This window comes from Anoplopoma fimbria, chromosome 16 (genome assembly GCF_027596085.1).
Source record: "Anoplopoma fimbria isolate UVic2021 breed Golden Eagle Sablefish chromosome 16, Afim_UVic_2022, whole genome shotgun sequence".
NCBI lineage: Eukaryota > Metazoa > Chordata > Actinopteri > Perciformes > Anoplopomatidae > Anoplopoma > Anoplopoma fimbria.
Window position 1 is genome coordinate 24,121,645 of NC_072464.1, and position 71,797 is coordinate 24,193,441.

The window sequence follows — 71,797 nt, forward strand, 5'->3', positions numbered from 1 at the left end:
TGGTCATTGTGTGTGTCTTTGTGGTCATTGTGTGTCTCTTTGTGGTCATTGTGTGTGTCTTTGTGGTCATTGTGTGTGTGGTCATTTGTCTCTTTGTGGTCATTGTGTGTGTCTTTGTGGTCATTGCGTGTCTCTTTGTGGTCATTGCGTGTGTCTTTGTGTGTCTCTTTGTGGTCATTGTGTGTGTCTTTGTGGTCATTGTGTGTCTCTTTGTGGTCATTTTGTGTCTCTTTGTGGACATTTGTGGTCATAGTGTGTCTCTTTGTGGTCATTGCGTGTGGTCATTGCGTGTCTCTTTGTGGTCATTGCGTGTCTCTTTGTGGTCATTGTGTGTCTCTTTGTGGTCATTGTGTGTCTCTTTGTGGTCATTGTGTGTGTCTTTGTGGTCATTGTGTGTGTCTTTGTGGTCATTGTGTGTCTCTTTGTGGTTGTTTTTATCAGCTTGTTTTTACCTTTGAGTCTCCTCCTGGTTGTTTCTTGTCTCTTCGAGTGACATGTTGTCGGTGAAGGCCAGAGAAGCTTTGGTATTCTGGGCCTGTGTCTGGTTGGCCTATTAAGTAATCAACCCATGCTGTTCTCTTTAACTGTGAGTCTCTTTGGCTGATTAAACCTCTGATCGGTTTGAGGAAAGAACTTTTCATCAAAGTCTTTATCTTCACAAGCCAAGGTTCAATCAGGCAAAATCACAAAGAAAACACCTTCGGACTCATTCTGTCCCAATGTTTTCAGCAACTCCATGAGAAACAAGCACAACACGTTTAAAAGCATCAGAGTTGCAAACAGTGATATTTCATGTGCAGCTCTGTTTGTGTTTGAGGGGAACTTAAAGGAAACTCTGCACCAACATGACGTGTTTCTTTACACGTATGTTGACCAATTCAATCACCAGTTGGCTCATATAAGTATAAACAGGTTGGATTCAGAACAAAGGATTACTCAGCGTACGAGTCAGATATTCTGGAAACACTGATAGAGCATTCAGAAACAGATACCTATAATTAACATTCCCATCAGCTTCCCGTTGATGCCAACCTCCCCACCACTAGATTCCACTGTAGCTCTGCCCAGACACAACAAATTAACCAAAGTACACACGTTTCTTTGTTTGGGTCATGGTTTGCACTTTACATTTCTCAGACTTACAGTACTTACTGGATCGTAAATAATGTTTGCCTCCAATCAATTGTCAGAAGTTAATATTTACATATTTTTAACAGCATTCATCCTGCTTTTAAGTGGTCAAATGTAACATTTAATCAAGTACTTGTTTACTTTATTTAGTAGTTTTACCATCTTATGCTACTTTGTACTTCTAATACACTACATCTCTACATGCAATGCATATTTTAAAGCTTTAGTTAATAGGTTCTTAGTTGTATTTATATTTTAGGTTAAGATTACATAGTTTAAGCCACCCAGCACTATACTGTATAAAGTAGATAAAATGACGCTTTTACCAGCTGAAACATTGAAATAATGAGCACATAAATACATCAATAATTATAGTTAAATTATATAATCAATATGATTCTGAAATAGGGCATTCTCCATAATGAATACTTTTGCTTTTGATGCTTTGATGCTAATACTTTCGTATGTTGTTTTTATCATTTTGAATGCAGGAATTTCCCTTGTGACAGAGTATTTCTACACTGTAGTAACACTAGGCCTTCTTTTACTCAAGTCAAAGATCTGAATACTCCTTCCATCACTACTGATTTTACATTTCACCCTGAAGCTCACAGAAACACCTCTCTGACAGAATTCATGTTGTTTTTATGGCACTTTTCCCTCAAATGTGAATTGTCTTGAAGTCTTGCTCCTTCTGTCTCCCGTCCTGAAGCTTTCAAAGGGTTTGACTGGTTTTTCTGACAGAGTTATGACCTCTTAACATTTTTTTATTTTTTATTTGTAGGCCTCAACATTCCCCCTGTCCGTGCCGTCGGTGACATAAATCAGCGACTTCACTCAGAGGGGATTTCTTGGGACGACTACAAACAGACATGAGGCACAAAGCAACTACAAACAACAACAGACAGAAAATAATTTAAAAAAGATTAAAACAAATTTGAAGAGACACAAAACAAAAATAATCTAAAACACTTACAGGCTGCCTTTACATTTTTAATAGACCTGCATATGAATCCATATGAACACTTTCCCGTATGGCCTGAGGTAATATTCACAACATCTTATGTGGAACTTTTCTGGAAGCCCCCAAGTTCCCGAGTACTGACATGTTTGTCAGTTTTCAGAGTTTTTCTTTTCATTGCTTAAGGCATATTATCGTTATGCCCGTGTATTTCCGCTATCCATAACATGCATCCTGCTTGCTAGATTGTTAGCCTTCGACAGTTCTCACAACTTAACTAATTGAAGCATAACACAACTTCTCATGTTGTAACCGCAAGATCTCGAGTTCTGTTTGAATGCAGCATTGTGGGAGTTTGTAGGAGAGGCAGTCCGGAATTCTGCATGTTTGTGGAGAGAGCCAAAAGGAAGTCTTTAATCTGTGGAACATTTATGCAATATTCCTGTTTTGTACCAGGAAGCCAGCAGATGTCTATCTGACCTGAAGTGCTGCAAGAGATTCTGTCTGGTTTACTCATGTTGCATAAATAAGCAAGGTCCTTCCAGGAACAAGAGGTCTCAATGTTCTGAAAAGCATCTTCTTTGGTTTAGACGACACTCTGGAATCTCCCCGTAGGCACCGAGGGCATTCGGTACCTCAAATTCTTCCAGAAGTTTCTGTTTGAGCAAAACTTGTTGAGTTTGTTGGTTCTGCAGGAGGTTTTGTTCCACTTCAGAGCTCCTTGTTTCCTCCTGATGTAGCGCAGAGACTCTGGAAGGCAGCTGTAATCCACCGGACCGTCTGGTAGAAGAGAATACAATGTCAACCTTTTTTATTGAATATAAAGGTTAAGCTTATTGACATCTTAATTTGAGCAAACCTCCACAATAATGAGTGGGTTTCACAGCATGTTTCTTTAAATGATTTAAAGTGAGATCTCTAGTGTGACAAACTAACAGGCTCTTGACTTTACACAACAGAAAACAAAAGGGATTCATGGATTATCAAACATTTTTGCACACTCTTGGGGAGATTTTCAAGAAGATTGAAGCACTCTCATGTTTTTATATAAGATATAAATCCGTCCTCACTGATTTCCACCAGAATCACTCGCGGGTCTTTCCGGGTCAACGCGTCATGAAGGCCAACCTTCTGCTCATAGCTCAGCTGGTTCTGGTCGTCACGCAGAGGAGCTTCCTCAGTTTTTCCGTCGGCGGAGGATTTTACGTCTGGTGACAAGATGATTATCAGTCTGCGGCATTTGCGGACTGTTGCAGCAATGGCATCGTGCACCGCTGGAAGAGATTAACCACAGGAAATCAGAAGAACGAGTCAGAATGAAAACAACATGACTTTTAGAAAAAGACATATTTTTTTAAATGTCAAGCTAAAAAGGAGCTCAACCTTTATCAGATGGGATATTAAAGTGACGAACACTTTAATGCTTCAATAATTCAATTCAATAATCCTGTTATTCAAGTATTTTGAATGCAGGACTTTTACTTGAAACAGAGTACTTCTACACTGTGGTATTTCTGCTTTAACTTAAGTGACAATAACTTTCAGGGCCTGTGGAATAATATTCTAATTAACAGGCAAATTATTTCCAGACAGCAACCTCCAGTTCTGCGAATTGAAGCCAAAGCTTCATGTCTTAAAGCTGCATTCTCTTTCCTGTCCACCAGGGGGCGACTCCTCTGGTTGTATAGAAGTCTATGAGAAAATGACTCTACTTCTCTCTTGATTTATTCCCTCAGTAGACATTGTAAACATGAGTTTATGGTCTCAATCTCTAGTTTCAAGTCTTCTTCAATACAGCATGATGTTCATTTAGTAAATGATGCTCCATTTACAGTCACACAGACCAAATATGGTCACTTCCTGTTCACTGGCTGTAAAAAAGCAACATTTGGACAGCCGGAAACTCACCTTTTGAAAACTTTTTAATTGAAGAAATGAGGATGTTTACACAATATTTCTCCCAATGTGCCTGTTTTTTTTATCTTCAGGTTTTCAGCAGCATACGAAATATTTCATTTAAGTGTCCCAGAATGCATCACTTTGGGTTAGGGTTAGTTTGTTTGTTGAGAGCTACTTTTGCTGACCTTCTCCGGGGCAGTCGTCCCGTCCTCTGATGTACAGCGAGTAGCCGTGTTGTTTCTCCAGCTGCTCAGGAAGGATCCGCAGGGCCAAGGCCGCCGTCTCCGCTGAACTCGGGCCGCCGGGGGGGAGGAAGCTCACGTAGGCGTCGTAGAGCTTCCCATCAGGAGCTAACGGAGAGGACGATAATAGCTGCACAGTAAAGCAAACAGGAGAGAGAGAGTTCCTGGCAGTGTGCGGTGAGATGATCCAAAGACAACACTTTACCCTGCTTTGAAAAACGTCTCAACAGCTTCCTGTGGGCCAACACCAGGTCCACCCTGAAGAACTGGACGGAGGCAGCGAGGAGCAGAACCGCCAGGGAGGAGGCGAGGCAGAGGGCCACTCTGGTGTAGAGGGCGCTGTGGTCGGCTGGAGGGAGGAGGAGGAGGAGGTGGAGGAGGAGGAGGAAGAGGCGGATGAGGAAGAGGTGGAGGAGGAGGAGGAGGAGGAGAAGGTGTAGGAGGGAGGAGGAGGAGAAGAAGAAAGGGGAAGAGGAGGATGGAGGAGGAGGAGGAGGTGGAGGAGGAGGAGGAGGAGGAGAAGGTGGAGGAGGAGGAGGAGGAGGAGGAGGAGGAGGAGGAGGAGGAGGAGGAGGAGGAGGAGGAGGAGCAGTGTTTAAACAGTGGGGTTGAGAACACACATAAACAGACTAGAATAAACAGTCTGGTCAGACTTTCAGATTTGATCCGGAAACTTTTCTGCTTCAAACAGTTTTATTTGTAAATCACAGTCCAAAAAAACATCTGAAATATTTCGTTTTATTATTCATTTATTTAATGTTTTTGCAGCTGACTCCGTGTCTCTGAAGACCTGAGGGATGTAGGAATGTTTGACAAAACATTGGGAGATAAAACAATGTACATACGAACAGACTAGAGCATCTACATACAAAAGTATCATAGAGGATACAGAGCAGTTTCAGTTACTGTTGCACTATATGGACCTGTTTATGGACCTGTTTATGGACCTGTTTATGGACCTGTTTATGGACCTGTTTATGGACCTGTTTATGGACATGTTTTTATGCACTGGAACAGGAATCTTCATCAAACTGTTGCAACAAAAACTTGAGCTTTAAATTCTTCCTTAATTAGAATGAAGAGGCTGAACCCATCAGAAAGCATAAAATATGTGTCATATACTTTTGGCCATAGGGTGGAGCCAGGAGGGCCGATAGATGAGTCACCACTGAAACATTATGTGTATTTAATGTAGTAATAAGTTTTAATAAGTCAATGTATGTTGCAGATTTGTTTCTGATGTATTTATACTTAAACATTGACTTTCTTTTTTACTATATGTAAATGTGTCAAATGATGCAACCTGCATTGTTTGCTGAAATGAGCAGCCATGTTTGTTCTGCTGATCTAATTTGTTTTCTCTCCTGTGTTTATGACTTCAGAAGACATTAGGGAAAAGGTTTTGCCAGGACAATATTTGTAAGTTCCTTAAAATATTTTTTTGGTTTCACCTGGGAGATAAAAAAGTTTTAGCATTTGAACTTTTGTTTCATCTTTTTTATTCCTATTTTCTTCCAGGTGAGTTTTCTTATGTACATTACTTGCTAACACATAAGAACCTTGTGTTTAGCGTGCATGAAGAAAACTAACATATAAGAAAACATGAATGCTTTTAGTCCTATTTAGAACATGTGGCAGTAGTGCACTTGAGCCTCTTGTGGCCAAAATGGATATTACAACAACAAACACAAAACGCAAAAGCTGGCAAAACATTTGTTTAACGAACATAGAAAGATTTTCCTGGAAAAACATTTATATATTTTCTTAGGTCAAAAGCACAGAGGAGAGATCAATTTATATCAGAATTGAAAAAAATATCCCAAGATTTGTAATTATTTTTGTCCATTCAGGGCTTCATTGTCTTTGATATTTTCTGCATATTTCTGTGATGTTTAATAGAAGATAAGAAAAAGAGAATGCAGAATTATGTAGAAATACTCTCTCTATCCTCTATGCTGCTGTAATCCTGTAAATTTCCCCGCTGCGGGACTAATAAAGGATTATCTTATCTTATCTTATCTTATACCTTCTTGAAGCCACACAACGCCGACGCTGTTTCCGGCTGAGTTTGCTACACAGCAGGAAATGGGAACATTCAGGAACTGACGGCGGACTTTAGAGATGGACAGATTGGACAGACCGTACACATGGCCTCTGTCGCGATGACTAAAAGAGACAAGACCAGTCAATCAATCAATCAATCAATCAATCAATCAATCAATCAATCAATCAATCAATCAATCAATCAATCAATCAATCAATCAATCAATCAATCAATCAATCAGTTAATTAATTAAGAAACCAAGAAGGAATGAACATATTGTCTTCATGCTTTTTCTACTTTCGTTCTGCTTCGTTTTAAAGCTCCAATATTTAGCACTAAGGAGGCAGAAATTCTAATCTGTGCTAAAAAATGCGATTATCCAACTTTCTCTTTGTCTGAGTCATTTTATCAGGATGTCCTGATGCCTTTATCTTGTTTTGGCCTTACAGCCCTCCTCCACGCTGTCCACACAGCCTGAAACACGACAGGAAGCAGAAAACTCACAAGCTACAGGAAACCTTGAGCTCCTCGTGTTCATCGGAGTCCTTATCGTTCACGGTCCAGTACATCAAGGTCTCCTTGTCCTCCATGAAGCCGATTAAGGCCTTACACTTCAGCTCTGCTCTGGCACCTGGAGTCGTCCGGGGAAGAACAAAGCAGCTGTCACTGCACACATCCTGGTGTTTTGTATAAAACGGTCTCTGAGAGGTGAAAACGGTTTAACGTCACTGTTATCAGTTACAGGAACGAGTCCTGAGGTAAACCTCTGATAACCAGTTTGGGAAAAGTCCCGAATGGAGGTCAGCTTCTAAAACCAGCCTGATCAATAGAAGCCACCATTTCAAAATAATCTGTATGATCAGATTGATTTGATGCAAGACTGTACACTTTTTATGTCAAATGTATTATATTATTGACATCTAAACACTAAAATGCCCATTACTCCTGCATGTTTGCGATGGTAGAAGCTGTTCCCATGAATATGCACAAACAGAAGATAAAGCTTAAATATGCACGACCGTAGTGCTGCAGGAGATGCACTCAAAGGTCTTTACTATGAAAAAGAAAAGTGTGAGGTGTGAGCAGATCAACGTTTTACTTTATTTTATTATTATTATTATTTATTTATTTTATTTCACTAGGGAAATTGCACATTAATCAACATTTCTATAAATGACTACACAGTTAAACAAATGACTAGCCTGCTCATTCCACTGTCCAAACACCAGTAAACCTGCAGGAAGAGATGACTCAAACCTGAATAACATACAGTGTGAATGTGTGTGTGTGTGTGTGTGTGTGTGTGTGTGTGTGTGTGTGTGTGTGTGTGTGTGTGTGTGTGTGTGTGTGTGTGTGTGTGTGTGTGTGTGTGTGTGTGTGTGTGTGTGTGTGTGTGTGTGTGTGTGGTTATACATTGTGAGAGAGTGTTACTTACCCTCTTCAACCACCACCACTTCCTGTTGAGGGGAGATCACCGAAGGCGCTGAGATAACTGTATCTAAAGACACAGAACCAGTGTAACCAGCAGAGAACACAGCACGTTGTGATAATGACAGACTCAGTGGATTCAGCACACACTTTTGTTAACAGTCAGCTGGATGCTGCGTGCAGCCGTGTACGTCCTGCCGTTCAAGCTGATGTCTACCAGGCAGGTGTATTTCCCAGCATCCCCCTCTGAGCGGGCGGACAGCCTCATGGAGCCGCTCTCACCCACAGAGATGTGTTCCGCCGGCTCCATCGACCGGCAGTCCTAGGGCCACGAAAAAGCACCAAACTTTATTTATAGAGCACTCTTCAAAACAAATTGAAAGGCAATGAAAATAAAGAAGAAGGTAAAGTAAAAGACTTCAGGAGAAGCTCTCTAATAACAGTATGCTTTCAGTTTGAAGGATAATCTCTTTGTCATAAATAGTTCAGAACATAACCTCCTGTGAACCAAACAAAAAGGCTGCAACGTTCAAATTAGGAAGCTAAATAAATAAATGCTTATTTTTTAAATCTTCGTACGGAACCGTGCTAACTGTGTCCAGCTGTTTGCACTCTGAATGCTAAGCTAAGCTAAGCGCCTGCGTGCTGTAGCTTTAATAGAGGTGTACAGCATCTCATCTAACTCTCTGCAACAAAGTGAAGGAGTGTATTTCCTAGAATCTCTTTGTAATGAAAAGTTGCACAATAGTATTTTTTTTTTTAAATTTTAGAAGTTGCAAAAGAACATTATGAATTGTTTCTTGACTTAAAGGAAGAAGATTGGCTTTATTGTCTCTTTTTTTAAACACTGGATCGCTTTACGAACTCACTGTCCCGTTTATATCATTTCATGTTTAAAGGCTCAATCATTTCCTTTAAACAACGTGACACTGCAGCTTTATAATACTGTTTTTATGAAAGATGAATAGTGCATCTGTTGGGTGCAAGTGTCAGTCATAGATCAGTACACTTTTGAGGGTTGACTTATAATAACCTCCACAGAGGAATACAGTGAGAAATACATGCAGACAGACTATTAGAAAGATCCTAAATGTCCGACAGCTCTAGTTTTCCTGATGACACTGTACACACAGTGTGCTGCAGGAGCAGGTTATGCTTTTGCAGTCTGCTCTTTGTCTTCTCATTGGACTATTTGTGACATAAATGGACCCAGATCTGTTCTGTTCTGCATCTATCTACAGCAGTGGTTCTCAACCTTTTTTCAGTGATGTACCCCCTGTGGAATATTTTTTCAGCCAAGGACCCCGTAACCAGCGCAAAGCATTTATGGCTGAAAAAAAGATGTAATACACAGCGCTGTGCCATCAGTGTCTGATTTATTAAACTGTCAACACTGAAGATTGCATTGTGGCATTTAATTCAGTTCATGAATTTACACTTATATTTTATTGAATATTTATCAAATAACTATTTTGAATGGATGCTAATTTTAAATATATTCTTTAAAAATCTCAAGTACCCCCTGGAGTGCCTTCACGTACCCCCAGGGGTACACGTACCCCATTTGAGGACCACTGGTCTACAGCAACGACACCACTAGGGCAGATGTTCAGCACATGTTCATGAAGCGTGCAGCAGCAGCAGCAGCAGGGGGCAGTGTTGCACTTATAAAACCAGAACTTATGCATGCAGTGATGCAGAAAAATCCCAAAACAAAAACCTGTGTTTCAACCAGAAATAAGGAACAAATGTTCAACCCTAAAAAAAGAAGATTCATAAACTAGCCTGGCAGTTTCCATTCCTCTTCTTTCACTGGTTGTTCCTCTGTATAAGACGTGAGATAAGACATGTACAAGCAGTGAAAAGAGCACGTGGAGCTGGGCGTACCTTCATCCATCGAATGTTCCTACTGTTGTTCAGATTGAGGATCTCATCCTGTTTGCAGTAAATACGTTCACTGACTCCCAGGGTGATGGATTTGGTTTCAGGTGGATCAGGACACTTTCCACTGGACACTGAGACCCTTAACGTTGCCCTCAGTGATCCAGATTTGTTCCTAAAGAGGAGAATAACTATGAGACAGCCTGAACTCCAGTAATGAATTATCTTATTTTAAAAACTCTAACTAATATTATCTCTTTAGGGAATAATTGAAAAAAATGTAGATGGATTGATTTTCTATTATATCATAATTATTTTAATCCTGATTATTCATAACTGGAGCTCACAATACTTAAGGTGTTTATAGAAACTGATATTTTTTAAAGGAGAAAAATAAATACATTTCAAGTTATCAAAACTTAAATCAAATATTTATATATATATATCAATATTTTTAATTGCTGCAGACTCAGATCAGTGAAATCACTTTTATTATTAACTTCTATTGACTAATCCTTAACTCAATTAATTCACAACGTATAGCCTACAGTGGGAGTTTACCAGAACACCAGAAGGATTACCTTTTCTCACAGGTGTAGGATCCATTATGAGACACCTGCACAGGCAGGAACCACAGTAACCCGTCCCGGACCTCCACTCCGGTGGGCAGGCTCCGGTCGTGCCCCCCCTCTCTGCTCCACGTCACGTTGGTGTGGGCGTCCACAAAGAGGCAATTCAGCAGGAAGAGGTGTCCGGCGCTCACGTGGTAGGTGTCTGTCTCCCCACTGTGGTCTGGATGTGATAGTGCAAAGGTCTGTCAGTGCCAGAGGAAACTACTAAAATATGACATGCTGCAGATGGAAATACATCAACGACAAGGCTTTAAATCTTAAAGTTACCACCTTGCACGCATGAAAAGAGTTTAAACAACCCTTAGTGTGTTTTTAATCCCTTCATTTCCCCTGGATTTTGGTGCAGACAACCCCACAATGAGCCTATGAGAGATCTTATGTTTCGACTCATAGCTTTTATTAGAACATTTCCCGACATGTATTTCTGTCCTATTAGATGATATTGGATTGCTTCCGTATACTGTGATGACAAGCTGCACGATTTCCTATTTCTTTGGGCGGCAAAATTTACAATTTCCCACTAATACATGTCATATAAATTCATTTTCTATTTTACACTAATAATCAGCTGCAAATAACTGGAAATCCATGACTGATGACAGTAATGTCAACATTCAACACCCACACTTTAAAATAAGATGTTCAGTCGTTCTCTTATCGTAATCTGTTTTATTCAATATTTTTAACTGTAAAATGGTGCACAGCACAGATTTCCCATTGGCAACCTTGGAAACATTTATTCAAATGATAGTATCACATAGTTGATAATACCAAAAGACTAATATGTGTGATTTATTAAAAATAATAATTAGAATATTGGTAATCACAATAAGCTTAACGTGCATGTTTTATTCTTTTCTTTAGAGGTCCTGAAGCCTTTTTTTATTCTTATATGAGCGCTACATCCTCAAATTGTAATGCTGCATTCACGTAAAGTCGGCACTACGGGAACAGCGAACGCAGCATTACACTAATTTCAGTTGGCGGGCTAACATTACCATGGAAGCAACATTACCTATGAGACAAAGTTAGAGGATAGAAAAGAAGCAAATGGTGAAACAGACAACCACAACAATTAGATATTCGAAAGTAAAGAGAAAGGACACATTTTTAGAACATTTCGGCGGCTACAAAGTTACACACACTTGGCTGCTGGAGCTGATAGCGATGTTAGCGAGCTAGCTGGCTTGCTGCTATATTAAATAATTAGTGCCTCCTTGTGAACCCTTGTTTTTTAAATTGGAATACGTTGTCAGAACGATATATTCTGAGCTTTAATTGTTGATTAAATCCTTATTTTTGCTTCATTTGTCTGCTGATCATGTGTGTTTTGGTATCCAATCAATGACTATGCTAAAGCTACTGTATATATATATATTTTTTTTATTTTTATAAATATATTATTTTTATATAAAAAAATATATACATATTTGTTTGCTTATTTTATATTTTTATATGTATCTATATATTTTTTTTGTCTGAGACAGTTTCTCAATAAGTATTTAAACAAGACCTGTAGATCTAAATGCAATTTAGGTTTGATAGAGGAGGCAGAGTGCTGAGTTTTGTTTTGGAAACTGTAAAAAGCCTATTTGAGGAAGTCACCAACAGATGTAGGCCACAGCACGATGCTGACTGGATGTTGTGTTTCTTTGTTTCCCCGCAGCTGATTGCATTTGCTGAGTAAATCCTGTATTGACACATTTGTGCAGTTGTGAATCAAGCTTTGCCTATGTGCAATGCTTCCAACTAATATGTGTTTTGGTATATAATAGTTTATATCCAGCTCTGGATATTAGGGAAGCTGGAGTTTTTGCGTTTCTCTGTGTTCCAGATGAAGACTTTTCACAAATAACAAAAATGTTATGTCAAATATTTAAGGTACATAACATCAGCCTCCCGTGTAAAGCTTACTTTTATTGTGTAACTTTACACTGAGTAAAAACGATTTCCTTTGCAACACAATGCTGACGTCTTTCGTGTACAGGACTTCCTGGAGACTCAAACAAAACGGGGTTTTGGTAAAATTTGGCACCATTGACCTATTTAATTTACAGCGGAGGCAGATAGAAAGAACCCACTGACCTTACAAACCTTTGCACCCTACGTCTCTATAGCGTCTGTTGATAACTGATATGAGTCGGGGGGGAAGGACCGATCTGTTCTCCAGAATACTTTGTCAGACACACGTACCTGTGCTTAACCTTCACATATATTTATGCATGTAACGGGCCATTTGATGACAATACAGGCCGCAGATAAAGTGTAGGAAATGGAAGGTGTAACTAAGTAGCTGTTTTATTTATTGTCTGTCTAAGTACCAACATACAGAAAAAACACAAAAGAGAGCAGCGTTTAGGAACTTTAACTCTCCATTTCTGTTCTATACGTATTTTTATACAGTTGATAAATATATTTGCCCACCTGAGGAATAAATAGATAAAAAAACGAAATAAATTGCCTCATAATTGGCATCACTTGTCATCCGTGTGTGTGTACTTTGTATCGATGTTTCAGGTGAATTTAGTTTACATGTACTTTTAAAACTAGCAGCGGATAGCTTTAAAATCAAATAGGTTTTTCTGTTTATTTTAAGAGGAACATATAGAATGTTTTCATAATGAAAATAGGTGTTCTTACACTGTGACAACCAGTCAGAGTTTTCTCTGTGGCTTAATTTCACAAGTCGATTCGTTGTTTTTCCATCTCAGTTTTAGGAGATGTAATTTATTAAAACAAAACCACTGGGATGATGTTAGAGCTGGCTTCAGTCAACATGAAACAGCTTCAACAGGACAAAACAAAGCCACGTGTAAATACTGACAAATAGTCTTCCTACTTGAAACGTCTTTAATATATCTAAGAATGAATTAATCCAAGGTTTTAAAAAAAACAAACCACACACATAAATATCTGAATTTCATCAATCTTTGCTGTAGATCTCTTCTCCCGGATCGCAACCTGATCAAAGATCTGCAGAGGAACGTGTCCGGCCCACACAGCTGTTCTGGTGTTTGGGACTTTTATTTATCGTGAAGGTCAACTGAGTAGAATTTGGTCGTCAAAGCTCACTGTGACTTAACATAACAATATTTTTAACTCAAGAGTTGAAATGCTGATGATGACAATTTCACACACATGTCCAACAGAATCAAATGATGAAGTGATGATATTTTAGACAAATATGGATGTAAACTGCAACTTGACTGGTTGGCGGAGGCAAACAACCTTGAGGCGGTCATTTCAGTTTCTATATGAATCCATGTTTAGCTCTTTTATTGATGGTTCAGTCACTGATCACTGTCTCATTAACCAACGTATTATCAGACTTTGTGACATGACTCACTAAACTAAAATAACTTTGATGATTGTTATCTTGTTCTGAACTTACTTTCTTTTTCTTTGTTACGTTCCCATATTTGAAACAGCATTTCAATACCGTTTCTCTATGTTTAATATGTACATATTGTAAATACATTCCGATTTGTGTGAGAAAAGTCAGTCTTCATCTGTTTGTTTCATTTGTCTTTTTAAATATCCCTCCAGGTCCCAAGAAATAAAGCGACTTACTGTTGGAATTCTTCATGTCAGTTTGGGTTCATTTTGCTTTTAACAGTTCAACACCCATTAAGCTGTACCTACTCAGTTAATTATAAAGAAAGAAAATGCTCAATGATTTGACATAAATGTCTTGCCTTTTAGTAATATTTCTTTGCAGAAGTTTATTGCCGCTTTTCGATCATCATGTGTGTGTGTGTCCCGCTGTTTCAAATGAATTAATATAAATGTCATCGGTTAACTGTTGACATCCCTATTCTAGAATTACATTTCATAGTTTCCCATCCATGTTCTCTACATTGACAATAAGACTTATTCACATACTTGTGTTGTTCATGGGAGAAGTTTACGCTTTTGAAATATTATTATTATGTAATTTTGTTCATAATAACACTTTTGGATTGAGAGATTGAGTTTTTTTTTTTAATCTTAGATAATTATTATCTTAGGATCAGTCATGGAAAAACCTTCCATAAAAGTGCTGGCAGTTTCTCAATTTTGAAGGGAACTCCAATCAACAAACTTGAGCAGCTCACTCAATGTGCCGTTCAACAGGTTACAAACAGGAAAAGCAGAGTTGCAACACAATCCCTGTGCTGTGACCTTCTGTTTAGTAATTCACAGGTGTGGCATAAGTATATCCCTCTCATGAACTTTATCTCTACTTTCTATTAATGTCCTTTACACACGAGTTGTGTTTCTGCCCAACAGGTTTTCAAATGTTTTCTTTTACCTCTCAATACAAAGAAGACGTGTTCAAGTGTCTGGAAAAATATAGAAACTGAAAATGAAGCGGCAGCAAATATTTCATAAATGTGTCATAAATGTGCTGTAGATCAGCCCGTGTCCGGTTTAAGAAAGTATTCCTAACAGCAGAAGCTTTTTAGTCTGTGAAGAATAGAAGAAGACAAAACAAATAAGAAATACTCACTGTGAGCCTCAGTGAAGGCTGGAGACAGCAGTGCAGCCAGCAGTAACATCCAGCCTGCCGCTGCCATTCTCCTCCTTTGTCGTGAAAAGACAGGTTACATTTCAATAAAGTGCCCTGTGATTTCTCAGACATGGTTTATGTTCTCGGCCACACTGACTTTCTGCTATGCGTAAGGCTTCTTGACACATTTCCTGAGGGCTCTCTGTCTTGAACCAACCTCCCATAAAGGGAAGTGAGAGAGGTGGTGTTTACATAGCTGACCAGAAAGGAAGGCAGGGCACAAACACTTCCAGTAAAGTCCCAGAAAGTTCCACTGACAGAAAACTCACCCGACTAGAATCCTGTTAAATCGTTGGATTTTTTCCAGATACTGTTGTTTTTTTAAATTTGTCATAATTCTTTGTTTTACAATTTAATCACATTATGTCATCAAAAGTGTCTAATCATGTTGTGGATGAATAAAAGTTCAACAATTAAATATATATATATCTATACTATATGAATACTATAAAACAGTTGAGTCAATACAAAACTAGTTTCACAAGCATAGAAACACTTAACAGTATATTAACAGTACTTTTATTTATATATATATATATATATATATATATATATATATATATATATATATATATATATATATATATATATATATATATATAACATCTATACAACATTTCTTTTCATGAAACCTTGAACTCACCAGGCAGAGTGCTGAGGCTTAAAGATAGCAGCTTGTTTCTTGCGCTGACCTTCTTCAGAGCTGCTGGGTTTTCCGTCCTCCTACCTTCACGGCGTTTTATACTGTTTCCACTCAACAGAAACAAAAAAGTACCTCCTGTGTTGAAAAAAAAAAAAAAAAAAACCTCCTGTGTTGCAGTAAAGGTGCACCGCAATGATTAAGCCTTGGTTCAATAGCGGTTCAATCTAAATGTAGGCCAGACCCCATTTGCTTCAGATATGAAAGTAACAGTTGTATATTGTCTCAATGCAACAAAAAAAAGACCTTTAAGAGTGTGCCAGTTCTTTCCTAAAACATCATAACATTTGAAGACTTTTAAGATACATAACTTTACTGATGACTTCACAGCGTGTGAATTCTTGATAGCAAAAAACCTTTAAATATTAACTCCCGTAGCTCTCTGTATCTGAAATGTAATTTAACTTTATTAATGATTAGTCAACTTTAAACCACATTGAGGGCTGCACGGTGGTGTAGTGGTTAGCACTGTCGCCTCACAGCAAGAGGGGCCCGGGTTCAATTCCCGGGCTGGACAACCTTCTGTGTGGAGTTTGCATGTTCTCCCCGTGTCAGCGTGGGTTCTCTCCGGGTTCTCCGGCTTCCTCCCACAGTCCAAAGACATGCAGCTTAGGTGCATTGAAGACTCTAAATTGCCCGTAGGTGTGGATGTGAGTGAATGGTTGTTTGTCTCTATATGTCTGCCCTGTGATAGGCTGGAGACCTGTCCAGGTGAACCCTGTCCAGGTGAACCCTGCCCAGGTGAACCCTGTCCAGGTGAACCCTGCCTTCACCCATTGACAGCTGAGATCGGCTCCAGCACCCCCGCGACCCTTCACTGGATAAGCAGGTTACGGAAAATGAATGAATGAATGAATAAACCACATTGATGGTGCATTCGAGGTCGCTCCAACATTGATGATTTCAATCCAATACTTTATTTATATAGCACAGTTTAAACAAACACAAGGGTTTCCAAAGTGCTGCACACAGAAAAAGAGATAAAATAAGTATAAAATAAGTAAAAACACATGACCCACCCAACACTTCTACATCACATCAACACGATCTAGTGTCCAAAGGCCAAATAAAAAAGGTGCGTTTTTACCAAGGTTTTAAAGAGACACAGGGATGTAGTTTGTCTAATATGGAGTGGCAAAGTGTTCCACAATTTTCAAAGAACTGTCAAACTGCAACCCTTCCAAACAACTTTATTCAGAGTATCATATTCATGCTTGTTTGCTTGTTTGATTTCTTGATTTTGTAATATTTTATGAAACACAGCTATCTTCAGAATACAATCTTTGTTCGAATCTTATAGTATCTTTAAAGACACCAACTGGACCAGCTTTCAGTAAAGTGTATTATTACATTACTTTATGTAACTTGGACAAAATATTTCAAATCTTTGGGAGCTATTTTTCATGACCTTGATCCAATTTGGCCACATGTAAGGTTGAAGAAAGAAGACATGTGTAGGTTATTAAAGACAAACAACTTTCCAGCCTTCCACATGGGTTTCATTTTTGCATATTTTCCATTTATTGACAGAATATTTATAAACATTTTTCCTTATCTGCGATTCAATAATGGTAAATACACAGCAATACATTTTATATAAAGCTCACAGTTTGCTGCTCCTCTCTGTAGAAATGTATTTTATTTATGTTACACATATTTACACGTTTCATCATACATATGTACATTTTACAGTCACTCATGTGGCTTCACCAGTCCTTCTTTGTCCACATTGTTCTTCAGTCTCCACCTGTCAACAGGTCCTGTACTGACGCATCAGAGGTGACCAGTCTTTGAGCAAAGCATCTTCCTCCTATTCTTGATCAGTTACTCTTCCAGTAGCATACGCTGTTCTTTGTGGACATCTTGAAAAGATGCACATTTAGACCTTTTCTTTAGTTTCTAATTTTGTTACCTGATGAGGTGACATTTGCACTCAGAGTACTTTTTGGTGCAACTTTTTGAGCGTGAACCTCACAGCTTCTGTTGACGATCATAGACTGTATGAACAAGGTCTCTGTGGTGTCAAACATACGTTTCTGAAGACACGTTTTGAGACTCAAAGTTGGCGTCCACGGCCATCTCCATCTTGGCAGTGACGACACAGCTGTAAACACCTTTATTTCGGCCCAAAGTTGTTCATTTTTACATGGAGGTCTATGGTTATTGACTCAACTGGCAGGTTTTGGCGCTTCCATTTCATATCACCAGAGGTCAACCGCTTAGTGACAACACCAGTATGTAATGGAAATGTCAGTGACACATTTGCATTGGAAACCAGCTTCTCTCTGGTCCGTTTCCTCATCACACGTTCAGCAGGGCCGTCTTCTCGGGGTACATCGCCCTCTTGCCCCTCACCGGCATACGGTACCTCATCTGCTTCCAGAACCTGGAGGAAGGGGAGAGCGACGGCGACGGCGACGGCGACGGCTGTGTGTCCTGTCCGTCTTTCTCCTCGTTCTCTCTCCTTCTGGAACACGTCCTCCACCTTTGACCCGTGCTCTGGTTCTTCCACCAGCACACGGCGCCCTGCTTCTTCCTCAGGTGACGCACTGACTCTGGGAATAGAGCCAGCTGAGCCGGGGAGATCTTTTCCAACTCCACCAGAATCACCTGTGGAGCAGAGGGCAAATTACAATCAGAGGTTTCTCTTTCAGCATAAGGCCATAAACTGAGAATAACTGAAATGGAACCAAAGAAAAGTTGAACTACATTCAGTTTTGGCAGTAATTGATGGCTCACCCATCCAAAAATCTGTATTATTATTATGATTTATTTTTATTATTGTTTTGTTTCTAATATTTAAAGTACAAATAAATGTATTATAAAAAGTATTATTATTATCCTTGTTCTTATGTGATGTGCTCTATCCAAATGTTTTTTTGGATTCAACTATCTTGCAACATTAGTGTGTTTGGAATATCATGTTCGTATTGTGAGCACAGTCTGTATATAAGAAGCTGACGTAGTCATCGTGACTACGTCCACTGTGTTTAAACACAATGTAACGCTGTTGTACATTTGTAAGCGGTTGTGAAAGTCTTTGGAAAGTTTTGAATGTGTGGTATTAAAGCGTTTGTTTGTTTTTCCTGCAAATAAAACTACAAAATGCAGCCGGTGGATCTTAGGATCATTGACGCAGGTTAGCCTCCCCTACTCAGCTTCTGGGTGACTAATCTGAAGTTTTGGAACCAGGATCTTATTTGAATCAAATAGCTTGTGAAAAATAACCTGCATCAGATTCAGTAAGCCACGACTATTATTTCAGATAGGTCATATATATATTTAATCAACATTAAGGTGAATATAAGTTGGTTTAACAACTTCCTAACTTTGTCAGTCTTCTGTTTTGCTGAGAACAGCTGCCTGGACGTTACTGTCAGTCCCGGTTAAACCATAAAGTGTAACTGGAATTATTGTGGCCTATGAATATGCATCATTCTCACCTTGAGAGATCCCTCCATTAGTGCTCTGTGCATTGCTGTCACACACTCCATCTGCTGTCTTGTGTCTTGATAGACGTCTTCACTGCCATCATAACTCGTGCTGCTGCTGATCTCGCTGGTCTTACCCTCTCCGTTGTCTCCGCCATCACTGCTCTTAGAGATGTTGTTGTTGTTGTTGCTGGTGCTGCTTGTGTGTCTTTTGCTGATGAAAGTGGAGGCGGTGTAGAGCAGAAGGAGGCGTCGACTGGCTTGTATGTTCTCCTCTACGGAGTCCACGATGGCTGCAGGGAGGAAACGGAGGATGAAGGGAGAGAGTAGAGTTTCATTAGAAAAACAAGAGAGACCAGAAGAGTGCAAATCTCCGCCAGGAAATACTCTGGTTAAAAACGAGACCAAACTAATTCTATTTGAGCCACAACAAAGGCCAAAATGTGGCCTGCAACAGTCCCTAAAGAGCTTGTTTTTACCCAAGCCTATTGTCAGAAAATTACCCTTTGCTACTGAAGCAGTTGCTGATCACATGTGTCCCCTACCGAGCCGGTTAGGAGGAGTGAGGAGAGTGTCAATAGAAGAGTTTTATTCAAAAACTGATATCAACTCATCGGTAGAAGTCCTTGAACATGAAGTCATAATTGAACTTAAATATTAGTGTGATGGAGCCAGTAGTATGCTAGATTAGTCGTGGACAGACAGAGAGATGCACAGTTGCACAAATATGATGATATGATTTGAGCAGCTTTTCTCTCATGAACTTCTCACAGAACTTCGTCTGAACTTATTATCATTTTAAGGAGTTTAAGAGTATTATTCAATAATTGTTCCGGACGCCTTAGGTGACTGCCCCGGTATTGTTTCAGTATCTTTATGAAGATATTGTCTCCGTCGTGTCGGTGGCTTACCCTTCCCCGGCGTGCAGTCACGGCCCGCTATGAAGAGTCTGTATCCGCAGGCATTCTCCAACACTTGGGGTAGTGTTTGAAGAGCAAACGCCTCCACTTCTTTGTTGAACCCGACGGCACAGAGCTGTGGGTACGCCACATAGGCGTCATATGACTTTCCATCCAAATCTGACACAGGAAAAAAAAAGCACAGATGCATGTTAGATTCAGCCATGTCATTTTTTGAAAAAAAGCAACCAAAAATGCACCATTAAAAATATTGTTTTTCAACACGTCTCATTTAAAATCTCGCCCCAAATAAACCGTTTGCTTTAACCAGATTTTGTAAAAATCATTCAATTCTGAGCTCCTCAGTGAAACTAGTAAGGTATGATTGATTTGACTGAGACAAACAATCCTGTAAAACGTTGACTGAACACAGAGCAGAGAGGAGAGGCTGTAAACTCTAAATTGTTCAATATTTATAACATGTAGAGCCTCCATTTTTTTCCTACGTTGGTAAAACGTGTGGATATAAAGAGCCAGAATTTCAAGTTGCGTTTTATTACTTTTTTTATGATTTATGTCATTATAACTGTGATTTTCTGCACTAAAGACATTGCTGAGTTGTCTCTACTAGTCTTGATTGTTCTGTTTCCATAGAGATGAAGAACTTTTATATTGCAATGAAAATCAAGGCCACAGAGAAAAAAATAATTAAAGTCAGATTTTGAGGACTTGATACTGTTCCAATCAGCACTGTCGCATGTTAGAAGGTCTTCTGTTACTTAGATGACATTTCAGTGCAAGAGGCCTGTGGTTAGTTAGTTTCCTTTGTTTGCACTCACTGTTGACACATGCGGTTCAGGTACTGGGCAGAGCTTACGCGTAAGTGATGTATGAGTGAGTACTGTACGTGTGTGTGTGCGTGTGTGTGTGTGTGTGTGTTGCACTGTCAGCGTTTTTGTAAGAGGAGTATAAGGGTATTTTTTTTATGAGCTGATGTTTCATGAGTATGATTAAAAAAAGAAAGGATTACTACTGTGAAATATTACCTGTGTTTGTGTAGAGGACTGGGAATGCTCTCCTGAACCACAGCACGATGTCGACCTTAAAAAGGTAGAAGATGGTGACGCTGCCGATGAACAGAACCGTCACACTGCCGAGCACCGATCCAATGGGAACCATGATGTTTGGATCTGTAGAGATCAACATCACACATGAAACATACAATTTAAAGTGTGTCAGCACCGTGTGTGTGTGTGTGTGTGTGTGTGTGTGTGTGTGTGTTTGTGTTGGGGGATATGGCGATACACAATTTATATATCTCGGCATTTATTATGGTTTTATGTTGTTTTAATGTTTTTTTTATGTCTTTGCTATGTTTGATTGTACAGCACTTTGATCAATACATTTGGATTGGATTTTTTATTCAACAATATCATGTCAACTTCAAGCCGAACACCGACGTATCGTTCGTCTTTGCCCGTCTGAGGCACAGTGTTGATCGGCTATTACTTTATATTACTTTAGTAGTGGTATATCATTTAACGGCTATTGGTTTAAAAAAAGAATTCATGTTGAAATAAATGAAACTCTTTCTTCTTTATTTACATTTCACTTTTTTAAAGCAGAGCCATCTCAAACATACACTAAAACAGGCAATGCTCAATGTCAAAGTAACAGGCTATGTGTCTATATACAGTGGGTACGGAAAATATTCAGACCCCTTTACATTTTTCACCCTTTGTTTCATTGCAGCCATTTGCTAAAATCGAAAATGTTTTTTGCAAATTTATTAAAAAAGAAAAACTGAAATATCACATGGTCATAAGTATTCAGACCCTTTGCTCAGTATTGAGTAGAAGCACCCTTTTGAGCTAGTACAGCCATGAGTCTTCTTGGGAATGATGCAACAAGTGTCTCACACCTGGATTTGGGGATCCTCTGCCATTCTTCCTTGCAGATCCTCTCCAGTTCTGTCAGGTTGGATGGTGAACGTTGGTGGACAGCCATTTTCAGGTCTCTCCAGAGATGCTCAATTGGGTTTAGGTCAGGGCTCTGGCTGGGCCAGTCAAGAATGGTCACAGACTTGTTCCGAAGCCACTCCTTTGTTATTTTAGCTGTGTGCTTCGGGTCATTGTCTTGTTGGAAGGTGAACCTTCGGCCCAGTCTGAGGTCCTGAGCACTCTGGAGGAGGTTTTCTTCCAGGATATCTCTGTACTTGGCCGCATTCATCTTTCCTTCAATTGCAACCAGTCGTCCTGTCCCTGCAGCTGAAAAACACCCCCATAGCATGATGCTGCCACCACCATGTTTCACTGTTGGGATTGTATTGGGCAGGTGATGAGCAGTGCCTGGTTTTCTCCACACATACCGCTTAGAATTAACGCCAAAAGTTCAATCTTGGTCTCATCAGACCAGAGAATCTTATTTCTCATAGTTTGGGAGTCCTCCATGTGTTTTTTGGCAAACTCTATGCGGGCTTTCATATGTCTTGCACTGAGGAGAGGCTTCCGTCGGGCCACTCTGCCATAAAGCCCCGACTGGTGGAGGGCTGCAGTGATAGTTGACTTTGTGGAACTTTCTCCCATCTCCCTACTGCATCTCTGGAGCTCAGCCACAGTGATCTTTGGGTTCTTCTTTACCTCTCTCACCAAGGCTCTTCTCCCACGATTGCTCAGTTTGGCTGGACGGCCAGGTCTAGGAAGAGTTCTGGTCATCCCATACTTCTTCCATTTAAGGATTATGGAGGCCACTGTGCTCTTAGGAACCTTGAGTGCTGCAGAAATTCTTTTGTAACCTTGGCCAGATCTGTGCCTTGCCACAATTCTGTCTCTGAGCTCCTTGGGCAGTTCCTTCGACCTCATGATTCTCATTTGTTCTGACATGCACTGTGAGCTGTAAGGTCTTATATAGACAGGTGTGTGCCTTTCCTAATCAAGTCCAATCAGTTTAATTAAACACAGCTGGACTCCAATGAAGGAGTAGAACCATCTCAAGGAGGATCAGAAGAAATGGACAGCATGTGAGTTAAATATGAGTGTCACAGCAAAGGGTCTGAATACTTATGACCATGTGATATTTCAGTTTTTCTTTTTTAATAAATTTGCAAAAATTTCTACATTTCTGTTTTTTTCTGTCAAGATGGGTTGCTGAGTGTACATTAATGCGAAAAAAAATGAACTTTTTCGATTTTAGCAAATGGCTGCAATGAAACAAAGAGTGAAAAATTTAAAGGGGTCTGAATACTTTCCGTACCCACTGTACATATGCTTATGAAGGTTTCAATAAATAGATAAAAGTAATAAATAAGGTATAATGATTCTCAGTTACAGAAGTGGACATCAATAGACCTGTACCTTTGATTTGTTTGCCTTTACTGTACAGTCTTTATTGAAAAGGAGGAAAAGTGTCACCTAGACCCCCTACTGGTCATCTTTCTACCACTAAAGCTCAACATTACTAGAGCTGTAAAGAGTAGTCAATCATCAATCATCAATCAGATTGACGACAGGTTGGCTAAAACTGATAACTAATAGCAAATATGTCAAAGTTCACTTGTTCCACCTTCTCAAATGTGAATGGGTGCTGGTTTCCATAGTCCTCTATGGTAGTAAACAATCAGTATCTAAGGGTTTTGGACTCAAACAATGAATATGAATATGAATATCAGCTTTATTGATCATGTACATACATAGATACATATATAATTTAAATTTCTCTTCTGCATTATTATTGAATTATGAAAAAACAAACAAGATAAAAAGGCTTAAAGCCGTTCCACACCAAGCACAGATTCATGGCCCAAGAACTTGGACTGAAATTGGAAAATTGTGGGTTAAATCCTTTGTTCCATAAGAATGTATCTTTCATTCTCCCTTATAATTAACCAGTTGGTTTTTAAGGGTAACGGGATACTGGACAAATGTTTAGGTTTTTTTCCCGATCCCATTGGATATTTTTTGCCCTAGTGTTAAGGAATAATGGGCCTTCAGATCAATGTCTGGTTTGATTGTTTTTTTTGTTGTAAATATTTTCAAGCAGATTTCCTGTATTCCCACTTTATCACATCACACTGGTGTTGTTACCTGCTGGTAGCAGAGTGAAGTAGCCCACAGGACTGCCCCTATTGCTTTGTGCTAGACAGGTGTAGTTGACGTGGAAATGCTCCTCCCTCAGCTCAGAGAACATCAGCATCCGCTCCATCCATACACCTTTAATGGGAACCTTCTGCTTCCACGAACTGGTCAGGACAGAAGGATCATGACACGTTACGCTATGTAAATGTGGGTTACGTTAAACTGTGCAATGATCCGTGGTTCACGTGAGTGCCAAATAAAACCAAAGTAAAGGTGAAGGTGCTGACCGTAGTTCCGAAGTGTAGATACGGTCGGGTTCGGTGTCGAGAATGAATGAATAGTCTCCAGCCATCCAAACGATATAAGCATCTGGCCTCCCCACACACCGCACAAACACCCGGCACCACTTGCTGAAACTGGACCCTAAACACATGCACAAACGATTACACAAATGATACTCTAATTATACAGAACTATATATCCTAATCTAAATACCAAGGAGCTTCAGACCAAAAATGATGTGCAGTGTTGCCAGTGTAAGATGAGATTTAGTTAGCTCACGATTCGGATCGGATCACAGATTGGATCAGCACAAAAGAAAAAAGCAAATGTAAATTTTAGAGATCCCCGATCTATATTCCCACGCTCTATATAGTAGCATTTGCTCACGTTGCTAGTTTCGACACTGAAGTGAACCAGGAAGCTGAATGCTTCCTGGTTCTGTTGGTCTGAACAAAGTCCGACTCAGTTCCTACATCAGCTAATGAAGCTTCAAAACAGCATGTTCCTCAGAAGATGTTGCAGACAGGGACTCACCCATCTCTGCCTTGATTATCTCATTGGCCGGTTCATGGATTTGTGGAATCAAAGAGTACTCGCCTGAAAAGACATGAAATACAGATGTTGAGGTTATGTAATCACAGGAATATACTGTAAATAGAATGACACCAGAGAGTTAAATACAGATGTTGAGGTTATGTAATCACGGGAATATTCTGATAATAGAATGACACCAGAGAGTTTCCAGCTCTCTCTGCAGCTCTCTTTATTTTGGTCATGGGAATGTTTTGACCTCTTGTCAACCTGCTGTGACCTGTGATGTGACCTTTGTGCTGCTCGCTAGTGTTTGCTGATTGTATTAATGATTTTATAAAAGTGAAGAGCACTGTTGGAATATAATGATTAATTACGATGTGGACAACAGTCCCCTCTCTCGCACAGCGAAGCACCAATGTCTGTTCTTACTTCTGACCGATGCCTCAATGGTCTCTGACACGGACCCCCTCATGCCGCCCAGAGAGAAGGTCAGAGTGCAGGTGTAGAAGGAGTTGTTATCAGTTTCCACCCCATCGATCTTCAGTTTGGTCGGACCCATGTAGGTGTACCTGCCTTCCCCGTCCACGATGCGCTCACAGCCCTAGATGAGGAAAGAAAAGCCAAGTCTATGACTCTACTTCTCTCTTGATTTATTCCCTCAGTAATCATTGTAAACATGAGTTTATGGTCTCAATCTGATTTTAGTGTACAGTCTGAAATTCCCATTTAAGCCAGTTTGTCAGATTGTTACGGCTGGGCAGATCTGGTCGAGCAAAACTACTCTCCAACATCTGGAATAATGTTAAAGAATACTTTATTACTACTCACTCTGAACCAGGTGATCTGGAAAGTGATGTTGTAGCTCTCCAGTGTGCTCATGTAGTCCTTCAGAGGGCAGTTCAGGGTGTCTGTGACTCCGTTCGTCAGGGTTTGCTCAGCTTTCCTCGGCCTTCCACAATCTCCGGGACTCTCCACCACCAGCTTGGTGTCCTGACTGTAGCACCGAGACGGAGTTCTGTTGGAAATGGAGACGAGAATTAAGATCCATGTTAAGAAATCAGGAGCTTCAACAAATCAGTTGTTACACTCAAACCTTCCACTTAATCAGGGTATATTTAAAACAGACGCTGATTCTGAGGACAGGCAGGACGGACAATAACAGTATCTGAAACATCATTAGTGATGTTAAATAAATCACTAAAGTGGTGATCAGCCTGTTCGTGTTAGACTTGTATGTATTGTTCGTTTTTTGAGTCAGATGCAGCTTGTTGCAGATTTGTCCTCGTCATTCGGATCATTCTGTTTGTCTTGCTGTAATTATTTTTATGTTTAGATTTCAGATTTAATTTAACAGTATTCTATTCTTAAAGTGGTAATCTTGAGGATTTTCATTTAAATAAATGTCTGTTAACTCACCACCTATCACTGAAGGAGGTAACACAATGGTGATTGAGCTCATGTCCCGCTGATGAAAGTATTGCAATATTTTAATATTTGCACTATTACAAACTGGAAAGATGCTTAATTAAATGTTAAAAAAATTGTACACTTGGTATGGAATTTAAAACAAAGCCGAAGACTCCAGACTGCTGAACTCAAGTACAATTCCATGTTTTTACTCAAATAGTAATTTAAATTAACCAGTGAAATCTTGAAGGCTTTCACTTAAACAACATGCAAACTTTCTCGCACGTGTACGTCGGTCCGTGCATCGATGCCATTAAGAGTTGCCCAAGTCAGAAATCCTAAACATTGTTGCTGTAATCTGCTGCTCCAGAACTAGAAGGTTCTGTGGCGGCTGTGGCGTAGTGGAGAGCAAGGTAGTTCTCCAATCAGAGGATCGGTGGTTCGGGCAAGACACTTAACCCCAAGTTGCTCCTGAAGGCCATCGGTGTGGACTGGATGATGAATGTTAGTTAGAGTCTGATGGTGGCACCTTGATGGTAGCCTGTCATCAGTGTGTGAATGGGTGAATGATATGTAATATACTACTGACTGTAAGTCGCTTTGGAGAAAAGCCTCTGCTAAATTACTCTAATGTTTACAGTGTAGACAGACACACAAACACAGAAGTTTCTTTCACCTTCCGTTGATATTTCTACTTCCTCCTGATGCCGACGTACCTCACTATGGTCACATATTCTCCATCGTCCTCCAGCTGTAAGTTGAAAAACCACAGCGTCTGCCCACGCACCAGGATTCTGCCGCTCTGGTTGGTCATCTCCTGGCCCGTCTTGGAGTCGTACCAGGTGATGTTGTACGGGACGGCTGTGAAGTTGAAGACATCCGGAGACACCAGGGTGCTGTTCAGCATAGCCGTGTCCCCGGGGACGGAGAACGTCCTATCAAACTGGAGACTGTAGTGGGTACAGTTCTCTGAAACACACGTCAGCGGAGAACGGATTGGTCACTTACTCTTTGTCAATGTCAAACAATTGTTGGGAATGCTAGGGCATTTTATTTATGTAGCAAAATTCATTACAAGATAACTCAATGTGACTTGAAAGGACATTTTGTGAACGGCGCTTTAAGGCCCTGATCGGATGCGTACCACGCTGCATTTCTGTTGCCCAAACAGTGTTGTTTGCAGCATGTTGTTTTCTTATTGTTAACTACAGAATGAGCACTGACATCAAACTGTACGCCACCCTTATTGTTAATAGCAGAGTTTAAATTAACGAAAACAACTTTCCCAAAATCTGAAGTACAGCTGTGATTTCCTTCCTGCTGTTTGTCTGTTCAGATCCTGGTGACCTATGTTTCCCCGCTGTGGGACTAATGAAGGATTATCTCATCTTATCTTAAAGGTGTATAACCGAGCCCAGCGTAAGTATGCAGCAAAAGTCAGTAGTAAACACTTTAATGGCTTTGGGCACTTTTCTGCTCTAGGTTGAATCTTTTACAACTCGAGGAGTTCAGGGTGCAAAAACTCTTTGCAAAAAAAGATCAATTATCAGAAAACTGTAAGTCTGAGTCTGCTTTAAACCTTTCTTTTATACCTTTTCTTCCTGCCTTTCTGTCTCATGTTAAGCACTCTGAATAGCCTTGAAAATAGAAAGTTGATTTACCTTTTCTTATAGTTGGATTCTCTTTTTCTATATTTGTCCAGCAGCTAAGGGATGTAGAGCTGTGAAGAGGACATCATGGCTGACTTGCTGTATTTTTACATTCTTGTTTATGTCACTGAGATGGATCTTTTTTTATTTTATTTTAACAATTATCTGCCAGCTGAAGCTAAAATCACAGAGGCTGCAATGCATATTTTTAATATTATATATACTATTTATAGATGTATAGTTTAGTAATGGTGCCTTAGTTAACTGAGCATGTATGCCCTATAGTCACATCTGTAGCTGCCTACTTTGACCCATCAGCTGTTGTGTTCAATGCCTTGCTCAGTGACACTTTGTCAGTAAAGTAGGTTTACTCAGGTTAACTCCACCCTCTCAAAATAATTAAAAATAAAACATAATTGTTAATATGCCATTATAGCTGCACCATGAAGCATTTTATCTGGAATTATGTGTGTCAGAAACACAGAGTCACTGCAGTTACACCAGTGGCCATGGGGGGGCGATACAATGCTTCTTTACAGACTGGAGGCTGATGTTGGAGTTTTGGCAAATACCTTGGAAAAATACTACTTACTAATAAACACGCACACGTGTGCACAGTATGAAGATATGTTTCAGAGCCAAAGTAGTATTTATATCGTTTTTTTGCTCACCCTGTTTAAATCCTGCACAGATCCCAGAGAGGCCGAGCAGAAACAGAAGGCTTCCCAGTGTCGACTGCAGGCCCATGGCTGGAAAAACACACCTAGAAACAAGAGTTGGAGATGAAGATACAAAACAAGCCAGAGTGGAAGTGCTACTGGAGAAAAAGCTGCAACAGCAAGCGACTTACTGGAATACTTCTGTCCAGTGACACTGAGAGGTCACAAGAGGCTTTAAAATACAGCAGGAATCAGCAAAATAAAATGTTCTTTCCCCTTTAAGACAAACTTCATGCTACCTAATGTTTCAAAACTTGCGTCTGTCTCTCCCTCTTTCTGCTTCTCTTCTCTCTCCACTCTCTCCCACTTTCCCTCAACCTCCCTCATTCATGACAAATGCTCCGGTATTTCAGGAGTCATTGTTGCAGAAACGTCTGCGTAACACTGCTGGAAGGAGGCCCGGCATTCCTGATCACTGCTTTACCCAAGTGAACGTCCCTACGTAGACTTCCATGTAAATCTATGAATGAACGCTAACCACTCAGGGGAAATTGTTTTCCTGTTTCTCTCGAATTTGTACTTTCTTTCATTTTTATTTTATGTTATTTAAGTTGCTCTTGGTCTTCGAGTCTGTTGTCATTGGGTTGCTCCAGTGTGATTAGCAGCACCGGTCACATTAACCTTGCAGCTAGGGTCGGGTTCAGGTCTTCATCTCTGCCTACACTTCTGGTAACATTTTGGTATGCTCCTTCTAGGAATATAACTGTTTTTTTATTTTATTTGTTGTTACAAACAATGGGGTCAGTACCTCAGAGCTACAGAGATTCAATATCTACCCTTTGCCATTGGCATCAAACATCATTAGGGATGAGGAATGACCATATTCAGGAGAAAGTGCCACAGGAAATGAAAATGCTCCTGAGAACAACCACATTATTATTGCAGCCGATTACCAGAACAGCTCACTGTTTTGAAAAACATCCAGCACTGTCCAGTCATATGAGCTTCATGTATGTCCAGTCATCCGGATGGACTGTAATTAACGTGTGTGACTAAAGCTGGAGACAGGCACAGACCTATCTAGATGTGGATTGACTCAGTTAAAAATAAAAATAAAAACTCCCAGAGCTTTTAACCTTGAGCTGAATCCACGAACCCAAGAAACGAAGGGCTTATCGGCTTCAAGAAGCATTCTTATGAAAGTATTTCTGAAAGAAACATAATCTCCATTTGGGATGTCCTGCGTTGTGCTGTCCAGTAATGGTTTTGAAACCTGATCTGAAACTTGTAGAAAACCTAATTCCATGTGCATAAATTATTTTTTAAAAAGGGAACAGGGTTTGACTAAAAAAAGGCCTGAGGAAAAATTGGACTAAATTCAAAATGCAGTCAACATTGAACAGACCCAACCAGAACACTGGCAGGAGTTTGATGCATGATGGTTAATGTTTTAAGTACACAACATTGTCTTTTAATACCCAAATACTTAGTTGGGTTTAGAAAAAGATCCTGAAATACTGTGACACATAAATCAACTTTGACTTGACGCATGCTTACGCGTCCGCGTCCTTATACTTCCTCGGGCATGGGTATGTGGATAACATATGAAATCATTTTGTGGGACATCTACGAATTAACCCTCATTGTTTTTCATGTGTTTTGCTACGAATGCTGCATGAGACCAGCCTAAAAAACAAATAAATCAGTTTCCAGACCGAGCAAACATAAACCACAGTGCTCCAATTAGCTTTCTTTGAAAAGAAGAAGTTAAACATCTGTGGTTATACAGCATTTCTGTGAATCTAACAGGATATTCATGACATGCTGGTTAAATGTGTGCAGCAAAAGTGTTAGGCCACAATCAGATAGGCTTCACCATCTTTAACAGATAACAGCAGATCTGAACTGACCACATCTGTCACTGCGTAGTAGTGAGTAGCTCTGACTCATCTTTACACAACATTCAGCAGCCAAAGCTTCTCTGGCAGGCCTGATCAGTTTACAAACGTCACATCTGGCATCACAGATGTGTAATGCTCCTGCGGCAGATCATCCGGAATATTTTACATGATGATGCAAACATGAAATCCTGGAATTGTTGCTCAATATTAAGTATTACATAGCTTTTATGAAGTGTTGGAACAGACATAAAGAATATATATGTGCTTTTCCCCCCAATTTTTAAGGTAGTTCTGGGGATATTTCAGAGAAAACTGGAGTTCAAGAGATCTAACCCTGTTTAAGAAGTTCTCTCTTAATTGTGAGGAAAACATTGCAATTGTGAAGATTAGAAATTAGATTAAAAATTTAAGAAAATTAAAGATACTGAATTCTCATAGAATCAGTTGTTACCTTCCAATTGAGAGATATATATATATATATATATATATATATATATATATATATATATATATATATATATATATATATATATATATATATATATATATATATATATATATATATATATATATATATATATATATATATTTATAGGCCCACATCAAACTCTTGTTGCTTTGTGTGCCGTCAGAAGCGTTCTCAGATAAACTTAACAAGAAAACAGTAGCCACAAACTGAAAGTTCTTTGGGGTGGAAACGGTAAACGGCAGGAACATTTTCCAAACCGCAGTATCTGCACCTCTCCATCTCACTACAGGAACACTCGCTGCCGAAGAGAGAGAGCAATAGAGCCGTGTAGATGGAGGGTGCAGCGGTGGTTTAACAGGCTGCAGAGAATGTATGAAGCTCTGCAAAGCTCTGTGGTTTGACTTCTCACCTCCAACCTGTCAGGTCAGAGTAGTCGTTGCACTGACAGTAATCTGAAACTTTCCTTTTCACACCTTTAGATCAGTTTTAACTGGAACATAAAATAGAGATGTTTTATTTTCGTTCTTGTACAGTTCTCTGAGGAGTAAACATGAAGTCAGACAGACTTCTTGAATTCACGGTTTCAGGACCCACATTAGAAGCCATTCAAAGCACTTCTTCTTCTTCTTCTTTTTGTGGCAAAACAGAAAGCACTTGAAATAGTTGAGAAATGTTTTACCTTGCTTGGAGTTTAAGCCTTCAAAAACTGAAAGGGATAATCCAAAACAGCTGTATTCAAGTAAATCTCAATTTCTTTAAATATGTATTCAGAAAAGTCGCATGTTGTAGCTTTAAAAGCCGGAGGATGAGTGTTTCCTGTCGACGCACATGCAGCATCAGGCGGCATACTTTTACTCTGGGACAAGCCCAGGCGGGACAGGGGAGCGTGGGAAGAGCTCGGTGGTTGGTGTTATGGAGACGTGGGAGTAACACGGAGAAACATTTAGTCAAGTGCTTCCCCTCGCCGCCGGAGGCCTGAAGGTGTTGGTGGTTGGCCGTGTAACGTGTTGAGCAGTGAGTCAGACGCCATCAGTGTTTTCTAACTCCCCCTTTGTTTACCAAAAGCTGGATGACAGATAACATCCGGATCGTTTTTACATAACTCAAAATATAATCAGCACCACACGTGTGCCACTCGTTGCTAAAAGCAGCTTGTCATCTTTAATATTTCTCTCAACATATCCTTATCTTAACTTCACCCTCACATATTAAGGGTAAGCTATGCTGCACTGCAGACAGCAGCTCATGGAAATATGGCTTCCGGGCAGGAAACTATAAAAGAGGTTCCCCTGCCAAGCTCACAGAGTTCATGTGTCTTTTTATAAGCAGGCCTGCTTTTTTAACCTTGAGGCTAGCAACTCTGACATTGCAACTTGAACATGTACAGTTCTGTTATTGGAAGAATATGAGGCCATCACATCAAGGACCAGCATCCTCTTATCAGCTTCTAATCTTCGCTGGCTCTTTCCCAAGTTCAGAGGCTGGATCCTCTGAAGGACCTGGCTAAGGTTGAAAGGTATAGAAAGTAAAGAAAAAGTACACCGGGATGAATTCTGACTACTTGGTGCTGACCAGTAGAGCCTGGAAATGCCAACAAAACAGGATAGTTTTCAGCTGATCACGAGCGGCTGGTCATTTTCTGTGAGTAGGGTTGTTAAGGTCTGGAGAGAACATTCTGCTATCGGTACTTTAGAAGTTCTGGAGTGAGATGTCCTCTCTCTGCCTCTTTGCCTTTATCTTTACTCTGACACACACACACACACACACACACACACACACACACACACACACACACACACACACACACACACACACACACACACACACACACACACACACACACACACACTCAGTACAGTGAGCCACACATGATGGCAGAGAGAACACAAAGATCCAAAGATTCCTCCAGTAGACTCTGAGAACTCTGGTTGTCTCAAACTCAATAAGACCCTCACAAGTTAAGGAGGAAACAGCAGCAGTTTATCACAACATCTGGACAACAAGCAGAACATCAGTCTGCACAAATGATCAGTGATCTACTGTTTGGAATGCAGCCGTCCATCCTCGTCCTCTGCAGCTAACGTTAGTCTGATCAGAAGAACAGGATCATCAATGAAAGATCATCACTGAGATGATTGTTTAGCTGAGAATGGACTTTAAAGATTTTAGAACTTCTTGTATTGCTGTTCAAGAAAGTTTTGTTCACATAGAAGAAGAATAAAGCAATGTTGATTCTTTTCTTAATACATTTTTTTCTCACAAAAAAGTCAAACGAAAACGATAACGGTATCGATAAGGAACTAAACTGATAAGCAGAGTCAAGAAGAGTACTGTTATCGATAACCATCCCAGAAATAAAGTTAACAATTAGTCAAAACTGCAAGTCCAAAATACGCCATGGAGGAACAGCCTTAAAAACATTTGGAACAACTGACTTAATCAGATTATATTTTATTTTATTCACATCCAAATACATAAAAAGTTGTGTTTGAAGTGGGACCAGCCATGTGAGCAGGTTTGCTTTAGAAATGCAGTCTTTGGAGGGTCCGGATTCTGAAATGGGACGCAGCTGTCGGGCCGTATGTGTCAGATTTGGAGGAAACTCTATTGGATTCTTTTTAAGCACAAAACGAGAAGCAGGTGCTGTTTTTCCTCCAGAGCAAACAAGGCTAAAGCTTCTGTTTTTCTTGCATCAGCAGATGGTGGAAGAAATGAAAGGTTGATGTAAATATTGTTACTAATGTTCTCATCCTCTGCAGAGAGGCTGCTGGGAAATGTTGTACATTTTAATCACTGTACTTGAAGAACTAACAAATGATCAGATCATGATATTTCTTTCTTTCTTTAAGATATACTTAGGATTGAGTTGACTGAGTCATGCTGTAAACGGAGAGCGAAGGCACTGTCGTAGAGACTGCTTGCATGGCAGAAAGCGGACAAACACTTTTGGGAAATGGGGCCTCACCAAGTGAACAAATTTGTGCAATGTTTGTTGTCACTTCAGCAAACTGATGGAAAGGAACAAGCGACCACTTGTTTCTGTTTGCACACGGCTAAGTGGTAAATCTGCTCAGTTGTGCGAACTTTGTCCATCTGTTTGTGGGACAGCGGTTGCAACACAGACTGAATGATCACAGGTCAAAGGTCCTGACAACATGAACCTATTAAACAACATGTTTTCATTGTCAACCTCATGTTCTGTTGGAAATAAAGTATATAAGTGTTGAATATTTACTGTCACTGCAGAGTAATTCAATTTGATGTAATGACCTAGTTTGAGTATAAATAACAGTAAATATAAAGCTACAAAAATGTGCAATTCCTCACAGATAAGGGTCAAACTGGAAAGAAACAAAGAAAAACGTCACGGTGATGTGGGAAGTAGTGATAGCAGTGATTTGGACTCAACGTTGGTTGAACGCAGCCCACCAGGTCCAGATATGAGTCAGCCTAAACATGGAGGTTCACTCATGATTCACTGACAGTGACGAGGCAAACATGAGGCCGAGGCAGTGAAGTGTAATCTTGTTCCTTGAAACAGTTCACACTGGCTGATGAAATGCGAAGAGAGGAGTAACGTTAAGATTAACACGTCACCCTCACGGCCCAGAGAACATCTCATTTAAGAGACTGATTCATTCAATACGCATTGTCTGTGTGAAAGATTTAAAAAGCCAAGATTCTTACAGATTGTGTTCTTTTGTCTTTGTTCAACGATTCTTACCCAATATGGTAACGTCATATTGATTGTGTTCTTTTGTCTTTGCTCAACGATCAACAGTCTGAAACCCAAAATATATTGAAAAGTCACTGATATTGTGGCTGCAACTATTAGTTATTTCAATATTTGTTAATACTGTTTATTGTTTTAATAATTTATTTATTGTTTTGACTATGAAATGTCAGAAAATAACAATTTTCCAGAGCTCAAGGTGCAATCTCAGGTAGTAGTAGTAGTAGTAGTAGTAGTGGTATTAATATTAGAAGTAGTAGTGTTTTGTAATAGTTTTGGTAGTAGTAGTAGTATTAGTAGTAGCTATAGTTCTGAGTAGTAGTAGTAGTAGTAGTAGTAGTAATAGTAGTATTTATAGTAGTGGTAGTGGTAGTTATGGTTCTGATAGTAGTAGTAGTGGTAATAGTTTTGGTAGTAGTGGTGGTAGAAGTAGTAGTAGAATTACAGACTCACTTTTTTAAAATCAAATCAAAAATCTAAATATATATTCAGTGTATTTTCTCATGTAAATTCAGAGAGTAATATCATCTGTTCTTAGAGAGATGGAGAAGTGCTTAGCACAGCAAAAAATCTGTGCAAAGAAAAATAGTTTATAGTTTTTTTTCGTGGGCGAAGAGGATGTGATCCCAAATGCTGATAGAGAATTGAAACCCAGATCCTCAATGGATGTCTTCAACACAAGCAGCAACTTGTTCAGATGTCTGACACGCCCGGAATGACAACAAACCAGACGCACAACGAGTCAGAACCAGTGAAGCTTTGTTATTAATGCTTTTTACTCCATGTGAATGAGTCACATTAATACAACTTTACTCTGTTGAACCAAACCGTTCACGCTGAGGAAAACTCTTCATCTGATCCTCATGTGCTGTCTCCGAAAGCAGTTTATTTTTAAACATGTCTGAGAAAACATATTTAACATTAAAGAGGCACTTGAAATGTTGAGATAGAGCAGTGGGTGGTACTCTGCTGGACTGATACGAGACAGAACAGCGTGGGAATATTCCAATATAATAACAGAATAGAGAAACCCTGATTTAATATTTTAGAGATATCCCGTCAGTGCAGTCTTTGGATTCAGATTAATGGAAAGATTGAGTTGAAGCCATTTGACTCGAGGGAGGTTATCAGACTTTATGACTCATTGAGGGAAGAGAACGGGAGTTACCCTTCCTACGGCAGAGCACGAGAATTTCACGTTTCATACTGAGTAAAACCACGTTTTTTTGTGGCAAAACGTGGTTTTTTTGTTTTCTTTTGCGGTCAGGTGCTCTATCCGACTGCTGACGCTTTTCATCTCTGCTTTTCCCACTGCGGTTCTGTTTTTTTATGTACAAATACAGTAAAGTAAATTACATCAGGTACTGCAGCACTTGAGATAACAAATATGTAAAAGAGACTGAAAAAATCGATCTTTTGTTACCCGTCAAAACAATAAAACCACCAAATAATATATAAACCATATAAAAGGGTACACACAGTTTACAGTAAAAAGAATAAAGTCATTGTAATGCTTGTGCCCTCACTAACCCGACTTCAGTTAGGAATTTAGTCATCAATAAACCCACAGATATCAGTCTAATACACACACACACACACACACACACACACACACACACACGCACACACACACACACACACACACACACACACACACACACACACACACACACACACACACACACGTGTGGCTAACCTTTACTTTCAGTGTTATGCTATCTGGTGTAAAACGGGGAACCTATAAACACCAATAAAGCACTTTAACACACATCTAAACAAAACAAGCAGAAAGGATAAGCATCACGTTTGACTTACCGGGCAAATCAAAATTGAACAATCGTCCAAAATGCACCTGAATGAATCCATTATTAATCCATTATAATTTAAAGTTGTTTATGTATTTTTGCAAAAAAACATTTCAATGCCATGTCATTGATTTGAGGTACATTTCTGGTGGTTTAATAAAAGAAACAAGCATCAATATTACTATCTATGAAAACCTAAAATCGTCTCTTTATTGAAGCAGCAGGTGCCTCTTTATGTATTGTGAAAGGAAGGGTGTCTCCTCTTGTGGTCAGCATTACCACACACTTCTCTTAAACAGTAACAGTTCTCTTTATGGGGATTGAGTAGCCCTGATGTTTCTAACCGATCTGAGACAGACACAGATTTATTTACCCTTCAGCGACAGAGTTTATATTACAAAAGTAGGAAATTGGAAAGAAGAGTTTGTTCTGATGAGCAAAAATGAGCAGATTATATATATATTGACTCACCTCGGAGAAAGCGACACAGAGGCACGGAAACAGTCGGAGGAAGGACGAGAGAGTTTACACAGCAGTTTACTGGAGGAAACCTCACCTCTGACCCTCGCGTGCAGAGTGGAGTCTGGACAGCCAATGACTCAGCCGCTCTGACCCACCTCCACGGGACCAGAGCATAAACAGCTCCGACTAAGAGGAGGAGGACGTTCTCATGGCACCTCTCAACTGTCTGCATTTCAACACACACACACACACACACACACACACACACACACACACACCACACTCACTCCCCCTACCCTAACCAAAATATCTGCACGTCACTTCAACAGAAAGTAGCTTCAACCACCAATTCAATTTACATGAGTGACACGTTTCTATAAATATAGACATTTTAAAAGTGTTTCCACGGGATATCAAGGTGGTGTTTGTGGTCCCCCAGGAAAAAAAAAAGTATTTTAAAGTGAAATGCATCAATCTGGAGCACTTTGAGAGCAAAATGAAGAGGCTAGATCATAAACACTTGTGAGAAAATAGTCTATGAGAAAATGACTCTACTTCTCTCTTGATTTATTCCCTCAGTAAACATTGTAAACATGAGTTTATGGTCTCAATCTCTAGTTTCAAGTCTTCTTCAATACAGCATGATGTTCATTTAGTAAATGATGCTCCATTTAGAGTCAAACAGACCATAAAGCAGGGGATGCTTTAGGGCGGGGCTACACACTGATTGACAGGTCCACAGCAGAGACGTATACGGCGTCTCTACCTCACTCAGTATAAGTATGGTCGCTGACGTTCACTGGTTGTAAATAATTAAGATGGCAACACTCGTTATCCAAGATGGCGACGCCAAAAACACCTAACTCAAGGTTTCAAACGTCCACAAACCAATGGGTGGAGTCACGGTGACTACGTCCACTTCTCATATACAGTCTATGGTTCACCCTCTGGGGCCCAATTATGGCGCTCCACCATTGATGAAAAATATATATCGTTCTTTTATATATTAAGCGTCAGAAATATCAAAAACGTCCACTTTGAGTTTAGAAAATAAATTGTATTTTCTTTTTTTATTACCTAGACTTTCAATTTTTGTGGCCAACTATTTGAAAAAAAATGTCTACAATCATACTTCCAAGAACCAAAAAAACCCCAAAAGACCATTACATCTAAGATAAGATAAGATAATCCTTTGTTAGTCCCGCAGCGGGGACATGTGCAGGATTACAGCAGCAGAGAGTATAGTGCACACAAGAGACATAGTAAAAGAAAGACAAGATAAAAATAAAATGAAATAAAAAACAAGTATTATAAATAAGCAATAAGAAACAGTAAAAAATCCACAATAACTGAAATATTATATGTACAGACAGAAAAACTATCTACAGGGAGCAGTTTGGTTTCCATCACCTAAATGTTAAGCTGACTCCAGGGCATTTCTTCCATCAACCACTTTAAAGGCGTACTGTTGTCGTGCAGAGGCGTGCCGACACACCTGGGCTTCCCCGCTGGAAAGAGGAATCCCCAGAAGCCGCAGACATCGGTTCAGCTATGAGTTAGTCCCCATCGACCACAATCCCTGATTAAATGTCACTCTAACTACACAAACCTGTATACCATTTAAAGCCACATTGTGGCAGTTAGAACACACTTCCTGACTTTACAAGCGCTCTGTTCTCTTTTCTTTCTCGTACAGCAAAAATAAATCCACCATGTTGGTATCTTTTCCTTTTACCACAACCCATCAGAATTTCTTTGTGGTCAAAACCTGACTTTTGGTCAGGGCTGATGATACTAACAGATGATGTTGATGATGTAAGGAAGCTTGACCGGAGATTAGAGGTTCCCAAGGATCCCAAACTTTAGTCAAAGTAATTCAATGTAGGATTAAGTGGAGGTTGTGACTACTAGTTCTGGTTATGTTTGCATCTTGAGTTCTACTAGCTTGTGCAGAAGGACGTAAACACATGATGTCGTCCGTTGGCGACGTAACTCACTAAGAATCACAGAAATACACCAAGAAATGTCAGCAAACAAAAGGTTCTAGCTAGCAAACATGGATATAACATATTGAGTTTTGCAGAAAATCAAGTAGAGTCATTTTCTCATAGACTTCTATACAACCAGAGGAGTCGCCCCCTGATGGACAGGAGAGAGAATGCAGCTTTAAGACATGAAGCTTTGGCTTTATTCTACAGAACCGGAGGTTGTCGCTTGTGCTCGATACTACATTTTGAGCATGTCTATGGCCTCTACACGGCTCTACACATGGTGACAGCTGTGCCGGAGGCCTGCAGCTAACAGAGCCAGCACTGTTTGTCTGAGGAGGACACAAAAGTGTGGATGCTACGCTTCTACGACGACGCTGTAGTTCTGGACAGCATTATCAGCTGAAACCGACCCCGGCTATGTCAACAAAACAAGGGGAAGCTCAGATACCAACACACACACACACACACACACACACACACACACACACACACACACACACACACACACACACACACACACACACACACAGAGAGAGAGTGACTTCACTCTCAGCTCAGGTAAACATTACCCAATAGTTCTTTACGTAGATAAAAGTTGTTTTAACTGTGGAACTTCTTTGGGTCTGTTGTGATCACAATGTGATCGAGAAAATAGTTTGAATCTGAAAGTAAGGCTATTCCAGCCCTGAAAAACACACCCAAGAATTAACACTGACCGCATGCACAGACTTGTTTGACCCAACAAAGTCCAGCTCGGTTGTCTTGACACTGAAGTATTGATCCTGAACTTAACAGAGTGCAGATGTGGAGCAGCCGACGTCACGGCCAGTAACAGTGATGTCATGTTTTAAATGACCCAACGTCTCAGTTCAAAGTGTTTAAAGACAGTTAACTCACCAAAGTCTGGGGTTTTCTCGGCGATGGCCTCCTCAGGTCACATGGAGACTCTGTGAAAACATGGTCCAAACTCAGACGCGTCCTCTCCAGATGTGACTTCCTCTTTTGTGGAGACTTCAGCACATGTTGCAATTTCCTTCAGAGGAGATCTTTTGAAAGCCGGCGTGTGTCCTAATATGTTGAGCAATAACTGGGAGGAGAGCAGCCTGGATCCTGCTCTCTGGATGATTCACAGGCTGCTCAAGTCTCTTACTCAGCACTTAGATATCTTGTTTTTTAAAGCGGACACAAGTTAACACAGACGACAATGTCATTTGTTCTGTGTGCCACTGTTGTATTACTAATTAATCCCAGTGTGATGAATGCGGATCATATTCCATAATATCATTTTACTCATGGTTTGTGTTGTTGTTCATTTACGACTCCATGTAAAACACTGTCATGTTGAGACCTCTTGTGGCTGAACAGGGAAGCAACTGCAGAGCAAAAGTCTCCATAACGACCTTATTGAACTGTATTGATGATGAATGATGTTTCTTCTCTGAAAACTTGTATTTTATTTTTATTTATCCTTTATTCAGCCAGGATAATCCCTTTGAGATTTAGAATCTATACACTTAAATAGTTTAAAATTGTTCTTAAAGTTGATATTTCCATTTTATAAGTGATTAAACATTTATTCTACTCTGCTTCAAAGGGAACTATTTGACTTTTTACTCCAACACACAATATGTTGAATGCATTAGCCACAAAGAAATATGCGTCATTAGCTTTTAGAATAGCCACCATTAGATACTTGATAATAAAGTAAAGCAACACTTGTTTTTATGGGATTATAACATTTTAAATGCTACATTCAACCAAACATACACATCCAAACAACACTTTGTCTTACCAAAATGTGCAGGATTTAAAAATGGACTTCTATGCTGTACGAGATTCTTCTAAAAAAATACACACATTTACATAAACAGTTTATGGTATATACTCAGCGGCAACTTTATTTGGAACATCTGCAAAATGTAATCAAATCCAAAGCAACAGCTCAGCCATAAATTCTACCCTTTCATAAAGATAATAATGTTCAGTTTTGAGGTATTCATCCTACTATAGTTTAACATTGAGGTTGCAGTTTGCAGTGGTGTTGAACTGGTCCACATTAACACATCATATAAAAGTAACAATGCAGATTTAACGCCGTTGAACCCCTGAATACGGAGTGTTGAATCCCTGAATACGGAGTGGTGATGTCACTGTTGGACAAGGTCTCTGTTTGTGTAAGGAGTGTGTTTTAGAAGCTGCTGTTCTGCCGGGCCAGAAAGTAATCCTTTTTCTTGTTCCCTTTAGGCTTGAAGAGGACGTAGAGGAAGACAGAAACCATGAATAGGAAGCAGGATACGGCCACCGCGGCGACCACCAGCCACGTGAACGTGGAGTCTGTGGAGAGAGAGGAAATGACAGGTAAAGGAATGCTTTGCTTGTTCTCCTCATTTCAAAAGATCATTCCAGTGTGTTAGATCTTGGATTGACTATTAGTTATGATAACAGGTTATTTACTGAGATCTTTGTCAGACAATCAGACTGATTTAAAACCAACCTCCGTTGTTGGCAAACTTATGTTTAAAACAAAAAGAAGGAAAGCGGTCCATGATCTCCCAAAGTGTGCATTGTATCACAGTTTACCATGCACTTTGACCTAGTGTACTTGCCGTAGTTATCCACCCAAAACTGCAAAATAATAAATACACTTCAAATAATGTGGTTTAGAAAATCTGGCTGAACTGTTGTGTTATTGTCTGACTTCTAGTGTTGTGATTCATATTGCCACATTGCCAGATTTCAGCATCATGACCATAATGTTATTATAATCAACATACTGTTGGTCAAATGACAAAAATATTACATAATGGTTTAGGGCTTCCCCCTGAAAGATGATGAATTGAATCATCCTCAGTGCCGTCGTTTTTTAAAATGTATTTTCAAGAGGATATATCTTTGACAAACTTTGAGCTATTCATAACAATGTAGTCGTAAATACATTGTTCGATGTGATAAGTTAGATATAGATAGAATAATGGTGTTCAAAGAAGTCCCACCCACATAAATGGTAAAAGCAGTGTACTTATATTTTTGGTTATATTGAAACCTTGGCGGTCTGCAGTTGACTTTATTAAATCAGGATGGGTAATGTGGGTAATTTTAGATATTCTATTGAAGGAAATTATCTTGACAGTAACCAATAAATCAAATCCTCTTACAAAAAATGCTGTGAATGGTAACAATAGCCATTTTGGTTGTTTAAGTTCTTTCTGATGATTTTGGGGGGGTGTCTTTGGAGGTCTGAGGAGATTTTAACACACTGTATACACACAACTCACCCTCTAGTTGAAGCCGTACGACCACTTCCTGTCTCCCTCCTTGGTTCTGAGCGACACACCTCAGCTCTGTCTTCTCGTCTTCTTCTGTAATCGCTATGACAACTAGCCTCACCTCGATCTGACAGCCTTCAGACACGCTGGTTACCCTGGAAGCATTGAGACAAACACGGTTACATCATATGACTGAGGAGGGTTGAATCTCCTGGCTAAAACTAGACATGATGGTTATGTTATAATACTACTATATTAGAAGTCTCAGCACTTAGGGGTGCAGAATATGTCGTGCAAGGTCACGGAAGGCAGAAATGTTCTCAAACACATCTTGCTACAACTTTTTTTGCTGCTTGATACAAAAAGAAAACTTGCCAGAAACCTGGAAATTAGCGAGAAACAAGAAAGAAAAACACAGAAAAGAAAGATTTGGTTCCAAAAAGAAACGAATAGTCACTTGTATGAAAATATTTTGACTTGTTGACCAAAAACATGTACTTTGTTGTCATCTGGGGAAAATTCCTGCATTATTTCCTATCACAATTAAAAAATAAAATAATATATAAATATATATTTTTTATATTTTATTATATATATTATTATTATTATTTTTTTTTTTTTTAGATATATATATATAATCGCTATGTCAGTTTTTTCCAATATTGTGAAGCCCTTATAAAGTACAATCCAAAGGCAATTGAACAGGTAGTATCACTTCGAGTATTTGTGTTTAGTATTTTCTGAACTATGTTTAAACTGGAGAAACAAAGCATCAGTATGCATCTTAAAATTACATATTTTTTAAAAATGTTTTCAAAGATGATTGTAGTTTTTAAACTAATCTAAAGTCATCTAGTTATGTTTTTCTGTGACCAGGGAGCTCTAAAGTGCTTTATTTCCTATTTGGATTATAGTTTGTTGTTGTTTTGGTGGCAACTTTAATTTGCATGTTTTATTTTGAAACCTCATAATGAATACTTTATATAAACCTGTGGATTTTATTTATTTGATAAAAAAATGTATGCATTTTTTCTTTCTTTTATATCCATAAATTGAATCAGTACAACTCCAAATCTTGAAAAGTAAAATGTGAGCATAAGTTACTGTTATTATTGGGTTACTTTCCCCTTTTCCTAACCAGTACAGACCTGTTTGTACTTCAAGTTTCACTACTAGAAATATCTACTAAAGAACAAATCAGCGGTTACCTCCTTCCCCCTTGCAGAGCCCGTCCATCGAGGTACGATGACTCCACTGATTGGTTATTGACGAGCCATGTGACCTCGGTGTAATCCACCGTTTGACATCCAGTGAGCACCTTACAGGACAGCTCCCGATCTGAACCTGAATGAGGTCAAAGGTGAACCATCATCAGACCTTTGATGAATCTAAATGTTCTATCTCTTCATTAAGGGATTATGCAAACGAGCATCTGATTTGATATATTAGTACTGATGATTTATATCACTCACCATGCAGACTTTCAAAATGTTCTCCTTCCCGTGGGAAAACAATGATGGCTGGTTGAATAACTGGAGCTAGACGGACAGAAGGAGACGCATAACGAATAAATATATAAATCAGAAGCATACATTTTTATTGTCCCCATATGGTTATTTTTATTCTATAAAGTATTTAAAAAAAAACTCACTGTGAACCGTGCTGCTGCTGCTGATCAGCCCAGGGTCAGAGGTCACGGAGAGGTCAGAGACAGTGGTGGAGGTGGTGGAGGTGACGGGGTCGACTCCTTCAAACACACAAATGTAGATCAGTAAAAAGACAAACAACTCTCAAAAAGAACCATGGCTCATTTCACACAATAATAATAATAATAATAATAATAATAATAATAATAATAATAATAATAATAATAATTATAATTATAATTATAATTATAATGAATCAATAGCTGTTATAAATATAATAAAATATAGTAATAAAATGATAAAAGTAATAATTATATTAATATATAATAATATATATATATATATAATAGTAATATTACACATTTTTTGTTATAATTATACAAATAATTATGCGTATAATAACATATATTAATAATAATAATAACAACTTAGAATGAAAATAATTATAACAATAGTTATATGTATATTAATAATAGTAATAGTAACAATTACAGTAATAAGTATAATTAAAAAATAATGATATTAACACAATAATAATAATTATTATTATAGTAATAATTCTTGCCAGGTAGCAGTGTTTTTGTGGTCTGTGACTTTTATACATATTGCGTAAGACTGAGTTTTCCTGTTTGTCTGTCATAATGCTGATAAACTAACTCAGTGTCGTCCACCTTTCAGTCCAGCAGAGGGCAGGACACGCTAACGATTTATGGTGTTATTGTGAGGAAGTAAACTAATGCCTTCTCCAAATGATTAATGGTTATAATTATTACTCATGAACCTTTAATTACAGTTACCTATTTTATTTTTTAAAATCAAAATTCATTCATTTTTCATTAAATAAATCCACAAATTCTAGTTTTTATGATTAAATGGAGCAAAAATGAAGTATGATTGGAGATATGTTTACATTAATCCAAAACACATGGAACACCTAACATCAAGCACTGGCTGCACAGTATGTTGTACTTTTACAGTAGTACTCAATCATTTACAACCCACATTTATACAAAGTATTCCTAATCAGATTTCAAAATAAAAATGTTGATATAATAAATGATGTGTGTCATCACGTCACCCACCTTCCACATTCAGCACGATGGTCCTGCTCACTTTGTACTGCTGCTCGTTGATGAGCGCTCGGAGCCGACAGGTGTAGACACCTGCATGAGACCTGCTCACAGCGGGAATGACCAGTCGTCCTCTCTCCTGGAGGAAGGAGCCTGCCTGAGGGGGCGCGGGACTGGAGCCCTGTCAGGAGGCAACATGGGTTACTCACAGGGAAGGAGCAAGGCACTAATACCGGGATGGTTGAGGGTTCAATCTAGCTGGGGTCCTGACAGACATCACAATATCTCATTGTGGTAAATAGATTTATATCTTAAACAGATTTAACGTTTTTCTTCTTTAGCTGCTTGCTGATTATAGCACAGTTTTCCAATAAGAAGTGGTTCAAAATATTATAATTGAAAAAATTCAAGCTCTTATGAATATAATTGACTTGACACATTTTAAAAAATATATGTTTATCTAAATAAGTATTTTGTATTTTGTATTTTTTTTTTTTTTAGAAAACATGGCTTAATTAACTTAAAAATGACATTTGATTTTTTTGAATTTAGTTTGAAACTTTTTGCTTCTGGTCAAGAAAAACATAATTTCACTTGGCCTTTTGTATAAATCACAAAGTTTAAATTGTTTAACAGAGCAAAGTTAAAAGAATGAGTTTTTAAAGATTTAAATGTCAGCCGCTGGTCATGAACAGCAGCCGGTGTTCAGAGTGTTCTCCTCTCACCTTGTGCCACTCTATCAGTCTGTCCGTGTGGTTGAAGTCACCTAGAGACGGACATGACTTTCTCAGATATTCTCCCACTATGACGTAGATCGGGTAGGACAGCTGCTCCACGTCCACAGAGCTGGACTCGTACACATGTAGATAGATGCTCCCAGTCACACAGTAGGTCTCGTTTCTGGAGACAAAAGTGAGGAGACATGTTTTAAAGAAGTTGTAGCAAGCAAACAAACTATTCCCCCTGTTGTCTTCCAGCAAGAACACTAACAGTGCATTCCAGTAGCCATACTACCAGACTATTTAGTATGCCTGAAACAGACTAAGTATGTCCCAATACATAGTATATCAAATGCAGCATGTCAAAAATACCCGGATGTTCCACTACATCCGGTCTCATTTTGCAGTATGAAAGCCAGGATGCTTTCCTGAGCCACAATCCTCTGTGCAGAGCGGATATATGAGCAAGAGGGTCAAAGTTCAACGTGCAATGTTATGACATAGTAGTATGTCACAATAGAATGCATACTGTATGCAACAGTATGTACTTTGTGAGAGCAGCTGCAGTACGCACAAAAAGGAAAAGGAGTATTTTTTGTGTTTTCACAGGACTAGTATTACCGAGAGCCTCTCAGCAGGTCGTCTGTGATATTAATCGCTTAAAAATCTTACTTTTTTTTGGTAAATAGTCCACCGCAAATTAGCTAACATGATTATCCAAACACTTCAGGTGCTATATATAATATATATAATCATGTGATGATATTAGTCCTGTGAGAATCACATCTCTGTGATTTGGGGTTATGGCAGATGCTTTGGCAATTAAATCAATAAATGAAAGTTTTGACAGTATTTTGGCTGCAAATTCAGGAGGCTTATCTCCAAACGAGACACGGAGACAACTTCATACAATAACAATAGTTATTATAATATATATGATATTCTCTGTGAATATGATATGAACATAAAAAGGCCTTTATGATAAGATAAGATAAGATTTTCTAAAGAAATTATTGTGCCAGACTAATAATAAAGACAATATCGTAAAGAAAATATGAATATATCAATATATATATTAACAATAGAGTAATACGTATTAAGTGTATAAGAAGTAAAACTGACACCAGTGCAAAAATAATTAGTAAAAAACGAATTATATTAAGCATGAGTTAATTGGCAATGGTTTTAAAAAGTAATAAAAAGATGTTGCACATAATATATTCAAAGTATATATATATAATTACTATAAATTATATATATATATATAAAAATTACTATAAATTCAAGCAAGACAGAGGCTTAAACCAAGCGAAGGAAATACAAATGGTTTGTCCTAATTATCAGAATACTTATGTACTGCGCACTTGAGAAAAACCTCCAGTTATAAAAATGAATTGTCACATATTGATTGTAAGACTGTGCATAAATGAAATGACAGCCCAGGTGAGTGAAGTCTCACCTGTAGGTGCAGATATATTTCCCTGAGTCAGCAGCCTGAGCTGGGAGGAACCACAGCTGGTTGTCCCGCTGCTGAACACGGCCCTCGCCATGATAAGCCCCACCCTCCGTCCTGTCGTCCTTGGTGATGAGGTACTTTGCTGTCAGGGGGTCAATGTTGCGTACTTCGAGCGCTCTATCGAATATGGGGAAGGAGAGGATGATGGCCTCCTCCTCCACTCGTAAGATGTTCACCTCTGGAGACACCATGTGGCAGCCGTCTGTGGGGGGGGGAACAAGAACATTTACTAATACATAACACATCTTTAAATAGTGGATATTGTTTAAAACTGTCAAAAATAACTCCATGATCGATGATTATACACTTTTTATGTTGCTGTGATTTACTTTTCTTACTCGTATTGCTATTCTAGTCACCTCCAGTTCATCCATTGTTTTCTTTAATTCTGCCTATACATAATCGTGTATAATAACCAAAATGTGCAGCACCATTATAATAATAATAATAATAATAATAATAATCATAATCATAATAATAACAAAGCATGCTCACCTTTCATAGGCGGAGTAGTTAACAGAGACATTCCATTAACAGACTCAATGATGAACAGAGACAATAGCACCAAGTGGACCATGATGGCAATCTGCAGGAAAATAAACATTTTTAATTCAATGCGTGGAGGTAAACTAGAATATGAACAAAGCGTCAGAGAGTCGTGTTTCCTCGAGCAGCTTTAAGCCTTAATGACGTCCCGGCTTTTATTCAAACTCTTTTGTAGATTTGTAAAACTTGTTGACGTCACAAAAGTCGTCAGGGCCGTTCCTCCCGCCCCCACATTCAACCACATGAGGTGAGTCACCCTACAGGGTAAAGGCCGCTGATACCAGAGGTCACTAATAATAATTATAGCGTAAAATTGCGTGTTTTCCAACTAGTTATATTATTATTTGTTGTTTTTTTATAATTTAAAATAAAAGGTTGATTTTCCTGCTGGTCAAACAAACCTTTAATGGATTCATAAAACATGAATAATAAATGAGAGTTTTCTGGTTTTATACGTTTTTAGGACATTTAGGATTAAAAGCAATCTAATAGATCTATTCTACCATCTTTTATTTACTATATTTAATAACAATAATGAAAGCGGAAAAATACATCTTTTAAAATAACTATTTATAATTCTAAATAAAAGCTGGTTATTTCTGCTCTATAAGCAAACCTTAAATGGTTAAAGGCCACCAGAGGTCAAGAAGGCCAAGATTAATAACTAACAATAATTATAACGTAAAAATTATTTGTTTTTATTTTATTTATATTTAAAAATATACAGTACAGAGTTTTCTGGTTTTATTAACGTATTAAATATGTTTAGGGGGGGAAAAAATCTAGTAGATCTATTGTACCATATTTTATTTACTTTATTCTACTAATGCATTCTGTTTAAATACGCATAATGGTAAAAAATACATCTATTATTCATCACATATTATATACAATATCACATATTTGTTTAATATATTCTATATTGTGTGCAAAATTAATTTCTGCTCCACATTATTCAGTATTATTCTATTATTTCTCAGACAGGAATAAGGTAAATTCCCGGGTTTGTGCAGAGAACTTTTTTTTTTTTCCATTGAAACAAGTTTAATTTCACTTCTGCTTCTGTTTCATTGTCTGTGATAATCAGGCAGCAGTACTTTCACACTCACACTGGTCATCAATCTTTTGTCCGATAGAATCAGAGTCATCAAAAGGCAAACCCATTCATACAATCTGTGGGAGTGTCACTGATGTGGATTTCTACACACATGAGTCACAAAGAATTTAACATTGTCTGGGATTAAAATGGAAACGTGGATAGTTTCTATTAAGGAAATAAATATCCTACCAAAGCTTATTTTTGATGACTAAAGTGTTTGCCAATTACATAATACACGTATAGCACCGTACCTAGGAGTTTAAGTCACATAATGAGACACTTTCAGTCCTTATTGCAGTATTTTTGCTGCCTTTGCATTTACTGTAAACACTACATTTCATTTTCAATAATAACAATGAATGTTGTTTGTTCACCAACAATACATGAATATAAACATATGAAGAATGAATGGATTATGTGGATTATTGACTGATTTAATTTAGATGAACCACATTTACTTTTCTATAATGTACAATCACTTTTTCATCAAATGTCTGCACTGATTGTTTTAGCATTTCTGGATAAATCGAAAGACAAATTCATAGACTTATAATACAGAAGACGCAAGCAGTAGTGCAAAATAGAAATTATATAATAATAATAATAATAATGATAAAAAGATCAAACGTAGAAAAAACTAAAAGGTATGTATAACAACATAAATGTCAATAAATAAACTGAATTGTATTTTTGATACAAACTGCTTACAGTATCATACATACAAGCAACATTTATTGACATTTAACACTAATAAAAGTATTAAAAAAAAAAAAACCATACATTAAATACATGTACTTATAATTAAAGTATATATATATATATATATATATAGTAGAGCATACTCACGGCGTACAGGTGAGCGTGGCGGCCTCGGCGGTGTGACAGCAGTGAGACAGATGAGACAGATATGGTGACAGTGTGGACTGGAGCTTCTTGTGGTCAGTTCCCTGCCAGCTCAGGGGAAACCTGAGCTCTCTTTTCAACGTTCCCACCCCTCTGAGATGGAAATTTCTCAGGTTTCCCAATGTAACAATGTGTTCTGTACAGCTCACCACCACTCATATATTTTTGCTGTCTCAGGACAAACAGTATATATACACATACGTACTTTCACAAACACGTAATATACGTTGTTTATTGCAGCTTCATTCAGAAGAAAAAGACAGTTCCTCTGGCATCATCGGCCTCTTGCGTCAGTGGTGGACATCTCTATGTTTGTTTTTAGCACAAGAACACACACATAGATGCATACGCACACACACAGCCACCAACTATCCACACAAAAGGGAAGGAAAATGAATAAGGGGTTGTTCTCACACATTTTAAAATAACATTTTCTGTGCAAATAGTTTGGGTTTCCCAGTTTGTGAGACATTTCTGTTGCAACCAGTGGAAGTAACATTTTTGTGGGGGCCACACAATATTCATACAAGAAATTTTGGTGTTGCGATCCAAACATACCTTAGATATATCACATTTAATCATATTATCACATCCAAACGTGCAAGTGAGAGAGGGGAGACACTGCGATGGCTATGACCAAATATCACCAACAGCAGAGATGACAACAATCCAGCCGAATTCTGCAAACTAAAACCACACAATGAAAATAGAATCAGAATCAGAAGCTGTTTATTGCCAACTACGTTACACATACAAGGAATTTGGCTAGGTGATTAATTGGTGCGTACAGTAAATAACAAACATGCAATAATAAATACATAATTTAAAAATAGAAATATGAAAATATACAATAAAGTGTTAGGACGACATGTTTTACCGTAACCAACATATAGAACCACCAAAGGACAATGTTAGAGATCTTTCAACACCAAATAGCCGACTTTTGACCAGGCACAAAAGGTGCATTTGTCATCTGTAGAGAAACCTTCTCGTACGTGCAATCCAATCTAAAAGTTTGTTTTTAATAATGGCTGCAGTGCCTGAAAAGGGTTGAGCATCATAATGGTTCCAGAGCCTGGAGTCTCAAATATGCATCTCAAAATGCCAGGCAGTGCCCTCAATGTCCACACAAGGCAATTTAACACTTTCCACAAAGTTTTATTCAGGTTATAATTCTGCCAAGAACATACCTGTTTTTTTTATTAGGTTACATTTGTTGTTCCAAGTAAGCCTAACTGGGAGGTATAATCCACATGCAATACACAACTCTCTTGTTTTACCAGACTTTCTGAAAGATGTTTTAAGTCTTTAAATCTGCTTGCTGTCCAGACAGTTTCCCCTCCGAAAAGACGACTTGGACTCAAAACAGGGCTTTCTTTAATGTCTGCGCTTTCCTTTTGGACCACTCGTGGTTGAAATAGCTGTTTTATCTTTTCCTTCTTTAGATATGATTAAATCACCCGGTCGATGTGCTCCCAAACGTTTTATTTTCCATTTTTTGCTCCTGGGGTAAAGTGCCTTATCGTACTGTAGTTAAATATCCACACGAGTCATCACTACTGTTGCAACGTTAACGTAAGTACAATATAATAATAATATAATATACAATAAGCACCCTTGCACCATTAAAATCAACCAATGGGATGCTTCTAGGGCCGTGGAGACAAACACTAATCACCTCAGAAAAGTGGGCAAAAGTTACACATAAAAAAATGTTGTCTTGCTTTGTTGTGCCAGAATTGAAATTACATATATTTGAGATGATCAAGTGTCATTTGAAGCTCTAGCAAGCTATAATATCTCATCCAACTCTCGTACAGAAAGGAAATAATCATATCTTGCCAAATGTTGAACTATTCCTTTTAGCATCAAGCTGAGATACAGATTTGGGTTACTCTTTTGTTGTCACCTCTCTAAGCCAATTGTTTTTTATTATGATTTGATAACTTGTTTAGTTTCAATTATTCAGCCTAAGATTTTACAATTATGGTGTAATGAGTTAACATTTCAACACCTACATGTCTGAGTGAAAGCATTTCACAAACCGTATTCAGACGGCTTTTGCTCTATATTGTCATCAGTTATTTTAAGATGTAATCTGATCATTTGATGGACATCTGATGATCATTTGATGATCATTTGATGGACATCTGATGATCATTTGATGATCATTTGATGATCATTTGATGATCATTTGATGCATCCTTCACTAGTTACAGAGTTGCTGAGTCATGTGACCAGAGTGCTAGTTATTTGCTGTGGTTAAACATGAGGAGCTGTGGTGACGGCATCTATATTCTGTAATGAAATGTGCAGCACCCCTCATTTTTCTTATAAAGTAACATGCGAGCCTTTGCACGTTCATGATACCAGGTGACTCTTGGTATTGCAGTAAGTAGAAACCAGTGAGAGGAGAGAGATTTCTGCTACCAGACCTGCCATTTTGTTTGGTTATTTTCAATTGTAGTTTATTAAGAGTTTCTCTGTCTGACTGTGTCAATTGTTTGCATCTACACATGCCATGTTGGGATGGATACACAATGCCCAGTGGAAAGACGTAGCATAGTCAATGAGTGGCGTTAGCCTGTTAAGTTAACAGACTTCTCTTGTTTTGAGCAAAATGTCAAATCATGGCTAATAAAATGAATAAAGACATATATAACGTTAGTAAAATGTGGGCTCATCCTCTGCAACCACCACAGCTCTAAAGGTAATGTGGAACCAGTTAGCCAACCAGTCGACCGCTGCTAAGAGACCACTGTGCAGAGAGACTTCCCAGCTCACTAGCCAACTGCATTTATTTAACTTTCAATACAGAAAAGCCAGATGTTTAGCCCTGCTTTCAGTATGTGTGCTAAACTAGGCTTATCCTTGATTTTCTAATCTAACTTTAAAGTAAACAAAAGGAATAATAATATTTTCCAAAATGTTTAACTATGCCTCTAAACTTTAAAGTTGAGATAAAGAGTTCAAAGCTCTTTTGTTGTCACCTCTAAGCCAATAATGAATTGACTATGATTCTTATTCAATCATTTTTCAATGGCTAATAACTTATTTAGTTTCCATTATTCAACCTAAGATTTTGCAATTGTGGTGTAACGGCTTTTGCTCTATATTGTCATCAGTTTCTGTTATCTTAAGATGTAATCTGATCATTTGATGATCATTTGATGATCATTTGATGATCATTTGATGTGTCCTGTACTCCTTTACTGGTTCCAGAGCTGCTGAGTCATGTGACCAGAGTGCTAGTTACTTGATGTTGTTAAACTGGAGGAGTTGTGGTGACGGCATCTATATCGTTTCTTCAGCGTTTTTACCGCCAGACATTCTGTAATGAAATGTGCAGCACTCCCTATTTTTTCTTAAATAGTAAATAGTGTGCCTCTGCACGTTCATGATACCAGGTGGCTCTTGGTATTCCAGTCAGTAGAAACCAGTGAGAGGAGAGAGATTTCTGCTACCAGACCTGCCATTACGTTGAGAAAAGCTTGACGTTTTGGCCGCTCTCTGGTTATGTTTTTGTGTAGTTTATTAAGAGTTTCTCTCTGACTGTGTCAATTGTTTGCATCTACCCATTCCATGTTGATGATGGATACACAATACCCAGATGACAGATGAGTAGCATTAGCCTGGCGAGCTAACCAGGATGAAAATGTAAAATCATGGCCATTAACATTATAACATATATATGACACATATAACTTATAATAACATCAGTAAAATGTGGTTCTCATTTTACAAATTGTGGGATAGAAATTTAGTTTCTGGCAACAATCTTTATTTGGTTCCAACTTTGGAAACGGGTGAGGATTTTGTATGCGTTTATCATGTTTTCAAAAAGACATCAGCATTGTTAAACAATTTTTTAAAGCTCTTCAGGGATGTATGTATGTTTCAGAAGAATATATACTTAACCCTATGAAGGAAATATTATGATAAGTGAGAGACAAACATCGCCAAGCTTTGTAGAGAGCTTGTATTTTTTTATTTGTTTTAAAAGTCAGCAATTTCATTTTACACTAACGAAAGGTTAATTTTGTGATAATTTAACTGCCAACTGTGAGGTGCACAGATAGCCACATGTAATTTACAGTATGCACTAATCAGATTAAAAGTGTTTTCTTTATTTAACCGGAGGGGAAAGATCCCATCAAATAGTTTCCTCTCTTCTACAAAGAAACCTTTTAGCTTCCTGTATCTGTGTGCCAAGAACGCAAGCTGTTGCTAAAAAGCAGTAAAACTCTTGCACAAATACTTCAGACGCTTCCTGAAGAAGAAGGAAAAAACTTAAATGTTTAAAAACATCCAGTGTGACTAACCTCTGTGTCATCGCTCTGCGTCGAAACTACGGTGCCCCCCCACACGCATTCTTCTGGATTACTCAACCAAGCTGACATACTGATCGTGACTAGGCATGTACCCAATGAGCTGCAGACACACTCATGCAGACGACATGACAGTGATGCAAGCTAGGGTGGCACTGTTGTCATGGAAACAACCACATAACTGGGATCCCATGTTAAGTGCTGCAACACGCATTTTATTCAGTCCGAGTCAAAGCAACTGAGGTCTAACCGTACTTGCTATTGGAACATATAAATAAAGAGCTTAATACAAGATACAGTTTAGATTCTCTAGTTCTGTTCAGATGTCCATGCAAGAGGAGATGCATCCTTTGAATGAACCCCCTCAATTACCTCTTGAGTTAAAAGAGTACTCCGCCAATTTAGCATCCTCATGTAGGATTATCCCAATGTAACCACCATTTTTGGGGATTTAGATGTATAATAAGAACTGATGCGGCTCCTACACTTTAGCTTAGTTTGTACTTTCCGTAGTGAAGTCGGCGCACCAAATAAATGACATATTCATGGCCTGCAGTGGTTGCGGCGCTTGGACGTGCACCTCTGAAGTTTTGTAATTTGGAGCGCTAGATCACGTGACATTTTGGGGGATTTTTCAAACATGCTCAATTTGTTTTTAGCTGCTTTAGAAACATGAGGTTTTAAATATCTACATTTGATTAAATATTTTTCAGCCAAATCAAATAGTTTACAGGATATTCAACCTTTGTTTCTTTATAATGCATTTAATACTTGACTTCTTTCTTTACAGGGCTTCTATAAAGGCTATGAAGTAGTCCATGATTATGAGATATGAGTTTGCTAGTAGTAGTTATGCTGTAGCGGCTAATGTAGCTCCGAGCTTTTTTTTTTTATCTCTACATATGCAGAGCTGAAAATAGACTTCCCCTTTAAATGAGTGATATAAGTTTAAACATTACATAAATAAGAAGTAATATACCATTTAAACTAACATCTGAAAACCATATATATAAATATATTTTCAAAACATGAAATCTACTTCTGTCCTGGATCATAACTATGTTTACTTCCAACCTTTTTATGATCAAATTTACTCAAAACAAAATAGACAACATGAACTTTCACCTCATCCAATAGTGGTGATGTCTAAAACGTGCTCATTATTGGAATTTTGCTTTGTCATAAGCAAACAGAAACACTCCTTTGACACTCACACCATGTTCTGACAATAACACGTTGGGGTTCAAAGGTGACCAGCTCAGAACATAACATTCATGCCTCTGACTCTCCGTTGAGAAAAACAAGAGATGTTGTGTGTTTTGGGAATTGCCCACATCGGCTCATTACCTGAGAAATCCTGAACATCCTGATAAAACAGGACGGATGACTTAGCAGTTTGATAAACCTATTTGGTAATGTTGAGTGTTTGGGAGGCGAATTCCTCAGCAGCTGAACTGGACCCATTTCATCAGTTTGACAGCAGAACATTTAGTTCATCTGTGAAAAAAACATCCTCTCGTAATTTGCTTGAATTATATTGTGCTGGATTATTAAAACATATATATATCTACAGATTTGGACCATTTGCACCAACAAAACAAGCATGGTATTTCCGTTTGTCCAACAGAACCTCTGATATGATTGTAACGCTCAGCAATAAGTTCATTATTTTAGAGTTGAAACACTAACTAAAAGTCAGCTTTAGACTGGTGACTTTAAATGGATTCATTAGGACAACGCCAGTCTGTCCACTGTTCGTTCTCTGAAAGCTTTTAAGGTCAGTTTCTTAAAACATAGGCTGTAAATGTTGTCAAGTTGAATCCAAATGCAATTTGAATAAAACCACCCTCTGTCTGAAGGTGTATAAACGGTATAAACATTAAATAACATTGCAAAAATCCCCGCTGTGGGACAAATAAAGGATTATCTCATTTTATGCATATGTTTAATTAATGTTACCATTAAGAAAGGGTCCTTGTTTTTTTAACAGCAGGAATTAGAAAAGTGTGATTTCTACGGTGGTTTGCATCGTTGTAACATCTTAAAGTTTGCATGTTTAACGTTACTGATCTCCTGCAGAAGTCTGTTTTTACAGGAAACCACTCAGAAAAATAAATGCCAATGTTTCATAATCGAGTCTGACAAATTCCAGACCGCATGGACTCAACCAGAGCAGTTTGGAACATTAAAGTGAATGAAAACCTGACCAGAAACTGAACCCAAACCAAAGCATTAAGTATTTGGTCTAAATGATCTTAATCTAACTGGAGCTTTAGTGCAACATGAGCCAAACACTTGTGGTTTTCATCGTCGGTCAAGAGCTGATTGGCTGTAATAATATCACATATCTGACACAAACGCATTAATTGTGCATAAAAATCCTGTCTTAAAAGGAACAAACTGCTCACGAGAATAAATGTCATGACTGAGACATCCTCAGAAAACACTTGTTATTACTTCTCTTTTCTGCCAGGCTGACACATGAGCAACATTTGCACCACACTGATACTATTTTTCCTTTAGGCAACTCTGTGTGACTATTCAGCATTACTGTAACGTTATGACTGAACAGATGCATGTTGGGTTTATAAGAAGGGGGTATCTAGTATTAGCTATGTGTAGAACTTAAAAAATATAATGTCTAAGAAGAAAATCTGTTGAAATGGAGCAAAACATGAACGAGTGACGTGTTTTGTTGGCCAACGTGTGGCACAACGCCACTCTTTTCAACACGTTTCCAGGTATCAGGGGAACTTCTTAGAGACAGAGGACACACGCTCCTTTTAAAATTACTTTTTTTTTAAAGTTTATTCAAAGAAAAACAAAACAAAAAAAACCTTCAGGAAAATACAGGACTTCCTGTCATACACAGAGAGGACATAAGTTAGAGTAGCAGAGGAAAAAAACTAAACACGTCGACCTCACATCCAAAGCCTGCAGAGAACGTCACTGCAATGTCTCCACGTTGAAGCAGCGCTGTATGAATACCTGAAATGAACAACACGTGTGTTCCTTATTGTTATTGTGAGAAGGTTATTTAGTGGGGCAGATGACCAAAAACATATCCAATAAAAACCAGGCTCACAAACAAAGAGTTAAAGACGCATATGCATTAAAACATAAATATCGTGATGCACGTTAGTGTAACAAAAACATCGCCTCTGTAAACATGTTCTCCACCTAAAGTGAGCGTCATAATATTAAAAACCACTGCGGCCGTTTACGTGTACAGAAACTTACAGAAACTATCGTTAAGCTTTTGCGACTAGCTCTAAAACTTAACACACAACGCTTCAAGTGATTATTCTTTTTTTTTTTTTTTTTTTTTTTTTTTTAAAGGATTTCCAAGTGGTTTTCATACCAATAGTTTGAAATGCTGCCCTCTTGGCACTTTTGCCAATGTGAGTCAGCAAGCGACCGATATCTCGTCCTATCTTAGCCCATTAATATCAATAATAACCAATAGAGCCACTGGTCAAGGCCTTGATGCATTAAGAGACACACACTGGGCACTACTGCACACACAGAGCTCAGACGACAGCATCCACGGGTCCAAACAGCCTTCTGTAAGACGGGAGGAAACTGTTACTGGTGAGAAACACAGCCCATGTGTGTGTAGTTGTTAACGTCACGGGTGGAAAACACACCCAAGGTCAACATGTTTGGACAAATTTGACACTCTTTTTTCAGTGAGCATTGTGTTATCTTTCAGAGTTTGGCTGTGGAAACGGAGGACAACATCCAGCTCCGCCGACGTCCGGAAGGAGAGCGATGCTGCAGTTTGCTGCCCAGTCTTTTTCTTTCACATATACAGACAACTTAAATATCAGCCGGAGCGGGAAGAAGAAGAAGAAGAAGAAGAAGAAGAAGAAGAAGAAGAAGAAGAAGAAGAAGAAGAAGAAGAAGAAGAAGAAGAAGAAGAAGAAGCGGGTCTCCAGAGATTGTGAGGAAAGGTTCTGTTGTCGTGTGACACTTTCATCACGGCAACGCTGAAATCTGAGTGTTGAGTCTGAGTGTTGCTTTTGATTTCCTCGTTTTCTCCGTGTGAAAATATCTACACCTGACGTAGAGGCTCCGCTGCTGCAGCTTTCAAACATCTAGGATTGATCACTTGTGACAAGATACCAAAGCAAAAAATAAAAATAAAACATCATCTCATGCCTCGGACCACCAAACAGTAATAAGTCTTTCTACATTCTTGACACTTAGTGCGTTGAATTCATACAAAGAAATGAGTCGGAAGATTCCAGAAAGAAAAAACCTGCTGACCATGCGTTTACCTCTCTGCCACCTAAAATCCATCCATCAATGTCTCTCCGACCTCACACACACACACACACACACTGAACTTTCTCCTCTACTGCCCCGCTCTACTATCATCTATTATATTCATTTTATATCTGACTATTCACAGCAGTTCAACGTACTGAGTCGAGCTCAGCGGCCATGTTTGACTGGTGGGGGAGAAACATGACACTATCTGGAAGATTCAATGAGCTTTTATTGTACATAGACACCTTTATTTTCATTTAAACTTCTGGGTTTTTTTGGACCACACCCATAATCACCTTCTTCTTCTTTAGACAAACACGCCTCCTACTTCTGTGGGTTCAGAGTAAAAGCAAGCAAACTGTTGCTGGATGTGCATAAATCTTAAAAAAAAAAAAAGAAAAGGTAAAAGACATGTTTTACTCCACATAGTTACACTTATCTTCAAGGAATAATAATAGTAATAATTCAAAAAATACTATTCTGAAATCCATCTGCTTCAGCGTCTTTCTCTCTCTATCATCCCCCCGTTTTTATTCTTATTTTTCTTTTTTTAAAGCACCTGTCCAAACAACACAATACTTCAACGACACACACACCCCCACCTGTCGAGTCCCATCCGTCACACCTCCAGAAGACGCTCTCTTTGGGTTTTTACAATCCAACCCCACAACCGACGGCCTCCACCTCCAACCAGCATGTCAAACAGAAGTACATTTACACACAACTGTAGTATTAATACAACAGACTCCCACCACACCGGCCCCATGAAACACTCATGAGAAAGAGCACAGCGCAGGGCAGAGGGGGGGGCTCTCTGACAGACCTGCAGAAGGTAGTAGCAGTAGTAGTAATAATAGTGGTAGCAGTACTAGAAGGTACTCAAGCTGACCGACCGGCCCGGGAGCACGGAAATGATGAAGAGGAAAAAAAAGAATCTGTCCCATCGCAAGCTGATGAGCACCAAGAAAACACGAGAGGGGAAACTAAAGCAGCCCCTCCCTTTTCTTTAATTCACATTTAATGTATTTCTACTTTCTTTTGATATATTTCTTAATCATCCCTTCAGGTATTTCAGGGGGCGTGGTCTGCGGTTGTTGGCGCGGCGCCCGCCGGAGCTGCAGCTCCAGAGTTAAAGGCGACGTCATCGCTGTGGGCTGGTTGCTGTTGTTGGGTTTGTTCTTTTTTTTTTTTTTTTTTGGTTATCCCAGGGCTGACGATGACATCGACGGTGGGGTTTCTGAGATCCAGTGTTAGCGAAGGGTGGAGGATGATGAGGAGGAGGAGGAGGAAGAGGAGGAGGAGGGCGAGGACCTCTACCAGCTGAGCAGGTTGCTTCGGCCCAGAGTCATGAAGTAGACCTGGCTGGAGCCTCCGGACCGAACGGAGGCGAAGAACACCTGGAGGGGAGACACAGACGGGTGGAGGTTCAGGTACAGTCACACTTCATTCATGAATCCAAGGAAACACCATCCAGTCGTTATGAAGGCTCCTGGTTGAAGAGTATCTGCTCATTTCAGTCCAATACACGATGTATTTATTCCATCTTTTCCTACATAACTCACTAAATCAGTAAAATGAATATAGGATATTCAACGCTATGAAAAATATTATAATACTCCCATCAAACTTTGTGCTGTCTAATATTTTCTCTTCTGTTATTGTCCAATATTTCACTAAATTAGTGAAACCAAAAGTTTTATTGTACGACGCAAGAAAAGATACGTTCATTACTCAAATACTGGGTTTTATTTATCCTCATGTCTCTCTTGAAAAAAATCTGGATCTCAATGAAGATGATTAAAAGATGGAAAGTTCTATTATTATTATTATTATCATTATTAATGTAGACGATATATAACTGATAATAAAATTAATATTTGGTTGCTGTTAAAGCAAGCAGATATGTAATTTCCTGTTCTCTTTTGATTCAAGGTAAATAATCCCAATTTAGAAAGATTTGATTAATACAAAATAATTGAATTTGCGATATTGGTCAGAAAAATATACTGTTAAAATACTTTAGTTTTCTCGTTAAATCAACCAATCAGGATAGTTTTGATGAACTAGTCGATTTAATATCAGAAATCTGTCTAATTCTTTCTGATAAATGAATGCACTCATAAAGAAGTTTTTTTTTCATATTACACTACATTTCCTTAGAATATATTTACTGAAATTGACCCAAAAAAAGGTCTTATCTTAACAAATCTAATCTATATATTAGTCAAACTTATTGACTAAGAAGGATCATCCTTAAAAATGTTCCTGGAAAGAAACCTCACTCCATCACGCTGACGTTCTGTGAAGCTCGCATCACTTCCCGCTCAGAGAGCACAGAGAGAAGAACACCTTCATGTGTCATTCTTAACTTCTCGTTGGTCTCAAACATGCCAGCTGAGTGAAGGGAGAAGAGAAACTAGAGCGGTGAACCAGCCGAGGCTGAGCCAACAGAAAGTGACTTTGGAGCACCGCAGGGAGTTTTACAGAAACGTTACATGTGATGTGTTTGAGGCTCAGCAATCAGTGTGTTTCTATGCCGTTTGGATGTGGAGGGGTTAAAACTTCAACATGTGGTCTTTTCACCCAAAATAATCAAAATATTGTAGCTGTAGATGTTCACCCAGAGCTCATTAGTAGGGAGAAACTATTTGTATAAACGTACATGCATAACCGTGTGTTACAAACAATATGACGTATATATATGTTATACTGAGGTGCAGCTACAATGTTAGCATAGCCGAGCGCCAATCAATCCAAAACAAGCATTTTAAAAGATATTTGCTCGTCGTCTTGCAGACAGACCTGACAAGACATGAATTCAGACTTTTTACAAATTGGCATTAATATGTAGGTATTTCGGCCATTTTATCAGTTTATTGCATAAAATGACAGCAAAATTGTTTATTTTGGTCCATACAGCTGTATTAAACCAGCCGATGTAGGGCTTGCTGGATACAGTGAATACGTTTTGGGGGAACATTGCGATACAGATCAGACCAGGTTGTGCTGTTGGGTTTTCTCTCACCTTGTCATTTCTTTCACAGAGGAACTTGAGTCTCTGGGCTCTCTTGTGCATGAACACGCCGTCCAGGTGGCCGGTCTCCACCGAGCGGATCTCTATGGCCTTCTCTCCCCAACCCATGATCTGGTTGGACCGGATGTAGGCTGCAGAGAGGAGTTCAAGTTAACCGAGACACTCATTGATTTCTGCAGGGCAAAATGATCCATTAATATACTTAAAATATTATTTAATATTTGCTTTTATTCTTTTAGATGAGTAAATATTATTCAAATGTATCACCCTCATTGATACGGCACATGCAAGATGTGAAGAGGAACTTATAGCAGATGATCTCGATGAATGACCAACTGTAAGCTTCGTGTAACTTTCCCTCCCCCGACTCACCCACTGAGGTCGGCATCTCCCCCCACTGCAGCACCACGTCCTTGGTGATGCGTCCGTACGTGTTGACGTAGACGCCCTCGTCCTCGTAGCACACCAGCAGCTCGATGCCGTCGGTGTTGGGCAGGATGATGATGGCGTGGGACTGGATGTGGGTCTGGATCTACAGGGACAGAACAACCAACACAACGTCAGCTCATCAAGTTCTCTTTGAGACCTTTTTCAGAGAATCATTTAAATGTACTTTTTGCATCTTTGATCCACTTAAGAAATATTTATAATAAAATAACTGGTAGAATAGATATCCAAACACTTAAATCTATGCAGACGACACTTTCTTTTTAGCTTTTTGTATAAAGGACCTTCATCAGAGCATACAACGTACGCTTTATGCTCTGATGAAAGTCCTTTATACTGGAAGCTAAAAACAGAGTGTCGTCTGCATAGAGTTAAGTATTTGGATATCTCTTCTATCAGTTTAAGCTTTTTGATACTTCCAGCATCGTATTTAAGATAAAGTCGGTTGAAGCGGTGGTTGTCCTGCATTTTCCATAAAATAACTGAAATATACTCTTAGGGCCTGTGTCCACGTAGCGTTTTGTCATTGTTCTCAATGAGGAGAAAACGTATTCAGACGTCTAGTGAATAAGAAGCTGCTCCCACTAGCTTTTTTTCTGAGTGTTCTTTCTTTTTTGTGCGGACACTCTTCACGCTTCAAGTCTGAAATCTCTGAAATATTCGGAAAAGCTTGGATGACAAAGCTGAAAATAAAAGAGAGGCTTGTTTTGGATGTGTCTCTCTTTCCTGAACTCAATGTCAGATAGACACTATTATAACTAGAAGCGAAAAGCCCTTTTTTTTTTATTGCTGCTCAGTGATGTGCTTTTATCTCCGACAGATCGACATCCATGCTCCAACGTTACGACTGTTAGAATGAGCATTGACGAAGCTCATCAATACAAAGGACGAGGTCAACCATCCTCCTGTTGGTGCTCATGGTAAAAAACTAAAACGCACAGATAGATAGTAGCCCAGCTAGAAAATAAGAAGCAAAGGGATGATCTAATCTATCATACAATGGCGGTTAGTTTGGTCATCATTTGTCACGATATAATCCATGTGTGTTCTTACGTGTGTAGGCAGGTAGATGTCGTAGACGGCCCCGGAGTCCACATCCACAGCGTGGAAGCCCGAAGCAGAACCGTAGATGACCTTTAACCTCTGACCCTCCTCCACGGTCAGGTCCACCAGCAGGGGCTTGTGCACCAGGTCACCGAACGACTGAAGAGAACACACAGGTCACAAAAACAGTTATTAAGTCAGCCAGCAGATCAGTAAATATGTACCGTGCTGGAGGTTATCACTGTTGATAGCCAGTTAAACAAACAAACACGAACATCAGCTAACAAGCTAAGCTAGTGGGTCGACTCACCTTGAAGGCCATGAACTTGTGGTAGGGTTTGGGGGCCCAGGCGTAGACCTCCACTGAGTTCTTCAGAGCCAGAACCAAGAACTTGATCCTCTCATATTTCACTGAGGAACAAAACACCAAAACATTAAAACAACACAGAAGAGCAGACATGGCATGTGGGCCGAGGTTTTTAGCCACTGTAGTTGTTTATCCACCATCATTTGCGTCATCTTATCTCCTAGTTTAATTGTTAAACAGCTCTAGTTTTTATTCTGTTCATGTGTTTGTGTAGTACTTTTATTGCTGTTTTTATGTGTTGCTACATCATGTTTTATGTGCTCCTTTCTTGCTATATGGAGCATTTTGTAACTTTGTCTTGATAAGTGCTAAAAGATATTATTTTGTAATGTGATTTCTGTATTATGTAAATGATTTTCACTTTGAAAAAGCAGTAAAATCGATTTTAAATAATGTTTATTTAGATTTCTTGACCCCATGCATGCTTTGTATTTTCCTTTCCTGCTGCAATATTTAGGGCTGTTTATAGAAAACTTACAAAAAGTTCTAGTCAGTCCCTGCAAGTTAAAACAGTTAGACCTAAAACTACACAGTGCTTCTTTTGTATTTGTTATTTTTAGAAGCTCTACTTCTCTAATACGGTATTTATTGTAGACTGTTAATATGAGAAGTTTTAAAAGGAAAAGGAAGTAGAAGGGTTCCACTTATAGCATTTTAGAATTTTGAAATGTACCAAACATTTGCACAAGAGCTCTTTTGAGAATCATTCAATGTAAGAAGTCACAGTTAAAGAGTTTAATCTAGTGTACTATATTTTTATTTAGTATTTCTAATGTGCAGTGAAACTCAACCTCGACCCCCTGTTGGGTGACAGTCACAGAGACGTGTACATTTTTCTTTGGAAAGCCCTGAACTGTACTTTCCAAGAGTGCTCAAACTCTGCCAGCTGTCATTCAAAAGATTCAATTTGTCCAGAAATCAGTGAACCAACTGAATAAAACTTGTAGACAGGAAATGGACTTCTGGACTGGCCGCTCTGATCACTGCAGAGGGGTTTCCAACAGGAAGTACTGGTCTTTGCTCAGTGGGTCTGCCATAACCGAGGACATTCTGAGTTTTAGACAGGTCGCTGTCGTTACATGTCCACTTAGACGTCCTCATGCATTGTTACTTCATAGAGGGCTTTCCTGACATCATTGACCCGTGGCATGCATGTCCCGTATCCACACACTCACTCTGTATCTTAAACTCAGTTTGTGAAGTTTGTAAACTTAGAGTCCCCAGTTTACATCCAGATGTGACTCAGTTTATTTCTGATGGGACAAACATGCAATCTTAACAAAGCTGCTAACCAGACACCAGATTTTGAGCTACAAATATGTCAATCAGATGAAGGGGTATCAGCAGAGACAGACAGGAAAATAAAATAAAACAACAACAAAGAATCTCAGCCGGAAATGACCCAGGAGGATGCAAAAACATGGTATATACATGGTATACATGGTATATGTATATATATATATATATATATATATATATATATATATATATATATATGTATATATATACCTTAGGGAAGCCACCACACAGTCATTCTGAATCTCAAATCCAGTTCACAGGTTGCAGTATTTGTTCCTAAATCCTTAATATTGCTGTTCAGACAGTGTGAGACTGTGACCTACCAACATTGTAGTGGACGCAGCCCTCCAGGTCTCCCACGGTGGTCCAGCCCTGTTTCTTCTCCACCTCGGGGTCGTTGTGGAGGATCTTGTTCCTCAGCCAGGACAGGTAGTAAACACGGAGCTTGTTCTTCTTACCTGGTGTGGATCAAGAGAGATCGAAGTGGGTTAAAAATGTGTTTATTTTAAATGTGCAGTATTATATATGTCGAACAAAGTCCTCGTAAAGTACTTTGAAAGTCATAGTATAGTATGTCATAAAGAACTCATAGTATAGTATTCCAAAAAAAAGTAAGTAAAAAGTCATAGGATAGTACTCCAAAAAAGTCATAGTATAGTATTTCATAAAAAGTCATAGTATAGTATAGTACATTGGTGCTTTAGTTATTCGTGTTAATGTCATTTTTAGCTTCAGTTCTCTGTCTTTAGTTTAATCTCTGATCACAAACATGAGAAGCTCTCTGGACGTTACACATTTCTTTGTCAGCCTCTCAAACATTGAAGTGATACAACTTTCCATGACGTGTACTTCTACATACATCTTCACAGTATCAGGAAAAGGAAATGTGTCTCTGTGGCGTTTCATTCCATCATGGAAACATGACTGACACTGAGTGTGTCAGTGTAACATATCCTACACACACACGACGCGCTCTCACACAGCTGAGATTTACCCAACATCCGTTTGTCTCAAATGTTTGTGTGTGTGACATTGAGAAAGAGGAGAAGTTAGACCGTGGACGCACTTTCAATCTGAGAAATCAACCGTATGTGTGCATCAAAATGTGTGCAGCAGCAGACACAGACATACACACAATTTGTGTGAGAATCAGAGAATGAGGAAGGTTTTAGTGTGTATTTGCAGGTGTGTGTCTGCGTGTGCACAACACACACAGACGCACACGCACACACACATAATTAATGAGATGAACAGAAGTGAAACTGTTTTCAGTCTCTTTATTAACTCTGTTTGTGCACTTGTTTCTATGCAAAAAGCACCTGCATGCATGATTCTGTTTGTGTGTATCTTCATTGTGATGTTGTGTGTGTGCGTGCGTGTGTGTGTGTGTGTGTGTGTGTGTGTGTGTGTGTGTGTTTCGGTCCACCTCATTCATGAATTCTTCATTCCAGTGGGATTAATTTGGCTGCATCAAATGTAATAAAACCATCTTTAAAATGTGTGTGCATCCTCGTTTCAATGTGTGTGTGTGTGTGTGTGTGTGTGTGTGTGTGTGTGTGTGTGTGTGTGTGTGTGTGTGTGTGTGTGTGTGTGTGTGTGTGTGTACCTGAAATAGTGACCAGGACGTTGAGTCCCTCCAGGACATCCATCTGCTGGAAGCGCCTTCGGCTGATCAGAGGGTAAACTTTCCCCTGACCGCTGCGATCCAGCAGCATCAGACCGCTCTCTGTTCCCACCAACAGGTTCACGCCTGAACACACACACGCACACGCACACACACACACACACACACACACACACACACACACACACACACACACACACACACACACACACACTTAGAAGAACATCAACAACACTGAGCAGCTGGACACACAGAATCCAGTCTGCTCAGACAGATGTGTGTTCCTTTATCAGGACTTTGCTGCCACCAGGTGGTGAACACTTTTTAAACTGTAACATCTAGAAAAAAACTAGTTTATTTTAATGTACACTGAATATAACATTATTACAAATTACTTCATCATAACTACAAGAACCACTCGTACACACAGATTAGTTCTTAACTGATTTGAACGAGTGATTTAAGATTAAAAAATGTCTTATTTTTTTTAATTTCCTTTTATCACAAACACAACTGAGGATCAGAAATACTTTATTGATCCCTGGGGGGATATTGGTACGTTAAAGTTGCTCTTATATAATTAAATATCTAAAAAAAAGAAATATGGCACTGTGTTATAAGTCAATTTTGTACATAATGCTACAAAGTATAACACAATATACGCAGAGAATATTAGTAAATAACAAAAAATCCAAATATATAAACATATAACTACAGTGTAAATAAGTGAATAAACATGCCGGGAAGTGGGATTAAGTGTGTTAAATATTAATGCAAGTATAAATAATTAAATAAGAATGTCTTTAAATGTACGGAATAAATAAATGCAGTATTATGCACAGTTGAATTAATGTACAATTATTATACTGTTTAATCATAATTGCATATGCGAGTAATAGAATCTAAACCTACGTTTTTTAACTATTGGATTGTTTATTTCATTATTGTGAAGTAATTACAAGTTTGAAAACCCTAAATAAATGACATTTCATATTTATGTTGTTATTATCCTATTTGAATTATAGTCTAATATGATTCTAAATGTTTTCATATACCCTAAGGATATCAGAATTAATTCAAATTGGCTGTTGATGCTTTTGTATAAAACTAAATATCAGTTTGAACATCTTAAATTACGTCAAAACGAGTCCACAAAATATATTTAAAAAAAAGTTAGATCAGAACACCAAAATGTTCCTGCATGAAGTTTAATGTATAATAAATATAATCATATATTATAAACCTTTAAATCCAGCGGCCTAAACCTCGGTCTTACCCCAGAGAGCAGCACACAGGATCTCAGAGTTGAACCTCTTCTTGTACTTGCGGATCTCCGGCGTGTCGCTCTGCGGGCGAGTGTTCACCGGGTTCACGTTGACCACGGAGCCTTTACGGGACGGGTCGGCCCGCAGCGCCTCGGCCAGACGGGCGTCGTTCCCGTAGCCTGGGAGGTCAAAGGGTCAACATTAGAATAATGAGGAGAGACGGATTGATTGTCATTAAATAAGACTTGGAACATTAATTTAGAAAAGTCTGGGACATAAATAAAGCAGAATTTGACCATAAAGTAAAATATATATATTAATATTTGTAGTTATTGTTGTTTTTTATTTAAAAAAAATATGTTTTTATTATATTTTACTGTGTGATTTTTTTAATCTTGTTTTCTACGTTTCTTTCTCATTTGTTCTTTTAAACTATCCTCTCTGCTGCTGTAATCCTACAAATGTCCCTGCTGTGGGACTGATAAAGGATTATCTTATTTTAAAGACTACAACAAAAAGTATAAATCAACCGTCCATCAACCTTTCATTCACAAACTAACTAACAGATGGAGGTAGCAGTAGAGGAGAAGCTCCTGTGTTCTGTGAGGTAAACTGTTTTTATCAATGGAGTCTGGTGTCTTTAAAGAGAGCATAAATAACATAAATATTCTAAATATAGAGTACACTTAAACTGATATTGATTATTTTGGGAGTCTAAAGTACGTCCACCGCAGAACATTACTTTGGTCCCGTCTTGGTTCTCCTGTCTGTTTCTCTAAACTCCATCTACTGTAGTAAAACACTGACTGTGTAGAAGAACCTCATACTACCACACTTCTAAATAACACTACTGTTCCTTTAATGCCTCAAACTACGGGGGATGAGTTTAATCAATGAACGGAATCTTCTGATGGAAAGACCTACTGTATTGAGGCCTAGAAGTTACCAAAATAAAAGTACCTAAAACTCTTTTGCCATCTGATTTTTTTCCCAGCAGCCAACGGGAGACGGGACTCACCGATGTTGTTGAGGGCGCTGCCGGTGGATGGAGACACCTGGAGGAGGCGTGGGTCGATGAACGGAGTGAAGGAGGAGGAGGACTTGTGTTTCTGCATGTTGTTACTAGACTGACTCTACGGTGAGAGGAACCCAGAGTCAGAGGAGACAGAACATCATGAACATTATGAATGTGCTGCTATTAAAATATATAAAGACATTGAATGTAAACATTGACGAGACAATGCAGTCAAACAATCAGGCAAACTGAGGATTGTGTGTTTGTGTTTCATGCTAATACGATGGGCATTCATCGGAGGGTAAAACCATAAATACTGAGGATAAAGGCAAAAACAAAAGGAGGGTAAAACATATGTACAAAAAGAACAAAAGGGAAACAAAAATAAAAAAAGGACTTCCATGTGAGACATACTTGCCGTTGTGCTGCTAACTGCCCTGTTGGCTATGACTGACTGTCTGCAGAATGTGAGAATATGACTGGAAATAGCCAACATGAAGGAATAAAATGAGATTTAGATGTTTTTTTGGAGGGAATGTTTATGAAACCACAACCGGCCTCAGAGACACTGTGGTTAAAGAGAGCTGTAAACCAGAGCTGAGGCGTCTGTAGTGGAGTTAAACACAAAATGAACAGAGCAGTGATGGGACTACAGCTGTAAGAACTCACAGAAAAGTGAATTTAATGGGTTTTTAAATATGTTGAACCAAAGTACTTACAGATATGTTCAATAAACTCAACAGGATGTCAAAAGAATGAATCATTTAGCTTTTTCCTCCAGTTGTACTTCTGAATGATCCCTTTAATGCAGCCTCCACCAACACAACCCTCTCTCTGTATTATTAATTAAAAAGTATTACCTCTTTATTTTAGTACAAACTGCGTCATAAGAGAGGATTGTGGGTCAGAAAAGACAGAAGAGCTGCCTTTCATATTGCAAAATGCAACCAGATGAAGTACAACATCCTGGTATCCTATGTAATGGGATGCACTAAATATTTTTCTTGCATAATAAATAGTATTGTAGTATTGGTATTGGAATGCATATTATAAATCAGTAGAGAATAAAAATAATAAGAAATAGTGAGGGGGCCATGTTGGCCTAGAGGAGGAGCACCAGTGCCAATAGTGACCAGCAGAGGGCGCACTATAGATCATGACAAATCATTAGAGTGAAAAAAACAGAATTATAACAGAATTTCACTTGTTGTTAAAGTTACTGTGAGGAACTTTCATTTTGTGTCGATTCTGGCGCCCCCTGTGGACTAAAGTGGTAGTGTTTCTGACCAGACTCCCTTTAGAAAACCTCTCATTTTACTGCAGCAGGGTCTGACAGTCTGACCCGCTCAGTCCTGGTTCTGGTTCTCCTGTGCCTCCCTTCCCTCCAGCAGGTCCATTAATACGGCCTGGGTCTCCAGCAGCGTGGTGTTGGTGTTGACTCCCAGAGAGGAGAAGCTCTGCTCCTGGAGGAGGAGGAGGAGGAGGAGGAGGAGGGAGGAGGAGGAGGAGGAGGAGGAGGAGACGCTGCTGGTGCTGCCGGGAGCTGAGCTCTCCTCCTCCTCCGGAGCTAAGACTGCAGGTCAAAGGCTGCAGTGAAGCCAGATCTGGGTCTGTCCACGGTGGACTGGTCTCTGCTGGATCTGGGTCTGTCCACGGTGGACTGGTCTCTGCTGGATCTGGGTCTGTCCACGGTGGACTGGTCTCTGCTGGATCTGGGTCTGTCCACGGTGGACTGGTCTCTGCTGGATCTGGGTCTGTCCACGGTGGACTGGTCTCTGCTGGATCTGGGTCTGTCCACGGTGGACTGGTCTCTGCTGGATCTGGGTCTGTCCACGGTGGACTGGTCTCTGCTGGAGTCTGGTCTGAAGGAGTTTCTGGTGAACCTTCATGATTTCATCTGGTTTCTCCAGAATCCGACCCGGTGGCTCCGATGACGAGCTTTAAGAATAACTTTATAGAAACAGACGATCTTCTCTCTGATGGTCTGGTTTACTGATGGAGGTCTATAGAGGATCAGGACTAAACTGAGACTGATCCAGAACCAGTTAAAAGTTCCTCACAGTAACTTTAACTCTGCTTTCATTTTTTTGTTGTGCCTTTTTAGGTGTTTAGATTCGACTCCACTGTGTTCTTTAAAAGATTAAACCCTTTAAGGTGTCCGTGTTGGGACCAGGTGGACGTACCTCTATGAGGATGCTGAGCTTGTCCAGTGGACTCTGGGGGACATGCTGGAGGGGCTGGCGAGGCTGGAGGAGGAGGGGGAGCTGGATGCGGAGGAGGAGGGGGAGGGGGAGGAATGGTGGCTCTGCTGGATCAGGTCTGGGAGGTGGTGGATGCGGCCCGCAAAGCCGTTCCTGTCCGGGTGCTGTTGGGGGTGATGGTGGTGGTGGTTGTGGTGGTGGTGATGATGATGGTTGGGGGGCTGGGGGTGTGGTGGCCGAGGCCAGGGCCCGACACCGACCCGGGGCTCGGGCGAAGCCCGCGAGCAGACCGGGGGGGTCTGGGTTTGGACCTGACCCGGGCCGGGGCTCGGACGCTTTCTGCCGTCACCTGAACTCTGGAAGTAGAAAGAGGGGCAGACGGCTGAGGGTCTATGACAGCTCGTGGTGCGTTCAGGGGACGCTACAGCGAAGGGCAAACTACAGCGACTACTCTACAGACGGAAGGAAACTCTCGTTAGTCGTCAATTAATCCGTGAGATGATGTCATCATTTATTATTTATTATTATTATTATTATATTCCTTTATTGATGGTTTAGTCGTGTTTAAATTCATGAGCTCACTGATAATGTGTCTGATGGAAACCACTGTCCTAAAATAATTTAAAATGTAATTAATTCTATTTAATATGTATTTAATCTCATTATTTAAGTATCTGCTGGAACAAACTAAACTAAACTTCTACTCTTTGAACATGAAGCTTCTCTCCACCGGAAAAAACTGAACAAGAACAGAACGTGAACAGAAACAAAATGGAAAAAACACTCAGGAAACAAATGAACAAAATGTGCAACAGGACAACTGAAGGAATGTTTGAAATGATTGGTTTGTTGGTCTTCTTGTTGTTTCTTTCCGTCCAGTACCTGTCTGACGATCAGCGTGCTGTCTTTGCACGGCGTCGAGCCGGCGTCGCTCTCTCCTTCGTCGTGGACGATCATGGTTTTCACCGACTCCGTCTCTCCGTTACTCAGACGGGAAGAACTGAAGGACAGAAGAAGAGATATTTAATGGAAGAGAAACAAATCTATATTGGATGCAATTTGGAAAAATAATGATTTATCGTGCTCCACACTGGTAGAACATATACGACGATGTGTTAAGGCCATTGTGGGTAAAGAATTATAATAATAATATGGAGCCAGAGACAAAATAGGGTAAAATTCAGTGAAAAAACTGAATAACGTAAATTTACAGTTTTTTTTATTTAAGAAAAAAAGTTACAATTTTCTAGAAAAACCAAAACATATCGACTGAGATTAAAGGTCTAAATCTCAAAGAAAAAACTAATAAATAAAAAAAAAACATTAGATTTTCCAAGATCGAAATTCAAAATGTACAGAAAAAAATGTAGTAAA

The 71,797-nt window shown here is 39.0% G+C and overlaps 4 protein-coding genes and 1 long non-coding RNA gene across 9 annotated transcripts in view; 1 reads left to right on the forward strand and 4 right to left on the reverse strand.

Annotated features, from left to right (window-relative positions):
* Positions 1–2,669: 2,669 nt before the first annotated feature.
* LOC129104535 (interleukin-18 receptor 1) lies at positions 2,670–15,485 on the reverse strand. Its single transcript, XM_054615258.1, has 12 exons — positions 15,411–15,485; positions 14,708–14,781; positions 10,168–10,378; positions 9,593–9,761; positions 7,856–8,027; positions 7,713–7,775; positions 6,782–6,908; positions 6,260–6,399; positions 4,439–4,582; positions 4,177–4,341; positions 3,163–3,366; positions 2,670–2,872 (listed from the first exon to the last, which is right to left on the reverse strand). The coding sequence occupies exons 2-12, from the start codon at positions 14,772–14,774 to the stop codon at positions 2,679–2,681; spliced, it is 1,656 nt and encodes a 551-aa protein (XP_054471233.1). The 5' UTR covers positions 14,775–14,781; positions 15,411–15,485; the 3' UTR covers positions 2,670–2,678.
* A 1,165-nt stretch (positions 15,486–16,650) lies between these two features.
* Positions 16,651–39,729, reverse strand: LOC129104723 (interleukin-1 receptor type 1-like). 4 transcript variants are annotated; one of them, XM_054615541.1, is made up of 12 exons: positions 39,660–39,729; positions 28,414–28,505; positions 26,810–27,062; positions 25,515–25,701; positions 25,116–25,287; positions 24,687–24,749; positions 24,158–24,293; positions 23,880–24,034; positions 20,844–20,987; positions 19,810–19,977; positions 18,911–19,191; positions 16,651–18,077 (listed from the first exon to the last, which is right to left on the reverse strand). In XM_054615541.1, exons 2-12 carry the CDS (start codon positions 28,487–28,489, stop codon positions 17,769–17,771), a joined length of 1,944 nt encoding a protein of 647 aa, XP_054471516.1. In that variant the 5' UTR covers positions 28,490–28,505; positions 39,660–39,729; the 3' UTR covers positions 16,651–17,768. The 4 variants fall into 4 exon arrangements, with proteins under 4 accessions (XP_054471516.1, XP_054471512.1, XP_054471513.1 ...); XM_054615537.1 differs by lacking the exon at positions 39,660–39,729 and adding an exon at positions 36,866–36,978; XM_054615538.1 differs by lacking the exon at positions 39,660–39,729 and adding an exon at positions 36,781–36,950.
* Positions 39,730–40,593: 864 nt separating this feature from the next.
* Positions 40,594–49,648, reverse strand: LOC129104792 (interleukin-1 receptor type 2). 2 transcript variants are annotated; one of them, XM_054615636.1, is made up of 10 exons: positions 49,478–49,648; positions 47,475–47,565; positions 46,923–47,181; positions 45,470–45,644; positions 44,757–44,925; positions 43,680–43,775; positions 43,501–43,566; positions 43,237–43,372; positions 42,038–42,183; positions 40,594–41,096 (listed from the first exon to the last, which is right to left on the reverse strand). In XM_054615636.1, the coding sequence occupies exons 2-10, from the start codon at positions 47,554–47,556 to the stop codon at positions 40,951–40,953; spliced, it is 1,275 nt and encodes a 424-aa protein (XP_054471611.1). In that variant the 5' UTR covers positions 47,557–47,565; positions 49,478–49,648; the 3' UTR covers positions 40,594–40,950. The 2 variants fall into 2 exon arrangements, with proteins under 2 accessions (XP_054471611.1, XP_054471610.1); XM_054615635.1 differs by having other exon boundaries at positions 49,471–49,648.
* Positions 49,649–56,657: 7,009 nt separating this feature from the next.
* LOC129104693 (mitogen-activated protein kinase kinase kinase kinase 4-like) overlaps positions 56,658–71,797 on the reverse strand; it is a 93,885-nt gene continuing 78,745 nt past the window's right edge. Inside the window, 12 exon segments of the mRNA XM_054615501.1 lie at positions 56,658–59,524; positions 61,153–61,292; positions 61,534–61,693; positions 62,662–62,811; positions 62,963–63,063; positions 64,642–64,776; positions 65,925–66,068; positions 67,219–67,386; positions 68,226–68,340; positions 70,406–70,444; positions 70,447–70,779; positions 71,306–71,423. Of these exon segments, the coding sequence (XP_054471476.1) occupies positions 59,441–59,524; positions 61,153–61,292; positions 61,534–61,693; positions 62,662–62,811; positions 62,963–63,063; positions 64,642–64,776; positions 65,925–66,068; positions 67,219–67,386; positions 68,226–68,340; positions 70,406–70,444; positions 70,447–70,779; positions 71,306–71,423 (1,687 nt within the window). The 3' untranslated portion in view covers positions 56,658–59,440.
* LOC129104694 (uncharacterized) lies at positions 61,705–62,754 on the forward strand. Its single transcript, XR_008531805.1, has 3 exons — positions 61,705–61,770; positions 62,429–62,528; positions 62,670–62,754. It is a non-coding gene; the product is annotated as an uncharacterized LOC129104694 (long non-coding RNA).

Bases quoted from the DNA above. Each gene is read 5' to 3' on its own strand.
- LOC129104535 (XM_054615258.1), bottom strand. From the start codon at position 14,774: ATGGCAGCGGCAGGCTGGATGTTACTGCTGGCTGCACTGCTGTCTCCA. The intron at 6,909-7,712 runs GTAAGTAACACT...GGACGACTCCAG, and splicing joins AGTGGTGGTGGTTGAAGAGG to GTGCCAGAGCAGAGCTGAAG. The intron at 4,583-6,259 runs GTATAAGATAAG...TCCTCCCTCCAG, and splicing joins CGTTGTGTGGCTTCAAGAAG to CCGACCACAGCGCCCTCTAC.
- LOC129104723 (XM_054615537.1), bottom strand. From the start codon at position 36,945: ATGCTCTGGTCCCGTGGAGGTGGGTCAGAGCGGCTGAGTCATTGGCTG. The intron at 24,750-25,115 runs GTAAGAACAGAC...ATGTCTTTTCAG, and splicing joins CATTGAGGCATCGGTCAGAA to GCGAGTACTCTTTGATTCCA. The intron at 24,035-24,157 runs GTCAGCACCTTC...TGTCCTGACCAG, and splicing joins ATCTACACTTCGGAACTACG to TTCGTGGAAGCAGAAGGTTC.
- LOC129104792 (XM_054615636.1), bottom strand. From the start codon at position 47,556: ATGGTCCACTTGGTGCTATTGTCTCTGTTCATCATTGAGTCTGTTAAT. The intron at 47,182-47,474 runs GTGAGCATGCTT...CCCCCCCCACAG, and splicing joins AACTACTCCGCCTATGAAAG to ACGGCTGCCACATGGTGTCT. The intron at 44,926-45,469 runs GTGAGAGGAGAA...GCCTCCTGACAG, and splicing joins GACTGATAGAGTGGCACAAG to GGCTCCAGTCCCGCGCCCCC.